Genomic DNA, 60,948 nt, shown 5'->3' with positions numbered 1-60,948 from the left:
TATTATCTCAAGTGAATAGGGTCTATTTCAAAGAGCAGATGCAGATGTATTTGTTGATAGTAAGGATTTAGAAAATGTCAGTAAAATTTACTTTAAATTAGTACATAATTTATATTTAGAAAATTATTTAATGTATATAAATCATAAATATAGGAACATGGCAATTTTAAAGGGCTAAAATATAGAATTCATATTATTTTAAAATTTAAATTCATCATTGAAATTATATTCGAATTCTCTTTAAAAAAAGAAATTGTGTAAATTTTAATATGATACATGGACATTGCTTTTGTTACCAAGTGTGTGGTATGTTCAACAAGGAGGAAAATATTTTTCGATTTTTTCATATTTAGTTAGTTAAAAAAATTGAAAGATATATTTTCTAGAAAATAATCTCCTACTCTGACTTTTGTATAGGGAAAATGATAAAATTATGAAAATCAATTTGTTATAAGCTAATGATAATTCATATTGATTGCGACTTTTCACCTCCAAGCCTTATTGTGCCTTTTTGTGATTGTATTTTGATTAATTTCACTAAATATTTGTGATTTAATATTTATTGTCTCCGCTAAATTTTAAACATGAATAGTATAATACTCGACTATTTCATTAATCACTGAGGCATGATTGTTTAATAAAAATAAGTAAACTTCTAGAGTTTGTTGCGCTTTGCAAGCTATTCACTCTTATTCGATGTGTTATAGCACAAATTAAAATTATATTTAGACATAAAATTTGTTTTTGAAAATTAAAAGTCATAAATTGCGAGTAAAAGTCACTATAATTTTACTTAAAATATTCCTAAAATTTTTTCTTAAAACTTTGATTTCTTTATTTAATAACAACAATTACATTATTATTACCATTACAAGATATTTTACGATTATGTAACCACCTTGTGTGCATTGCATCTTGACTTTTCCAATAATTAACAAAAGGATTAATTATGACTAAGCTAATGAAATCACAATTTAGGCTTAATTAGTGGGCTAATAAGTACTCATCCTATATACTACTAAATTACACGAGGACAGGGCAATTTTATATATCATAATATAAATCATTACATAAACTTAAGAATGTATGTATTATGACCTATTAAACTATTAAGAAATGGATAATTAAATCATAAATCTTTAGCATTTGGTGAAGTGCTTAATGATTATTAATATATCAAGCACTACTAATTAGCTATATCTTTGTTATCCCTTAATCAGTTCCATAAAAGGAGCAAAAAAGTGAGGATTTGTATGATTATAATAGTCACTTGTAATATTATGGTGGTTATAAAACACTTGAATGGTTTAGTTGGATTAAACAAGAAGCAATGTATCATTTAAATACATGTGCTAATATACCATTAGTCATTAATCCTTCTTTTAAGTTTTACTTAATCATTCAATTCTTTCTCCAACTAATGCCAAGTAATTATTAAGATTTATATAAGTGTTTGAATTTATTGTAAATTTAAAATTATGAATTCAGACCTAGTACTATTTAATTGTAATTTTATGAATTCAGACTAAGGGGTCAAGGGGCATGGCTAGAAAGCCGTCCATGACAATATAGACCTGATTCGGGGTGTGCATCGGTCGATTCGGTCCGGTTTTATGTATTATCGGTTCGATTTATCAGTTTTGGTTTTTAAATAAGCTAATCCGATAATAAACCAATAAGATATTATTTATCAGTTTTCGGAATATCGGTTTTTGATAGTTATCGGTTCGATTTTCGTTTACCCATTAAGAAAATATCCGTAAAATTTTATATGACTTCTTACTTAGCTAAATGTAGTACGAACGTTGTAATTACATGTCACCGTCAAAACATAGTACGGACCTTTAGAAACTTGCAAATTCTACAACCTACAATTATAAACTAAAACTAAAATCAACTAGTCCAACAAGAGTAAAACTAAAACTAAAACTAAAATCAAAAGCTACAATTGTGAAACCTTACATTAGTTTTTAGGTTTTTAGTAAACAATAAAAACTAGTTAAGCGGCCTAGTGTGAAGTAGATAGAGTATTAATAATTTGATATAGTTATAGTGTCTAGTTATATATTAAATTATTAGGGAGGGTAAAATAGTAAATTATTACTATCTTATTGGATTATCGATTCACCCAATAACGCAATAGTAAAACCCGATATCGAACCAATCAATAACTTTTTTTGTAAACCCATTAAAAACTCAATAACCCAATAACAACAACCTAATAATATTCTTTTGATTTGATTTATTGGTCGGTTAGGTTTTTGCACACCTTACATATACGAGTTACTACATACAATTACAAATATATGTTTTTATTTTATTTGAAAATTTTAAAATTGTGGCGTTATGTTTGGTTATAATTTTGACAAATAATATTTGGTTGTTTGAATGTATTACTTTCCTTTTGAAAAAAAAACATGATATATAATTCAAATGAGATCTTTGTTATGAAAATAAAAATTTTGTTTAAAATTTAAAGGATAAAAAGATATAGTAAAAATGAATAAAAAAAATTAAGAATATTAATGTTTAACTCATTAATTTAACGGAAAATGGTTAAAATTATCCTTGAACTGTTTGAGATAGCACATATATACTCTTTAATTATATTTGAGATCAAAACTATCCTTGTTGTCTATGTTTTGGACCACAAATACCATTAAAACGTTAACTTTGCCATAAGATTGCGCTGTCATGACAGTTCAACATGACAAAAATACCTTCATCTCAATAATGTTGTTCTTCCTTGTTCATCTCTATCACAGAAAAATCAATTATAATTCTTCTTTTGTCTTGTTTGAGTTGTTGTTCGGACTTTGAAACTCGAATTTCAAAGTGTGCTAAAGTTTGTTTGAGGTTGTGATTGTGTGTTGAAGGATCGAGTTCATTGCTCAGATTTTGGGGTCACATATTCACAAAATCGATCTTAAAATTTCAAGCTTTTAAGAATTCTTTCATATATTTTTTATATTATTTTAGAATTTCAACTCAAATCTTCAAACTAAGAAATAAGTAGTTAAATGTCAATTTCCAACTTCAATTGCAATATCCAAGCAATTTATAGCAACATTCAATTAAATCTCTTCAAAAATTTTGCACTTCAAAAATCCAAAAAAACCTAGAAATTTCTCATAACAAGCTTTCAAATGAGTAGCTATTTTCGAGTGCCAACACAAAAGAATGACTTAAAGAGTTTTTCAACATCTTTCAGTCTTGAGAATTAAATTTTAAGTCTCCGATTCGATGACATCAAAATCTAAACAATAAGCTTGATCATTCAAAAAACAACTACTATCTCAAACGAACTTTAGCACACTTTGAAACTGAAATTTCAAAGTCCAAACAATAACTCAAACAAGAACAATGAAAAAACTAACTTTTTGATCTCTTTTTTTTTTTACATAAGTTGTTATAGAGATGAACAAGGAAGAACAATATTGAGAGAAATAGGTTTTTGTCATGTTGGATCGCCTAGGTGGACTATCATGTCAGCACATATGACAAAGATAACGTTTTAAGGTTATTTGTGATCCAAAACATAAACGACGAAGATAATTTTAATATCAAACATAAATAAAAGATATACATTAGCTATTTCAAATAATTTAAGAATAATTTTAACTTTTTTTTATTAATTTAAATATAAGTTGTCACTTCCCATATAGTAATAGCAAAGAGAAGTCGTGAGAAAAATGTAAATTAGTAAAATTTTATATTCTTACTTAATGTATCTTATTTAACGATTAATGTATCTCGCGCATCAGATTAATGTATCAGCTTTTATATTATTGTATCAGTTTGAATGATTTTTGTAACTATAAACTTATAAGGGAGAAATGATAATTACCTTAAAAGTATGTAATTTTTGTCATTTGCCCTAAACTTAAACACACGATACATTGATATTCCTCCTCCTATTCTTCCTTTTTCCTTCTAGTTGTTTTACATTTTTTTTTGAATTTATATAAATGGAAATGTAATACTTTGAAGAAACTTTAAAATATAACAAAAACGAGGTTAAATCAACTAGGTCTTGAAAATAATGACAAATTATTGTTGTTTCAAAATGACTTTAGTAGATTTATTGTTCTCTTCACAAAATTAATAAACCGAAGTTCATTTTTTTATGATTTACGAAACGTATCTTCACAAAATTGATAAACCGAAGTTTATTTTTTTATGATTTACGAAACGTATGTTTCAACTTCAATTTATTTGGAATAGATATTGATATGGAATCGTGTGATAGATAATTAAAATTCAAAGACCAATTAATTGTATTTTTTATTAAAAAAATAAACAATTCAAACACACAAGATTGAAATGTTAGCTAATTTTACATGAATTATAATAGTTAACCACAAACTTCATAATACAAAGTTTGTGATTAGCTATAATCAAATAAATTTTAGTAAAAAATATCTATATTTGAGTTTTGTTAACGTCACAACTTCAATAAAAGATGTCTAGATTTTGTCTTTGACTTAACATATCCTCTTTTAGCCAAAATATTCAACGTATCATACTCACAAAGTCATATTCTTTATAAGAATATTGCAAGGCACATACATATATTCAACTTCGATCGCGTACATCTAATATAATTTTCAAAGCAAGTAAATTTATATGTTTTTTTTTAAAAATAAACACCAATTAAATGACGAAACGGAAAACAGGTCCATTATAATTAATGGGCTTTCACTAATCAAAAGGCCCAAGCTTGTGTAAGTATCCAAAAGGCCCATAAAAAATATTTAAGCAAGTAGAGGAAAAAGGCGAAGAATCAAACGGTCAATTTTGTTTAGGGTTTTAGAGAAACCCTTTGCAGCTTCGCTTTTCATCTTGCAATGGCGTTCTGGGGTTAGTATCATTCCTTTTTTCTGCATTTTTCATGTATGAATTCCATTTTCGAACACAAGAAACGAAGTATATTAATGATATATTTTCACATTTCTCTTTTCTTTTTGTGTGTGTGTGCTTCCAGGAGTTGAATTGAAGTCTGGTAAACCGTTCACTCACAATTTCGAAAAAGAGAGGGGAAGACTTCACATCTCACAGGTTTGCTTGAAAAGCTTTTTAACTTCGTTTTCCGCACATTTATTCTCTCTTTTCTTGGGTCATTTCGATGTTTTCGGGTGATTAATTTGTATTTTTATCGTAAAGACGTTGTAGTATTGAAGTAATTGGCCTTGATGATATTTTGGGTATAGTTCAAAATTTTATGTTCTTGTAATTGACATATATCTTCATCAATATGATTGAAGTGCTTAATGTGTTAGTTGTGTTGAGTTGCCATTGCAAAATAGTTGTATGGATGCTTGTTAGTTGTCACCTATCTTTTATCGAAAATGTCAAATGGATGAAACAATTTGTTGGTATTAGTTCTTAGCCAGCACGACATCTTTCGTTTTCCGTCAGAATACATAAGAATTCCATCAAATTGTTTAGGTTTTCCATTATGCAAATGGGTCAAATTGCAGTTTAGTATTGAAAGCATAATCCTCTGCTTAAGTGTTCTAACATATTTGTAACACTCAAATTTGGAAAAATGTTCCTCCAAGTTATATTGGTTTACAGACAAAATTGAATTGGCTTAGTTGTTGGTAATCTTCTGGATGAATTTTTGGTGTTCAATATCAATTTGTACTCTATATTTTTCTCATCATTATGCTAATTTTATTTGCTTCTCTGAGTGATTCAGGCAACATTAGGCTCAGGCTCGTCAAACAAAAAATGCATAGTTCAATGCAAAGTAGGTGATAAGGAGCCTATTTACTTGTGTTCGTTATTGCCAGAAAAACTGGAGACATGCCCGTTGAATCTCGAGTTTGAGGAGGATGATGATGTTACCTTCTTAGTTGTTGGTTCTCACAGTGTTCATCTCTCTGGTTTCTTTTACGGAGAGAGTGAGGATTGCTGTGGTGATGAATATGGATCGTATCCTTAAGTTTCTATGTGTTATTCAGCTTTAACTTTACCATTTCGATTTAGGGAAATACTTGAAGGAAACTGTTTTTTTGAAAGTTTAGAATCTATTTTTCTGTATTCCTTGACATTGGTGTAAAGTGACTACGAGGAAGGTGCTTCTGAGACTGATAGTGCATCTGATGATTCGTTCGAATTCAATTATGACACAGAAGATGAAGATGAAGATGGCTCAACTGACGATGATGATTTTAGCATGTACCCACCTTCCCCTATTCCCAACAGTGGAGGTAACTTTGCGTTTTACTTTTCTTTGGGTCTTGAAAGATACTGCCAATGGTGTACATTAAGCTTACAATTTTCTTTTCCCACTTTAAACACATATTGTGATTGGAGAGGAGGATCAATCCAAAATTTGAAATTTATCACTCGCTTTGTCCCTATTTGTGTGGCATTGTTTGATCGAGCATGTAGTTCAAGTAAGAAATGATGACTTTTGAACTTGTTTGCTGGGAGAAGAGGATGTATGCAAAATCTGAAAGCATTGGTGTTACTAGTTTGGCAAAAATGTTGCAATTCCAAATAGTTAATTGATGTGATTAAGAATGAGGATCCATTCTGATTACATGTGGTATCCTGTTATCAGAATTAAATATTTTTCTTTTACTCCAAGGACCATGCTCACCTTTCTATTAAAAAAAGTTTAGAACCTTTTGGTTTCCATATATAGAGTGGGATTTTGACGGGAGTAAATTGAAAATGGTTGTAGCAGAAGTCCATATCACTGATTTCTCAAGAGATCATCTAATACCCGATCTTGAATATATTTAGGAAACTACTTTTGTGTTAAAGACCTTATAGGGCATAACAATTGTATTGCAAGTTTCAGTTCATTAGCTGCTTTTGATTTCTTCTTCCTGTCTAATGCATATTTCCTTATATTTAAAATAAAATTTTGTTTGCATTTTGTTGAAGTGAGAATTGAAGAGATACTGGAGGATGAAAAGCCTACAGATGAAAATGGTACATCCAAAAAGCCAAAGAAGAAGAAAAATCAGTCAAATGGGATTGATGACTCAGAGCGCCAGATAGTTGTGAAGGGTAATACTGAAAGTCCTCTGATGGAGAGTGAAGATGAGGATGGCTTTCCGATATCTGCTCCCTCTGAAAACAAAACTAAATCAGTGAGATCTCAAAAATCAGATGGAACTAAAGATCAGGATACAGGTGAGGAAGCAGGTGAGAAGAAAGGCTTAAAAAAGAGACTTCGTGATGATACTGGCAAAGACAATGATCAGCAAGGGTGAGAACCATTTTACTTTGTAGAGTGTATTGTGAATTTTTAATTTAGGCTGCGGATATATTGCTTAATGTTGATATGATCAAAATTCAACTTTTATGATTTATTTTAGTGATGATAACTCTATTTTCTTCTTATCCTATAAGCAGAAAAGACATTGCTAAGCAAAATAAAAAGAATAAGAAGAAAAAGGTAGTGGATGGGGAGGAATTGGATCATGAGGATGTTTTAAAGAGCAGTGCCAATCCAGAGCATGTAGAGGGCAATGATGAGGCATTTTCAGTAGGTAAAACTGAAGATGGTCAGAAACCAACTAATGAGAAGTAAGTTCTGCTCTCTTGTAGTGTAGACTATAAACGAAAAGAATAAGGCTATAAACTGATATGTTTTGCAAATGAGTCTGGATTGCATAATTAACGGGCCCAATCTGGCTGAAAGTTTATTCTGATTGGCTTCCATATGAGCTTATTGTATATTTTATTGAACTCCATTGCTTTTACTAGTAATAAGCCTTGTGAGTTTATTCTTTCACTAAAAATTGTTCTCAGGGATACAGAGAAAAAGAAGAAAAAGAAAAAGAACAAGAAAAATCAACAGGATGGCAAAGCTGTTACAGAGGTTGAAAAAGATAAGAAGAATGAATCACAGGAGGAGAATGCAGGGACTAAGCCTTCTCATGCGAGGACCTTTGGAAATGGATTGGTCATAGAGGAGCTGGCTATGGGCAAGCCAGATGGGAAAAAAGCTTCCCCTGGAAAGAAGGTCTCGTTTTCTTCCTTGTCAAGTGTAATTAATTGTTTCTCTGAATCGACTGTTTCATTTTGTACTTTCCGGGGAAAGTAATGGGATCTTGTTGCTACTTCACAATTAAGTCAATTAGGATTTAGGCCTCTCCTCTTTAATGAACATGTATGGAGTACACTACCTTTATTGATAATGATTTTCTGCCACTGAGCAGGTTGGTGTACGTTATATTGGCAAGCTGAAGAAGAATGGCAAAATATTTGATTCCAATATTGGGAAAAGACCTTTTGAATTTCGCTTAGGTACTATATTTGATCTTATGTGAAGATGGATTTTATTATTTTGATGTGTTAAACTTAGGTTTTTGTGGTTGCAGGTATTGGTCAAGTTATAAAGGGTTGGGATGTTGGTGTAAATGGTAATTCACTTGGATGACTAACTGATTGTTTCTCTAATTTTATAGTTGTGTTTCCAGTGTTGAGGACTAACTTGTTTATATACATCCTACTGTCAGGCATGCGTGTTGGAGACAAAAGAAGGATCACAATCCCACCAGCCATGGGGTATGTATTTGAGTTTCTGTTCTGTTTGCAGTCGTTTGTACTTATTTGTTCATTAATGCAAGAGCATGAAAACCTGTCTTGGGTTGTGACAAATTCTTGTAAGATGCAAGAGCATGTCCTAAGTAGGGGCATTGACTAGAGTGTTTCCCTTGCTTGAGAGAGAGAGAAAGGAAAATCAGAAACGAAATTAATTTTTTCCCTAGCAAGTTACTAGTTTTTGCCTGTTTGCAGCATCCTTTGGATTTGAATGTCTTTCCAGTTTTCAGTTACCCATGCATGATTGAGTAATAGTCTTTCTTTTTTTGTTCAGTTATGGGGCTAAAGGCGCTGGTCGTGACATACCACCCAATTCATGGCTGGTATTTGATGTTGAGCTGGTAAACGTTAATTGACCGTGCTTTCAGATGGTGGATGTTCTGGCCCGTTCAACATAATTCTAAAATTGTTGTTATAGTATTCTTTTTATGCAAAAACAAGTTAGCTTCATTTGCGGGGAGAACTTGTACAAATTATACAAGTAGAGCAGGGGTTACCATTTTTGTAAGACGACTCAATTTCCGATTCCTGCTAAAATTTTGAAGTATTGTTGTATGACTTGTCGAGAGTACATTACATTTTCTGTTGGAAGACCAAAATCCTTGGATGATCTCATGTTTTGCTTTCGATATACTGTTACTATCTGTCCATTTAGTAAGGTTTGGGTACACTTACAATATGTTTGTTGGTTCATAATTTCATACAGAGAAGTGAGAAGTCGTTGGATGACTTAAATGGTTCATGTTTATGAATTTCAACATTTGCAGTTGCAGATGTTCATCTTTGAACTTAATTTATCGTTTGTCATGGCTTCTATTAGAGATATTAATATCATTCTCTCCAACAGATTTTAAGTTATAAAGTCTCTTGTTTAGTTTGATTTTGCTTTTAAATGTTCATCAGTAATCTTGGTTTTGATGAATAAGACACATAAATAGAGTGTCTTAAAAAGAGTTAAATTAGTCAAAATATTCTTTTTATTAAGAAAAATGGATAAATACTTCAAGATAAAACTTTGGACAGATAAAATGAATATTATGTCCTATTTTTGGTACTCGACTTTCAATTTCACATGAATAGAATACTGTACTTATACATTAACACAAACTTGTAAATACATATATCTTTGTTTTCTTAAAACAAAACAGAAACTATATACAAAATATAATTATTATGGTATGTTTATGTTACAAACTTTATTATATATTCAAAAAAGAAAAAAAAAATAACAATGAGGATTGTAACACCAAAAATGAGAAATAACATGATCGACCTTCGTGTAGCGTTACAACTCGAATTATCGTATCGTACCAAAGCGAATTATGACTGAAATTTAGAAATTTAAATGCGGGTTTAATTTATTTTGAAAGAACATTAATAGTTTCTCTACACAAATTTGGGACTAATCAAATTACTATACTAGAAATTTAAAAATCCAAACAAGGTTTTAATTTATTTTTAAGGAATAATGACAAATCATTTTCTTACAAATTTAAATAAGATTTTAACTTATTTTAGAGGCATATCAGTTATTTCTTATCAAAGTTGGAGACTCCATTTTTTTAAAACTACATTAAAATTATGTATTTCAATTATTTCTTACAAAAGTTGGAGGCTTACTACTAAAATTTAAAATTTTAAACAAGAATTTTAATTTATTTCAGACGGTAATTCAATAAAGTTCAAATCCGCAAAGACAACCCACAGCTTGAAGTGAACTATCTCTATCTAAACCACAACTTAAACCGAAGAAGTCACCAAAAGACTAAAATACCCTTGTCAAGAAGCAAACATGAGTCATGACGATTACCACTTGCTTGCCAATAGATACTTGTATATAGTTTAAGTACCACAAAATAATTCACTTCTCTATTTATTAGTTCATACTTGATAACACACATGCACTATAGTTACCAAACAAAACATATACATTTCACAAAAATCGAGAAAAATCTCTTCTTTCCTTTCGATTTATTTACTAATCTGAAACTTAAAGTTCAATTTCTTTTTGCCTCAAAAATGTTGAGACAAAAGACAAAAATTGTGATAATTGGAGCTGGAATTGTTGGTCTAACAGCAGCTAAAGTGTCACTATAACAGAAAATGGTTACCAAGTAAATTCCTCTCTTGTTGAGTCCATATCAATTTTTTACAGCAAATTTGTTAGAATTTTCTTCTTGTCAAGAAAATTTTCAAGATGGGGTTTGTAGACAAATTCTTGAAAGTTTGAATCTTGAAAATGGTAATATTAAAAACCTCAGTACTGGTTCTTATCTTAAGAAAGGTCTTTGGAAATGTACAAGTGTTTGATAATTGGAGTAGAAAGTCACTTGAAGAAGGCGTATATTCGCAATGTTTGAGAGTATACATAGGCATTACTCTTGATTTCAATGGAGAAAGTGAGTATTGTAATTTTCATGGAGATGAAATGACTATAGGTAAAGGGTATTTGAGTGTGATTGAAGCTTTAGCCTCTGTTTTACCTGATGGTTTGATTCAATTAGGCCGAAAAGTGACCAAAACTGAATGGGAATCTGTTGGAAAATGATGATGGTGGTACTGATACTAAGCCTGTGAAGGTACATTTTAGTGATGGATCAGTAATGTATGCTGATCATGTTATTGTTACAGTCTCATTAGGTGTTTTAAAGAAAGGAATTCGCGATAACTCTGCTATGTTTAGTCCTCAGCTTCCTAGTTTCAAGACTTGGATATGGTGTTGTTGACAAGTTATTCTTGAAACTGAGTAGTCCAAGTACTCATGATGATAATGGCATGATATTTATTCTACCCTAAAGTTCCTTTGAAAGAAGCTCTTGATAATGAGGAGATAATAGATGGTGTTTCGACAACAATGTCGTTGTTTCTTGCAAACTCAAAGCAATTCAAGAATAACGCAGATTCTGCAGAAGAAAATCGCAAATTAAAGACTTTGAACCACAAATCCATCTGTAGGCCTTCATTGCAGATCCATTTTTAACACAGCCTCCTAGTTGCCTATTTTCAGCCTTTACTCATCAAATGATAGAATGAGATTCTGCAATTTACTCCAAAGACTTAGTGGTACATCAGCATTAAGATTCAAGTCAATCAGAAAAAATGTGATAATTCATAACAGCTCCTACTGGTAGAAAATTCCTATCTTGTGGCACCTATAACAAGAGTGAAGCACTTCTAGGTTAAGCTAAACACAAATTATGCCCTACTAAATCCTATCAAAGTCAATTACTTAATATTCATCAGATAAAGGGATCATGAGGCTAACAATTAGCAATAAGGTTGCAACGATCAGTTCAATCAGGATGACAGGCTCTGCTCTTTAGATTCCATTCCAGGCAAAGATATGTTGTTTTGTGACGCTGAGATTCTTGAGCTGTATATAGAATTTGTAGTGATCAAGTTATCCCCAGGAAAGGAAATCGAAGCAGCAACTTTGGGACTTGGTCCAGAGGAAGCAACGTCAGTTCGTTCTTCAGAAATGGGAGGGGCAGGAATAGCAGCACGCTCGACTCTTTGCTTCTTTGGCTTCTGCTCCAGCTGTTGACCAGGTAGAAAGCTACCAACCACAATCTGATGCACTCAAGACGTTCAGATTAGTTTTGCAAAATCGTTGTCGGACACAAATGAGGAAATAGTAGAAGTTTTTAAGGAAGAAGATATTCAAAGTAGCAGTTATCTGTGGGTGCAATTGGCCATTCATAAGATTTCAAGAACTTTCCCGCTAACATGGAATGCATATTGCATACAAAGGAAAAGTACAGGAAAAGAAAGATCAATAATATTTTGTGTGGCACTTCCAGCCAATAATCCCAAAATGTGATTCTTTTCACTTGAACAGCTTGTTGCCTAACACCTTGTTGGAATAAGAATAAGTGGGGCAAAAACATTGGTAGTTCCAAACTAACCTGAATGGGACCAGCAGCTACCAACATGCCGGCAAGTCCTCCTCCCATAACCCGACCATCAGGTCCTGAAAGAGAGACACTCATCCCACCAGATCTGCTTTTTGTTACTCCATTATCACTAGGCATGAATGATCCTGTCAGAGAGAGAATTTCAAAATGACCCTGCAGCAAGCAAGAAACATAAATCATAATTTAGATTAGAAGAAATGCTCTGATGATGAACGACCCATCGCCGTTCTTGCATTCATTCCCAATGGGACAGAAGTATACATTTTATGCATGCATAATTTTTTTTCTTGCTTTTTTGTGCGTAGTAAAAGTAAACGGCTCACACCTCGTAGGTCAAGGTACCACCAGAAGAATTAGGCTGACGGAGTGTAACATTTGAAATTGCACCATTTGCAGCCAGCACACAAATAGCTCTAGATCCTTGTTGAGCAAATGAAATTATTTTCATGTTCACATCCTAATAGACCAAAGAAATAATAAATCAAAAAGAAATTGGATTTAATGTATTCTAAGACAAGTTCAAACATCCAAGGAAATTTCAGCAAAAATAAATGTTCAGAAGCAAGGTTCCTCAGCTACTATAATTGTTTGCCAACAGTGAGATGGAACTTTTTTTTGCATTTGATGCAAGTTCTAGTAAGTATGTTTCATCAAATACATATTTTAACCTGACGGACAAGCTGCATGGCATGAGAATTATTTACGTATCCCCCAATTGACTACGATACCAAGTCCCAAATCAAATTGGAAAGAGTTAAATCTCTAATATTTGGACTGACAATTACTACATATATCCCACTTTGTTTAACCTACTACTTTGTATTTCCCAGAAATATGACGTACTTCCTCAAATGGCAAGGCCCATCATTGCCAAATCACACATATTATAAGAATTTTAATCATTTTCACTGGAACTTGGGAGTCCATAAAAATCAATTAAAGCCCGATCATAAAGTAAAGAGGGTATCAATCTAAAGCACCAAGTGCACGTGCACGAGTAGGTTAAACCGTTGAAGTAAGCAAGTGCATCTTTTCTAGACAATTATCATTACAGAAATCATAAATGTGAAAGTATGGAACAAACATTCTCAAGGCTATAAATTTTTGGGTCTCCAGATCTAGTGTTTAGTTTATTCAGGTGTGATGCTCCGTGAGCGAAGAGCAAATTGAGAATTGAATTGAAATTTGTTTATTTCACCCATATTCAAGATTCCAGTATTGTATTTACTATTTCAGATGTTCAGTACTGTATTATTTAAAACCACAAAAAAATTTCATGCAAGTATGAACTCCTTTAAAAAAGTTGTCTTGATACAACCACTACATCCAGGAGTTGTCTAATTTCCAAAAGTTCAAGAGATGTTGGTTTCAAGACATACTAAATAGAAGTAATTAGCGCTACATTGTTAGCACTCAAAGTCTAGTTCTTTATTGTACAATCGAAATAACCAATAAGCACCAGTCACTTGTTACAGGCCTAAGGAAGATCTACATATGGATAATGAGATATCTACTAGTTGTACATCAAACCATTCACAATTACATATATCATAGGGTCTTTGTTAAATGTAAATATGTATAATTGAGAAATCAGGTGAATTGAAGCCATATAAATTAATTATCCAGATACAGTTCTACGATATTGTATCAATCAGACTGGGTAGGAAGTAATAATCACAATAAGAGTAACAACTAAAACTACCTCCGCCCAACTCATTGTCTACTTTGACTTCCCTTTCACAAAAATCTTTTTGACAATTTTTTTATCAGAAGAAATCTAGGGTTCATCAGCCTATTATGCCTTGAGAACCATGTTGATAATGTCTTCATTTCATACAGCAGTAGACAGCAGCATGCAACTAGCAAGAGGCTAAATGCAGATGAATTACAAGCAAAGCAAAAGTCAAAATATTTGTCTAAATGGGGTAGTTCTTGATACACATATTTATTTCACCTTTGAAGAGATACATAGGAACTCCATTTGTAGGTGTATGTGAAACTTTTATAAATCCCACTTAACTGGTTTAGTGGGAATTGATATTCATATTTCATACAATTTTGAATACAGAATACCGCAATAACATGCATGCGTCAATCTCTACTGCATAAGAGACAGCCTTACAATATATTCCTATTACCCAAGGGTCTACGCAGAAGACCTAATTTGATTCCTATCATTCAAATGAAGCACTCAGTTGGTGGGGTGAAAAAAAAGGAGATGGATAATAGAGAAGGCAGCCATTTAAGCTTATTCCGGGAATTAAAAATACATCATCCTTTAAAGGAAACAAAGGTTTAGAACATGTTTCTTCAGTCAGATTGAATTATCACAATGCAAAATACCATCTTCCAAGAAGCACACCTAATTTAGGTGCTTTAACCTGTTTCTCCTAAGATACATCACAAATTGTTTTTTTGAGAAGGAAAAATACATCAGAAATTATAATTATACCTCATGTCAACTTCAGGAAAAAATTCTTACTTTTCACCAATATACCTTCTCTATTGTCTTCACCAAGGGGTGGCATGGGTTTTCACTATTCATAGTTTCGCAGAACAGTGTGAAATATAAGTCTGACGTCTTTGGCTGACTGAAATATATAACCAAAATCCAAAATATATCTGTATGGAAGTTCTTTTTTGCTTACAAAGTCACCTCTTATAGTTAACTCTTTTTTGACTAGTCAAATACACGAGAAATTCAAACTTGACATATGGAAAATAGAATCATATATTTGATCGACATGTCTGACCCACTATCACTCTTCGTGCTTTATCAGTGCCTAGAAACACATTTGCACATATTGCCAGCTAGAAGCAAAATTTAACCCAATTTTGCAAGAGTGTACCTAGAAGCAACTATGATGTTTGAAAAATTGAGCACTGATGAACTTCATTAGTTAGGTTAACCGTTCCTTCTATTTCAGTTACACCACTACTTGGCTGGATAAGAAGGTCAAAAGAAAAATTTGTGTAGTAGTCCATAACATCAGATTAACTTCTCTAGTATCCCTACTCTAAAATTTTTATAATTAGTCATAACTTATCGAAGGAACATATAAGATAATTCTCTCCTTAACTCTAACTTCAACAAACACCATCCTTCCTTTCTTCAGGTCATAAAGCAGGCACAATGGAGTATGAGCATTTGAAGTTCATTAATACATAAGGCTTACCTCCCCAGCATTAACAGTGATCACATGCGGTGTAAAATTTGCACTTGCACCGACAGAGTATGCCATCCCCTCCCCTAAGGAAATACAGAGTTAAGTATTAGCTCAAACAAAGTTAAACCTTCAAGACACAGGGAACTGAATTTTTAAATATAATATCAGTTTCCAACAAGCAAAATTCATAAGCATGATATTTAGATAGTATTATATTGAAACAAAACACAAAGAGAGCAAGTTTAACCAGCTTCAACGGAAAATTGGAGAAAACTATACGCTACTAAGTTTCAAAATGGTACACTGGTCAAGTCTATCAATGGATTCAATTTTTTTATTTTTTTGATAACTTATTAATAGATTCACCGAGGCACTTCATTTTTGCATGATTATATATGAATTATGACAACAGTATTACATCTGTTGATATACTGTCAATAACAAATTTATATCGACAGACAAAATATCCATGTATGCACTCTAGTTTATGAAATTTGATAAAATAGCACAATAAACAGAATTTCGTTACTCGCATGCATTCACGAGGACATATCTTCAAATGTTTCATAATGATGATAACCCTTTTATTATTTCTGAGGGAATAAACTATTGCTGCTAAATACAACATTTAATCTTGTAGAAATCGAGAAGATAACCGATCAATGAGGTAGTAAAAGAATATTACTTTGATAGGGCCATGCAAACATATGTGATTACTGTTCTAATTGAATGTCTAGTATTCACTATCACAGCAGTAGAATGTTTTGCACAATAGTGAATGACATGAATATTCAAATAGCAAATGTTATTGTGCCAGAACCCATCTACATTATAATTACTTGTACAACGATAACTGAATTAACTGATTCTGAGCTCAATATTTTTTTGTCATGTAAAAAGATGAATAGTAGAAGAATGTGAGTCAGATGGGTCAGATCAATATAGATTCCATCACTTTCTTGTCTTTGCAAAAGTTAATCGGCATCTTCGTTATATGCACTTGGTTATTTTTTCTTATTCCATCTCACAATTCTTGGGTAAAGACAGACCTGTCCAGTCATATCAGCTTAAAAGAATACACAGCCAAGTGGTCCAACTCTATTTGGCTTAATGCATCAAGAAAATTGCAGCTTTAGATTCAGTAAGAATCTCCGCTTTTAGTATCTTCTTTAACATCATAAATGCCAGGAAATCAAGACCCTTCTTGATCCCCAGTTTAAGTTAAATACTTACAATAACTCACTTCAATGAACAATGCAGAAACAAACAGAAACAGAGCAAACAAATCCACTCCGGTAGACCCAGCCTCATGCTGAAACATTATTACTCACAAATAACTATTCAGCAGCATGAATACAGAAAATTTTAAAATTCCATTCAAATTCTAATATATAAAAACACCCGGTAATGCAAATAGGGGGAAAAGGATCAATAGGAGGGTTAAGATGTTACCTGGAGTTCCAACCTCAAACTTATTCTTCTTCTTAAAGGAATCAACGGGGCGACTTCCGCTGTTTTTCCAAGCTGAAAAATCTCCAGCAAGAGGAATTGAAGCTGATATTGGCATTGGTGATAATGCAACTGCTGGTTTACCATCTGGTCCATATTTCCTAGGTCTACCCCTCTTCTTCTTCGTCTCTTCTGTCACATTTACAGGTGTTGTTGCTACAATTGATCCACTAAACTCAATATTATTACTTTCACTCCTGGGAGCCACTCTGTAGCTCTCTGGAGCTTCATCACCTTTAACTGTAACCCCTGAACCATTAACTCCTTCTTTCTCCTCCATGCATATACACAATAATAAAACAACCAAAACCCCTTAATCCCCAAATAACTCAAGCCCCAAAAATAGTAAAAAGATTTTTGTTTTCAAGAACTCAAAACCCCTTAAACCCTGAAGAAAACACCAAATAACTTAATCCCCCAAAACAGCAAAAAATGGTTGTTTTTTTTCAAGAACTCAAAACCCCTTAAACCCTGAAGACAACTCCGAATAACATAAGCTCCCAAAACAGCAAAAATATATTTGTTTTTCAAGAACTCAAAACCCCATAATAACAAATATAATAAAAATACAATCTTTTTTCAAATGCTAATATATATATACATATATATATAACAAGCAAAAAATACCAAGAAAAGTACAAACTCAGAAATCTGCAAATGCTAGACTTATTTGTATCTACAGAAAGATCATCTGACCATGTGCACTGGAAACCTAATGACTAACTGATACTCTGTTACTGCAAAAGAAAGAACAGAGCTTAAAAATACAAAATAATTTTATGAAAATGGAAAGAAAATATGTATTGCTAATTTTTATTGTGCTTTCAAAATTTCTTGAGAGAGTTGGTGAAATTAGGGTTTTTTGCAAGAAAAAAAAGGTGATGATGGACGAAAAATAAAGTTGAAAATTCGGGAAAAATAATTTTGTAATTCAATTAAAAAATATGAAAAATAATTAAGTATTAGGTAATATTTAAATGGAAAATTCAAAGTAGCATTAATTATGTTTAAATAAATGATTTGACGTCCATTTAGGATTGTTAATAAATGATGCTTTTAAAAATGACTAAGTTAAATGAATTGAATATAAAATTAAAAAAAAAAAAGAAATTTGGGAAGAACAAAACTCTCTTCACTTTTAAATTGTGGTTTAATTTATTTCAAGCTGTAAAGTTAACATTGGAGCCATACAAAATTTTCCAATCTCTGACCTTGTCTTTGTCTTTTTAGGTAAATTAAAACTTGACCATTCAAACAATATTAAAAAAAAAAAGAAAAATACTCTTGGTTTTTTATTTAATAAATTATTTTATCGTAAAGTTTACTATCAAACTATGATTATAGTATAAAAGTAGCAGAGTCAGAAAAATCGATAGAGGCAATTGTAAGATATATAATATTCCAAAAATCCTGGAGTTATGATTTATGAAGTCATTACAATTAGTCAACTTTGGCAGTACTCAGGGAAAATATTCCTATGTTATCCAGGTCTTTGTGGGACTTTAGAATAATTTGCAGTATATTTTCTTTATGAATATGTTGGTGAATGAGGAGGCAAAATAGCTACATTGATTGATTTTGAGAAACCAAGTGGAAAAGTGTATATTATAGGACCAGAGGCACTTAAGATTGTCTCAATAACTATCATTCAATAAAATAAAATCTAGTGAAGTTCCATAAACGGTAATTATTCTTTTGGGGTTATGTTGTACTATAGTACAATGATATCTTTCTTATCGAGACATGCAAACTCCCATGGAAGTCAAATTGATTTCATATAATTGGCCAATAGTATTGAAGTCAAATGTGACGTACTATGGTACTTTCTGTTTTGTCAAGCCCCGGAAACTGAAAGGATAAACAAATCCAGGACAAACCCTTTTGTCTATCTTACTAGTAGCTCTATCATACTAAATATAAATGTGTTGGCACCTGCAAGTGGTGCATAGACAGCTCTAACCTCCGCGGCACTCGGAATGAGTACTAGTGGCACGGGTTCAGCTGATGTGCAACTTTGAGACCTTTATTTGCTTCAATGTATGATGCTGCTAAATGGAAGTATCAACATAGCATTCACAGATCAAGCACAGGATGAATAAATCCAATATCTGAACTACAGATTTGCTTAAATCAAGTGACCTTTATAAGAACCATCAAGTAAAATCTCGACATAGCTCCCTGTTACATTATTCTCACAAATGCCTGACAATAATCAACTCAAAGTAGTTTGAGTGACATCTACCTTGTGGGCTACGTGTACAGTAAACGTACGTTTTGACTGATTTGAAAGTTGGAATAGACATTCATCTCCAGGTTTCAGGCCATAAACTGCAGCAAATAATGCCCAGTTTCCTGCCAAGATCTTAGAACCGAAATTCTCATGATAGATGATAGGCCAGCATCTATTATCTGGTCCTTTGAGATAAATAATAATCTTTCCCATCTTCCTTCTGCCCACTATAACTTGTGGCCAGCTTTGAGGTAATTCCTACACAGTAATTTAAGGAAGTGTAAATTCAAAGATATCGAGGAGACGAAAACCATATACACCCAGGAATCAAGAACAATTTCAGCCAAATACACATAGTTAAGCACAATGTGGAGTGAACTATGTTCTCTAATGAGAAAGGTTTAGGCCTTAAATCATGGCAAAAAGAAAAAGATATAAAGAATGAACAGTGTAATCAGGTGATTAAAAGTTATTTGAACAGCAATGGAATGCAGGCCCTGCTTCACAGAAAATGAGATATCTTTTTCTCCTAAATATAATAGAGCATTTAGGCCTAAAGTATGCTTACAAGCTCCTATATAATATCTTCTTTGATTATTCAATGCCAAGGATATGTGAAAGTAGTACTAAAGTGCATGTCACTCCAATGAACACTCAAGATTATACACATTCAAGTACCGTATATGCTGCAAGAAATCAAACAAATGAAATTCCTCAAAATCCAGCTAAAAGCAGAAAGAATAATATCAGCAAGATCTTCACCAGAAAATTTCGACCATCCACCCGCAGTGAACATGAGAAGTTACCAGCATCAGGAAATGATGTGTCTCCTGAATCTGCAGGCTCGCTTTTTATAGCTATGTTATTACCAATGACAGCCTCAGGATAAACTTGACCATCTTTCTCTGTTATTTTTGGCTCTTTCCCTGCATTTGCTCATATGCAGTATATCAAATAAGAAAGCAGCGGGAAAGATGGTCAAAGAGACTCAACAGTGAATACATGCATGGGATGACGAGCAGTTATGAGAAAGGGATATCAAATGAATTATAAACTAAATATGAAAATGTTATACCATTAAAATTTTTAGAAGGGCAACGAGTGTTTGCTTCCATCTCCTTCAGTTCTAGCTTATCTACTCTTGTTTCCTTCACTGTAGGACGCAAAGCCCCTCAATTAACAGGCAGAAATCCAAAAAAGATAAAGCAAAAATCGAGACTCATAAATAACTTGACAGAACAGAAAAACTACATTTAATAAAGCAGAACAAAAAATATGTTTTAATATGAGAGAGTGAAAGCTTAGCAAATTGAGATGCTTCATTGGATTTCTCTGTGGTAACTTGATTTTTGCTGGTACAGTGAGTTTCTTTATTATATAAATACATCAAATGACTGCCTAATAAATCATCCATTGTGTGGTTAAGAATATATATTGGAGCAAATCAAAGTAAATCACGTATATGCAAGGAAATGGGAAAGAGGAAAGAAATTAGGGAAAAGTACAAAATTTTCTTTTTTCTTCTTTTATTTAACTAGAGAAGTCGGGAGAGACAGAGAGATCATTTTTCTCTTTGCCCCACTTAAAGTTCTCTCCCACTTCCTTCCTATTTTCCCTCTTTGTATTTTTCCCTTTCCTTCCGGTCTTTCCGGACACAGTAAAGATATAAAGAAAATATGACATATATGAAAGGGGGAAAATTACCATTGGTACCATTTTCAGCTGATTTCAGAGATGTGTTAGAGATAAGACCCACATGATGGTCATTTTCATCTGTTTGGCCCAAAAGTGAAATATCGTTCACTGGTCCAGAAATTTTTTCAGTCTGAGTGATTTTTACGTCAAGGAAAGGTGCTTTCAAGGTTAAGAGCTCCATCTCCAAAGGGACCACATCTACTGAACTTGATTCCCTTTGTGATATTATATCGGTGTGATTATGAGGTCTGTTTTCACCTTGTAGAACATCACTGGTTCCTTCTTCTTGGGGAACTATTTGTTGCTCTCCAGTTTCGGCATCAATGTTTGATGCAAAAGTTGTGGTCACTGGCTGGTGTCCAGCCCTTTCAGACTCTGGTATAGCAGTAACTGAGGGTGTTGAATTCCATTTTTTCCTTAAATTTATGTCAGTTTCAGGAGACAGCTCATCATGGGAAGTTTCTGTAGAATTAGTTCTCGGTCTTTTCTTCCCCAAATGAGTGCCATTATAAGAGTTGATCTTCTGACAACCACTTGTTCCATATATTTGAACAACGAAGTGCTGACCCTGAATATAGTGGAAAACCAAAAAGTCTCCCACTTTTAGACCATGCTCTGATGAAAAGGTACGCCATCCTTGTCGAATTGCAAGAGAACCATTATGATTACATATTCCCACCCTCCATTGCTGTCCACTTGAGTCCTCCAGGTAAGTTTCTTGACCAGTCAAGTGAGACACCAATCGAGCAAATCTGGGGGGAAAGTACTGAAAAGTTTGCACTTAGAATATGAATGGCTATAATAAAGTATAAACTGATATGTAACTCACCCACCTAGGCTAATGAAATAAGTTATCCACCACACCATTGGAAGAGTTTGAATAGTACATTGAACATTCGCTTATCATAAGAATTTCAAAAAAAAGTTACACCAATTTTGTCCTTTCATGTGGTCAATTTAAATTGCAAAAATTAACATTTAGGAAAGTTAAAGCAACAAATGCACGCCAACTATTTCTAAAGAAAAGAAATGATAGAATGTGGACTCTGCTAAAAGCATAATGGAGAGAAACCAAACTGACACTACAACAAAGCTTCTTAGAAATTGCAGCTACCACCTACCATATAAAGGACTGTAAGAATATTTTTCGCTCAGAAACTTCATAGCTTTTTCTTAGAGTAAATTATTTTTCCATTTCTTAGAAGGGTTGGGAAGGGAAAGAGGATAGTGCAATCAAACTCACACTTGTATGAGAGTTCCCCTCGATCTTTCTACAACTAACCTCTTGGGCTGCTCCCTTTTCATACCCTCTTTCATCTCCTTCTCCCTGTAACACCCTTCTTACTTCTGCCATTTCTTATCTCTACTTCATTTGTAATCTCTCTCATTTTCACCTCTACCCTCCCAAACACCTCTTTATTCCACAACATTATATTTTTTAAGCAATTTCAACTTTTGGCAAGCATATAAAAAAACCTCCCATCCACCTTAACTCCACCACCAACCAGTCACTCCAACCCCGAAATATATCACACTTAGCCACATGTTCTCAAATCTAAAAGAAGATCTCGTCTATCTTCTTCTACTTCCATACAACATGATTGGTGAATGGTTTGATAACCGTTGCAGAAGAGGAATCTGGATCATGTTGGGAGCCAACTCCTCCAAAGAAGTAGACACTAAAAATCTCTCCACTCTTAATCTAGATATTGGGTCCTCCGACCTAAACCAAGTGAAAGAGGCACGTGTTAAAAGGAAAATAATAGGAAAAAGGTTATCAATAACACCAAAACCCCTTCTGTGGGAATCTTATGGTATTAAAAATCCACCTAAACCCCAAAGCATATACCACCTCCCCATCTCAACTCTTAACTCCTCCCAAAAAAAACATCTTTGACCCCTCCTTATAGGTCCATAGATACCCCCAAATCCCCACTAAATTCCATTGCTAATGAATCTAAACTGCATCCCTAACACAAACCCCCTATTGTTGACCTCCACATACTCCACCTTCTATCATCCCAAGGAATGAGTATTCCTCCCAAATTTCCCCGGCTGAAATACAGTCATACTTCAGTCAACCTCCCCCCTCCCTTTCCTAATAATGCTATTTGTAAAGGTCTTCAAAAAAAATTCTTGAAAACATATCACATCTGCCACTCATCCTCTCAAACCTACTTTAATGATGGCCCTTTTGTTGGGGTCATTCATTCCCTCACATTCCAACTCATAATTTTACAATCCATCAACACATTATTTCCCCTCCCCTTTCTTCATGTTCACCACCAACCACCTTGTTTTATCTTCGGTACACCACAATCATAACTCCACCATTATGTGCCTCAATAGGTAACCTATTTTCTCCACCAATCCAATTTCACTCAAACGTCATCCCCTCTAGCCTCATAATCTATACAACTCAACATATCAAGTACTTTCTGGTAACACAACAACCCCTTCGGCACTAGAAGCAAAAGAACCAGACCTGTAACAGGACTGTCTGACGTCCCTTGGTCAAAGGACATCAATTATGTAGCATTACAGTACCAAATAACTGATGTATCTGATTTCAAGGTTCTATTAGTTTTTTCTATTATTTTCTCTAAGTACGAAATATTTCATTTTGGAATTTTAACGTCACTGAAGACTGACTTGCATCTTTTGTTGATCAGTTTTAGGAGTATATTTAATGAGCTTAAAAGAACTCTTCTATATCTCGATCAGTTCTTGAAAAGTTATTCCCCTGATTCACACTTGAGAAAACTAATCCAGTAATCCACAGTTAAACAAGAAGGTTCAGAATTCTTCGATTGTTGGCAATTTGGACAGGCTGTTTGGTCTTTTTTTTCAAATTTTCAACAATGCAGATCGGGATCGTTTGAAAGTGTAAGAAATATAATTTTTCATACGAGCTCAAGTGGCTGTAAAGACATTTGAAATGTTATATATGCAGCAGACTCAAGCCGATGATTGAAGGATGATGAGACAGATTTATCCCATTCCAGAATTGAAAGGGCCTTCCCCCTTATGACTAGCTTGAAAGCTTCGTCTTATTTCGTTATCGATAAATCTACATAAGGTTGTAATGCTTTAGAAGATTTAAATGTGACATTAGCAGGTAGGCAAGGTACTCAAATATTGGAAGAATTTACATGGATCACAAGTTGAAGTTGGTCTTATCCAGTCATAGTTTGAACGTCTTTCTTTTTAAGCATCACTAGGTGAAGGGGGGAACAGACTGAATTTATTGATAGAGATTCTAGCCAAGAAGGGTCATCTCTCTAAAGTTCTTATTTCTTTCGTTTTTATCCTATTGTATAAGCAGTGTAATCTTTACAAAGTTTGAAACACAAAAAATGTTAAGATTGACAGAACTCATTCGACAATTCAAATGAGATTATAAAGTTCTCTTTATCCGAAACCAACGCTTAACTTAGGCTTTGTCCATGGATTGTGGTCCAAAATGCAGGCAATCCAAATATCTAGGCGGAGTTTTTAAGAGAATGATATGATAGACGAAGATGTAATACACATACTAAAACAGAGTGTTGTATAACTGCAGATGCTAAAATGGGTGTGGTGTTACGCAAGATTGGATAAGGTTAGAGATAACCACATCTGACAAACTATACAAGCCGCGCACTGGCGCACATAAAAAAAATTTAACAAGAGAAGGTCGTCTGAGATGTTTTGGCCATGTCCGACATGGTATTCTAAGTAGATAGCTCCATAGGTGTGATAGTGTACTAAGTATATGTGCTAAAAAGAATTGATGCAAGCCTAGAACTATAAAAAAGAAAGAAAGTTTCTCCAAAGTAACCTCAAAAAGACAAGCTAATGGATGTAAAAAAACTAAATTTGAAAAAATACAATAACAAATTAAGCAAACATTGTTATAAAAACCAATGCTTTCTTTAGGAAGCTTTAAACTCGAAACTTAAAAACCAAGTGTAAGATCGTATTATACCAGAATTTTGGAAAAGCGTTTGTCGATCATGACTTTGAAGAAAGAGCTAACAATTGGTGAAGGATCCCTTTGTCCATGTATCAACATGCACGTGCGGGTACACATTTCACATGCTTCATTGTGGTGAACCATCTCTCTTCTCCTGACAAAGTGCGTTCCCTTTCCACAACTTTCTTCCCCACTACATAGAGCCATTACAACACTCATATAAATATTGCTTAGAGATAGCACATTGGGGTGCCACAAATTTGTTCAGAGGCCACTAAATTGAAAAAAAAAAATGGCATGCTAACATTGCAAATGTAATTTAATATTTTTGTACAGTAAGGAGGAGTAGGGACATGGTTTTCGACATGGACATGTGCTTCACCATTTACAGAAACATGAAAATTTCTATGATACAAAACGTAAAATTCAATACCTAGTCAAAGATTTCATCTTTTTCAATAATTCGGAACACTATTTACTAGCCCTAGCTTCTTATAGCAACTCAAAGTAATCATCGCTACGGTAGAATAGGCAATTCAGTAAAGTAAACAGAAATGAAACTAAAGAGGGAAAAAAATACCAATACCTGCGTTAATGGCGACCACCGTGAAGCTGCGCTTAAGTCAGCAGAAGCTGCCGTGAATAAGCCTCCGTTTGTATTTTGAAGTTTTTGAAAAGGTAAAAATTTTACCCTTGAGAATAAATTTCATTAGGTGGATTCAATTTTTTTTTCTATTTCATTTTATTTTTATAGATTTTGTTATGCTTTTTTTTTTTTTGTTACTGTTATTAATTTATACTTATGATATTAATTATTATTTTAAGTATATATTTTTAACTATATTGTTTATATTTCTACAAAGTTATTGTCTCCGATGAATATATACACATATAGTAAATATATTATACAAAAAATAATTATTGTACTCAGTTTCAACAATTCATGTTTTGATATTATATATAAAATTCTTGAATTTTGAAGTACTATATAAATAAGTTAACATATTATCTATTTTTACATAGATAAGTAGTTTCTCACTTATCAATTGAAAAAATTAATTATGCAAGTTCAAAAGATATTTTCATGTTTAGTCGTGATTTCTTTTTTGAATCCGTAACAAAATTTTGAACTTTTTCTAAGACATATATCACAATTGTATAATCTATGCAACTTAAAAGTGTTTTTTTCCTTACGAGATGTCTTTGTATATATATATATTCTTATTTCTTCTTTGTTTTCCTTTTAATGTTGATTAAATAACCAATGATTTATTATTTCCTGAACAATTCATTCATTATAGGTTCTTGAGTTATGTGATACTGACAAATAATCAAATTCATGCTGGGATATTGCTAAAAAGAAAAATTTAAGAACCTACTTTTTTCCATTATTTTTATTGTATGAACATTAACAAAAGAATATTTGCAAGTTTAATGTAATTATTATTTATGACAGAAGCGTGGGCAATTACCTAATTTAAATATATTTTTAGAGCACTAAAAAATAGTTTTTAAAAAAGTTAAACTTAAGTAATTTTTAAGTAATAAAAAGTAGAGTAGTATCTATTTTCAACTTTGTTTTATTAAGTCATATTAAAGTTATTTTTAACTTGGTCAAACATTCCAAAAATAAAAAATATAACTTAAAAATAGATTTGACTAACAAGTAGGATTGACCTACTTTAAAGTCCATCCAAGCAGCTGTTTGGATGGGTTGAAAAGTAACTATGAAAAGTAACTATTAAAATAGAATCAGATATTTTAAATTGCAGATGAGTTATTTGACTATGAGTTTGACGTGTGTCGTCGATAATGAGAGAGGTATATTTGAAAGGATAACATAAAGGAGATATTTTGACCGAAAGAATAATGAAGGGTGTATCTAAGGTCAAACTACTTAATTACACAAATATTCGTGCTATATTTTACTAATTCTCCCTAAAGTTTGAAATAATTACATTTTACTCACTAGTTAATGATGTCATATCAGATTTCAAGTCCAATACACCTAGATACATGTACATTTGCTTTTAGATACATTGTCATAGAGAAAGAGGCAAGCAAGATAGTCTATATATCTCAGATACATGAAAATCATATTATATACACTGATACCGCTTTGTGGAAACCTAGAACAGAAGAAAGTCTCTTTAGGATGGCTCTGTCCTAGCTAGACCGAGTCAAAATGAAGACAAAATAAGATCATTGGTGTACGAAATTTGAAACGCCAACAGAATTTGCAAAGAATTATTTTAAGTTACATTATAGATGTAATAATGTATTGGACAAATTTTCAGAAAGTGAAGAGAAATAAATTTCACTGGTGTACTATGGATATTTGCAAAATGATCATACATGTAGGAATAATTCACCTATTTATTATAAAAATTCAGTCCACGTTCAATATTCATGTACACGTTAAAAGAAGCCAATATACAGATTGACTTTTTAACCATAAAGCAAGAACAGGATTAGCTAACAAATCATAAGCACTCCAAGCAGTAATTAACAATGAATTTTCTGTCTTTTGTTGGTGCTAGACTTGTGTTCTGGGAAGAACAAAACCTAGCCTTCTCTCCTCAAAAGAATACTCAATCTCTACAGGAATCTCCTCGACTGGCTTCGAATAATTGCAAGGAACAAGAGCATTATGAACAGGTGTTACAGCTGTCTGCATGGGGGCAGACACAGTTAAAGGAGTAGAAGGGACAGGAATTATTGGCACTGTGAGAGGAGTTCTGTTCTCTTCTTCTGTAGTATAAAGAGTCTTCACTGGGGTAGAGAATATTTGGCTACTTGGAAGCATCTTATTCGCCATCTCATTATGATTATGCTTTCTATTCTGATCTTCCAAAATGTTAGTTGCATTGAACTTGGATGAATCAGTGGAAGAAATGGGGGAGAAAGGCTTCCGTGTCATAGTTTTCTCCAACTCGCAACCGTTTACTGTATTGGACTGCTTTTTCAAAGGAAGTCCAGCAAGATCCAGACCTTTCCGCCCTACACGGAGAAGTGTAGAAGATAATTAGCAGCTGATATTTCCACCAAGTTGATCAAGGGTTATAATAAGGAGATTAATATTGTGAGAAAATTACCTGATGATAGAGCTGGCAATCCATCATCGTTGGAATAATTGAATTGAAAGAGATCAGATTTCTTTGTGTTATGTGTGTTTGGTGTAGCTTTGGTTGAATTGAATTCAGTTTTTGGAGTTTGGGGCATTGTTCCCCCAATAGAAAGCTTCGGAGTTTGGAGCATTGTTCCTCCAACAGAAAGCCTTCTATTGGTTGCACCACTGCATGACATTCTACGACCCTTTTTGGCACTTTGGTTCTTCATAGGACTAGGCTTTGAGCCATACATAGCTTCATGTTCTGCCATTAATTGTCCCTGAAGTTTCTTCTGGTCCTGCATTGAGAAAAATATGAAGGTTTTAGAAGACTGACTCATCAATGATGAGCAAACATTTTTATAGCTTCAACAAAAGTCAATTGAGGGTTCAGTTCATACTCGTTGTCTTTTGCGTTCTTCCTCCTTTTCTTGCCGTAAGATGTTATACTCTTCAAGCATAGCGAGAAGACGGATCTAGCAGAAAGTAGATCAAAACTTGAGGGGAAAGCTCACGTGCTGCCGGTAACTTATACCAGAAAATTGACATATTTAAAAAAGCAAAAGTGAAGAGAACATACTCCATCATAAGTGAAATCAATTCCTCTCTCATTTTCCCATGCTTTTGTTTTTGATGCCAATGCCTCTACCATTACTGTTCAATAACATTAATACGATCAGACACATCAGTATCAGGCAATATTGTAGTTCAACAACTGTAATTGTGTCAAATTTCTTTGTTTCCCAAACATCAGGATACATAACAAGTTGTCAAGAAGTAATAGTTCAAAGATAAAAATAATAACATTATTATTTTTCTCAACACTGAAGTCACCAGATCTATAAGACAATGATTTCATATTAAAAATGAGACTCCAGACAAATGGGACAAAACAATCAGGATGTAACTTATACCTGGAAGCTTATTAACCAAAGTACGAGCTTTCTCAGCACGCTTTAGAGTAAGGTGTGCACCTCGTCCAGCATTGTAACGATTTTCATCCTGGGCAGGAGTCAAAGGAGATAATTGAGTGATAATGAGTATACTTATAAAGCACATTACAATGCAAGTCAAAAGCAAACCAACCCTGTTGTATTCTTCAAGCCAGCACTCCTCCTCGCATGCAGCTATCCATTTCTCCACCTTGTCTAATATTTCTTTCCTGCTGAAGGCTTCTTCTTTAACTTGTGCTACTTGGAGTTCAATTTGCTCGAGGATAGAAGCAGCATCAACAGCTCCTTTAAGAGAGCAAAAAGGCAAAAAAATCTTGACATTAATCACATAAACAGGCTGTAGGCTTAAGACTAGAACTGCCTGTTGGCTACAAGATAAATACCAGATTCAATAGCTTCAATAGCAACATCCATCGCATTATCTGAATCAGCAACCATGTGTGTTTTTCTGCATATCTCTTCTAGTTCTGATCTTTTCTTCAAAACAAGCTCTTTCATTTTGCTTGCTTTCAACTCTTCCAAGCGGGACAATTCTCCCTCAACCTTGATAGTAAAATATTTTTAGTGTCATTTCCCATAGTACACTCTCAAATGACAAAAGGAATAGTCGTGTAGTGGAAGACGCCAAAATAATTTATCTAATTATACATTTACTTACATAATTAATGAAATCCACTGACAGGATATTTGGCTCTGTTATCTCATGTTCTGAGGCAGCTATCTTACAAGTAACATTCTGAAAAGTCTGTTGCTCTTCAATGGGGGTGTCCATCAAATTCCATAGTTCCAACATGGAAGATGCAAGCTCTTGCAGCTGCGACAATAAGAAGGTCAACAATGTGTATTGAGTTAAAAAGGAAAAAAAAGAATCAGTGACTTCAGAACAATTTAATAATTTGCATACCCGTTTCATCCTGAGTAACTTAACCTCTCTTAGTCTTCCTATTGCAGCAGCTAAATGTTGGATGGTGTCATTACTTATATTCTTGGTTCCTTCAGATTCCCCTAGACTCGGATGAACCTCATTGACAGTATTTTTGAAATCCATACCAAGAACCAAGCATAGTGAGTTCAAAGTACTTAGGTGGTCCAGAACTTGTTTTAAGCGTTCACTCTGCCACCAAAGGATAGTAAAAATCAGTCAAAATAGTTGTTCTTTCATTTGCTCGGGAGTATGGGGAGATTTGGAACAACTGAATAGAGTGCAGCAGAAAACTGACCTTCTCCTTTTGAAGTGCCTGCAGTTCAGCATGTAATTCTTCTAGCTTTCTTAACGATAAATCACTTTCATCAATTACCACAGCAGTAGAAGTACAACCAGTGGGTTTAAAAATTTCATCCCTTATCTTCTGTAACTGCTTTGTAACTTCAATGAATTGATTCTTTCTATCAGATTTCCTATTGCGCATCTCTTCCAATTCTGGAAGAATGGTTCTAAGTTCTGCCTTCAGACCTCCAAGGCTCTGATCAGACTGAACACAACATTCATAGTAAAATTGATTACTATTTCATGAAACTAAAATTAACACGTAAATCTCATTTAAAAACATACAATTACAAGCTATTATTTCGAATTATCATCTCGGAGATTGGATAAAGAACAAAATGTATGTCATTTCTTTCTACAAATCCCTGAAAAGATAACTTGTAAGGCTATTTGGTTATGTTTTCCTGACCTGCCTAATATGAACTGGTCGCTCCCCCATCGCAGAACAGATAGCTGCCAGCTCTGCTTCAGCATCAGCAATTGCCTGCCTTAATTGAGCTCTACTCTTGTTAGCCTGATCCACCTTTCTTCTATATACTTCTAAACATTCTCGTTCAAGCTCATACAGCATTTTATCCCTTTCAGTATCAGATTCCCCAACTTCATCCCATATAATCTTTAAAAAAAGGAGGAAAAAAAGAAGGAAACATGTTTGAACTGCAAGATTAGTATCAAGAACTGATGAATTTCGAACAAGTCACTAGTAGCTAATTCATGAAAATTACCTGCAATTCATATAGCAATGTTCCACATGTAGTTTCCATTTGCTGAACTGAATCACCTTGAGCAGCTGTCATCTTAAAAGACCTCAGATCTGTTAACAAAAAACAATCTTTATAAGATCAGTGTAGCATAAAACAAACACCATGAGAACACAAACACTAATCTCATTAATTGAAGTGAAACTTAAACCCTAACTCATCATTCCCACTACTTCTACTGAACAAATCCAGAAAACACATCCAATAAACCCTAAATCATATCTACAACAATCAGGGATTGGTAAAATAGAGATAGAATGGATTTACTTTCATCCGTTTCCATCATTTAGGAAGAAAAAGAACAAAAATCCATGATTTACGCATCGATTTTACATTATTTTCCTATAAATTTACACATCATAGAAGCATAAAATTTGTTGGGAAGTACCTGAATCAACAGTTATGTTACAATTTGGAAATCGAAAGCTGAGATGTTTTTGTTCCGGATGCTAATTGATGAGAGGATGTTCAAAATTATTGATTCGAATGAAGCTAACGATAGAGAGAGAGAAATGGGAAGAAAAGTAGCCGTTAAAATATGAAAAATTCGACCGTTGAAGATGAGCGGATCTATAGTTTAATAGTCATTCTGCAAAAAGTTTAGTAACGTTCGACCGTTTCGTCCCTTGATTTTCTAATGTTTCAAATTAGTCCATAATCTTACGAAAAATGGAAATATAGTCCTCGAGTTTGAGTTTTATACCTTGGGCCAACTTTACCTTACTGTTTTTTTCTCTTTCATTAAAACTTGGTGAATCTCTCTACGTGATTATTGGTGTCATATTTCACATTCTAATTAAGAATATTTTTTTGATGATGTATAGTAAAAATTGAGCTCAACATTCAAATAGCAAAAACTTAAATGTTGAATTGGTTCCGTATATATCTTAAATTTATCTCTTCATATCTATTTGCTATAAATGATAAAAATCTAGAAATAGGATGACTTAATTATTGCCATACATACATATACTTTTTCTTTTTTGAAATTTTCTTATTATTTAATATAAGGGAGAAAATATAGATTTCTCCTGAACTTGTCTCGAAAAGTTAGTTACACATTTTAACTATTTTAACGATCTTTACATACATGAACTTGTTTATAGTGGAAATAATGCCCCCTTTGAAGATGACATGGCAAAGAAAGTGTTTCACTTTCCTTAAGGTGCGTGAATAGAATTAAAAAAATGTTAAAATGACAAATTTAAACATGTGGCACTATGTTTTTTCATTTTTTTATTTTCCCCCTCCTCCCCCCAATTTTATTTTAAAAAAATGTTTTCACAATTTTCTTTTATTTTAACATCTTCTTCTTCAATCATTCTTTACTTTGTCACCATTAATTATTGTTCCTTCACCTTATACCCATGGACACATATTCAAATCCTTACCGAAGAATTCTAAAAAAAAAAAGGAGTGGAAAAGAAGATGATTTTCATCGGAAGGTTAATAAATTTTCAAATTGAACTTCATAATTTTCCTGCTCAAACTCGTCGAAGAATCCACCAAAGAAGATTATTGGAGAGAGAAATCATTAGAAAGATAATGACTTCTATTGAAAATCCTACGATTATTTATGCATAAAATTCATGATTGTATTGTCTAAAATTTTCAAAATCCATTGAAGGAAGTGATTAGTCTATGTTTGGCTTGTTGGAGCACCATCAATAGCATATTTGATTATTTACTATGCACAAATAATACAAATGAAATGCTTAATTTGCATCCATAATTATCAAGAAAATTTATAGATCATAAAGTAATTTTGATCGTCTTTTCAGAAGGGAATTAATATCATTGTGAATAATATTAAGTGTATAATAGATATCATGATACTTTAAACGTGTAACTGACTTTTCGAGATAAATTTAAAAAGAAAATATTTTTCTCTTTCTTTATTTAATTTTGTTAAAATTCAAATGAATTAGAGGAGGGAAAGAAAATGAAATTATCCATCATGAAAATCTAAATCACAGGCGAAAGGTTTGTTGTCAGTCCATAAGAGAAAACGATTTTTTCTACTTTAATGAAACAGCGAAAACAAAAGTAAATTTTTTGTAAAAGAAACAGTAGAATTTTGTACATAGCCAAAAAAAAAAGGTAAAAGAAACAGCAAATGACTATCATCTATTTAATTTCTTTTTGATTAAATTGCGAAAATTTAATATTTCGGATAATTTTATAAAAATGATAAAGTAAAAAGTAACATGATGATATGTTAAATTTATCGATAATTTATCAAATTCATACAAGAAAGTCCAATTTTACCGGTAAAATGCTCCCTACAAAAAGTGATTGTTTAGAAGGCTCAAACCCGAAACGTTTATGGGCGAGGGGAAAATAAGACGGTAGGAGAGGTGGGATTTTATTGCAAAAGGAAACGATATGTATATATAAGTAGTTATAATCATCCTGCACATACTTGAGACCTGAGAAAATCAAATTCATGTACTTTTATCTTACTGTGGAATGTGAATATCTAAACATAGATTACAACACCAGCTACAATAAGAGATCTAAAGTAACTACAAGCTGAACTCCTTTCCAGAGAGATAAATGTTTCTTCCGGTAGCTGTGCTGTAGAAACACGAAAAATGGTTATCGCAACGATGATCTTTCTCATGAAGCATTGCTCTGTCTTCTCTCGAATTCTCTCCTTACAAGATCAAATACCAGCTCATTCCATGTATCAACAGGACCTGGCATGCACCAATGCAAGCAGTCTTGTGGAGGGGGTTTACCATCAGGACCTCGTTTTGTGATTTTGTTTGGGTCGGGGCTTCTGTAAGGACCAGGATGACCATCATGGCGATATGCAAAGACTCCTGTGATATCCATAAATAGTAACGCGGACTTGTTGTTTCTCTTCTTAATTGCACGAGTGTAACCCGAGAATTGCTTTTCGTGCATTATGTTTGTGAAGCCATTTTCAGCCAGCTCACCATCCTCTGCAGGCTTCACTTTTCCAGTACATGATCCTCCCGTGTTCCATGCTCCGCCCTCGTAATGATCAGGTGAAAAGGAACGGACAATGGTGACACCACTGAAATTCGGATGTGTTGCCATGGCAGTCAGGATGGTTTCAACAGAGATTCCAAAAGCTTCAACATTATTGACCTTCATCTTTCTAGACTTGTCTGGCCACCACAGTTGTCCTCCAACAATCTCATTATTCAGAACATAAACAGATTGCTTTGCAAACCAGTGGCCGGAGGAGAGCACAACGACATCAAACTGGGGGATGTATTGCATGAACCCATCATCAGGAACATCAAGGTGGAGCTTAACTACACCTGCTGGAGCGAAATCAAGAGGCCCAGATGTTTGGTTGACAAGCCATGAAGACCAAATGCGAACAATCATAGTAGATGTGGATCTGAAATAGTACCGCTGCATTCTTCTGTTCCCACGATTTTTCGGAACCTCATACTGCCAAAAGGGAATAACAAGACACAAAAATTAGATGATGAGGCACAATGAACCAACCACCTGGCTTTTGATAAATGTACACTGGAAGAGGGACAAAACATGTATGAAGTTCTATAATTCAATTTGAAATACCAAAGGCTTCAGTGATAGTAAATATTTAGAAGGGAATCATGGATAATAAACATTAAAAGGGCTTCATAGATAATAAACATCTACGAGGGCTTCACGGCACAGATTCCAAATGTGAAATAACGATCAGCCGAGTTAGGATAAAGGAGATGCGGTCATCAGCTTCTTAAAGAAGAAAAGGAGAAACAAGATACAGGGAAAAGGCAGATATGAGACAATTCTGGAACACTTCACAGTTCACAGGGCACTATAACTCATTACTGATCAGGTCTGAGGCTCTCTTAATCATATACTACAAAAACTCAGTACATTAGTTGTACTGCTCATCCTATAGGGGGGAAACTTTTGGAGTAAAAATAGGGAAATGAGACTAGAACCTGACCTTGTTTCAGGAGCTGAGAACTTTGACACATATATTATATAAGAATATCGATGTTGTTCTACATTTTTCAACTAATGTAATTTTCGCTTTCAAAGTGTGTGCCCTTGTGTCCCTATTCAGGTGACATTCACATTTCAAGATACTGAAAATTAAAAGACAAGACAAAGACAAAGTCAAAGCAAATGCTGCAGAAAGTAGCAAAGAGATCAGGATTCAAGGTTGCTAGATAGCTAATCCAAGTCACACTCCAGAATTGCCAAACTACTGTACATTTTTTTATGACAGCACCCACTACCCTTTGGATGCACACAGAGGTAAAACCTCAGCTTCTACGCAATAGCTCACAACCCACACAGGGGAGGTTACCCACACTAGGCAAACCCAATGTGACGAGCTCGACCTAAAAGGCAAAACCTTTGTTTTCGCTGCCAAACTACTGTACATTTTGAGGAGCGTAAAGGTACCTGCCAAAGGATACACAGCATAGACTCCATCTGGTTGCGAGCAACTGAGTCACCAATGAATGCTAAAGTCTTTCCTCTCATTAGTTCCAAAAACTTCTTTGGATCAAATCGTGGCAGTTCACACTGAGCTGGTTTCCATCGCCAATTCTCATAATCCTTATCAGGCCTTCCATTTCCTTGACAGTTCTGCATCTGTGTCAGGACAGGGCAGGAGTCATTTCTGTACAATGGTCCGGACGGATCAGAAATCCATTTTCCATGATATAGATCACATTCTGCAACATTATCAAGGATGTTGAGAGTTTCAGAACAGCATCACAAAGAATTTGGTTTAGCAACTAAGTTAACTTGCAGTGAGCAAAGAAGTTGAAGCCAAATACAACTATGGAACAACTTCATTAGCTAGATAAAACAAATCTCGAGTATTTTAACAACTCATATTGTCTCAAAAAAATACAGGAGGGCCATATCTTTTCGGCATATAACTGGAACATCTCTAACAAAGTATGAACACAAGTAATGTAAATTAGGTCTTAGTTCTAACTCATACCCCAAAAGATTGAGAAGGATTGTCCAAGCCTTATAAGGAATCCACCCATCTCATCAACCACCGATGTGGGACTTTTATCATTCTTTAACACCCCACCTCGCGCCCAGTGCTTAGCATCTAGTGCGTGGGCAATTTTGATTTTGGGGGCTCCAACATCAGGTGAGACGGGCCCTGCTCTGATACCATGTGAAATTAGGTCTTAGGCCAAACTCACACCTCAAAAGCTAGCTCAGAGGGAGAAGGATTCTCCAAGCCTTATAAGAAGTTCACCCATCTCATTAACCACCGATGTGAGACTTTTGTCATTCTTTAACAAGTAGCTTGCACAAAACTTGTCATTTGTACTATCTATGGTGAAATTCAGCTAATAGATTTGCTTAACAGGTAGTTAGAATGAGATTTCAGCAAGATGGAAACTAAAAACAACCATTTTGATGTAGTGTGCAGAAAGTTATCCATCTCACTTAAGATACTGCAAATTACATCCCGGGAATATGATCACCATTAAACATCAACATCCATTAACTTAGTTTGTCTTCAAGCTATCCTGCATTTGTTCGTTTGCATACTCACGATTTTTTATATTCAATTCGTCAGTATTGATTTCATGAACGATTAATACGAATAACAAGAAGAACTAAAAAGCAATTCAAAATTTAAAAAAAAAAAACTACTTGCTTTGATAAACAAGAAAAAAAAGAGCTCATCATCTAGTAAAACAATGAAGATATGAGTGCAGAGTCTAGCAAGATACAAATAAAACAAACAAGGGATGAAAGTTGAACCTGGATCTAGCTTAGCCTGATTTACGCTATTTGGTCCAGTAGATGAAGATTTTACGTCCTCTGAATGGGTATCAGAAGATGGAAGTGTCCCTTCATTCTTGCTTTCCTTCTGCGAACTAACATTGTTACTCTTCTCGTCTTCTTGCTTTGATACAGGATGTGGTTGAACCACAGAATGATTGGATTCTGACAAAACAGGTATTTGGGTAGAATTTTCAACTAGTTCCCCCTTAGAATCTAGCTCTTTCTTTTCGTCTTGAGACTTGGAAGTCTGGTCCTTTTCATCCTTAAGTCCTTTTTCATTGTTTTCCTTCGCCGTCAAATTAAAGTTAGGTGTACCATTAATAACAACATTATCACGACGAGGATCAGCAAATTTTACCCTATCCCCATCTAATAAATTAGGCCTTGTCAACTGATGAACACCATAAAAATACTCATGGACTGCAGCCCCAATAGGCTGAGAAACCAGAAATGAGGAAGCAAGAATTAAAAACACAGCAAGACCTCCTACTGTAGTTACAATAGACAATAGTGACTTTGGATAGGACAGCGCGGAAGGATCTTTAGGTGAAAAAGAAGACATAGCTTCTCAAATGTCTAGCAATCTCTAGAAAAACATGGGGTGTTCTAGAACAACTGATGTCACTAGGATGTGGCTTCAAAACCACAATCCCCAAACCAAAAGAAACTACAAAAAAGAAAAAGAATCTTTACCCAATTTTGAGAATGTTGAAGCTCTCAATACCAGAATAACCACCTTTAGAGAACTACGGCCAACTAAAGCTAAGAAAAACAAATCACTTCCTGAACACCAACTACACAGATAACCTGCAAAAACTGAAAATTCTAAGCATAAGCAAAAAAATCAAAAAATTGAATAACCCTATATAACAAGCAACAACACTTAAATATGGATAAGCAATATCAAACTAGAAAAACAAAAATCCTAAAAACACTCCCTAATTTTATCCGATTTATCAAAAATGAACCCATTCAGAACCAAAGAACTAACCTTCAGGAAAACCAAAATCAACCCATTTCATAAAATTCAAAGCTGATGAAAGCAAACCCACAAATGAATCTTCAAAATACACCGGAAACTCACAAACAAATCGCCGGCGAGCTCTGCTTACAGTCAAAGTTTTATTTTTTTTTGGAGTAAAATGAAAGCAACGTCAGAAGAATAATATCGGATCTGGCGATGCAAAAATTAGTACCAGTAGTATAACAATTGATTATGGGGATTATAAAAAAAATATCAAAACTTTACAAGATCTGGATGAATAAAATTGATTAATGCGGCTCTCATACACGAACCACATATTAATTTGAAATTTGTAATTAATTAAAGAAACCTAATTAACAATCGTCAAGGTTGGATACAGGTGGGGTACTGTTGAGCATGTGATTATTTCTGTGTCACGTTCACCGTCAAAATTAACTTAAATACGCATCATTATAAATTGTTTTTTTTTGGGATAATACACAAGTACTTTTCAATCTATGTCCGAAATTTGAGAAACACATTTATACTATAGACATTTCTTTTCAAGTTAGTGTCACGTAGATCGAAAATGGATAGAAAATTACTTATAAAATAAATTCAGAGGTCTAATAAAACTTATGTATAGTATACGTATATCTAAAATTTTGGACTTTGAAAAAGTGCTTGTGCATTTTTCTTTTTTTTTATAATTAAGTTTACACGTAATCAAGAAATAATTATTTTAGTATTAAAATAAATTATTGTGTTTTATGTTCTCTTTTTTTCTTTCTATAAATGTTGGTATCACGAAGAAAGGAATATTATTCTTGTTCGTTGAATTTGTTCTTTTTTTCATACAAAAGGAAAATATGCATGTATGCTATGAATTTGGTACCTATAAATGAATGTCTTTTAAGAAGAATGAAAAAAATAATATATTATCTATTTATGTTTTAAATTTCTTGAAAATAATAATTTTTTATTTATTTTTTAAACGGATAAAGAAAAGATCTTTTTGGGTAAAGAAGCGAATAGTTATACAGAAATTAATTAATTTTATTATTTGTATTTTTATATAACAATATACTCATTGTCATTTTATTTTATTTTTTGTTCAAAATTGGCTTTCAACTAGACAAACAACTTAGAGTTTAAATATGTTTCGAAAAATAAATCAATTTGTCGTTAAAATATTAAAGGAGTGTTGTTTTCAAGTATATTTATAATAGTCTCGATCCTTAATTGTTTGTCCATTTTTCTTTTTTAGTTATTTATAATTATTTGTCCATTTTGATAAATTTTTTAAAAAAATATTTATTCATTATATTCTCAATTAATTATTTTTTTTAAAATGAAACTTTTTGAAAATACTAAAGTTTTAACTCAAACATTTCATAATTAATAGAAATATAATGGTAAATTTATTATATTAATAATTATTTTTTATTTTAATACATTCTCAAACATGCATTAGGTACTGACTTTCTCCTTTCTTATTAACTCTCACTTTAATTTTAAGAAATTATCTCAAAATATTATCACATTAGAAATTTAAGGCTAAGAGCCTGTTTAGATTTATTTTTAAAAAAAAAATAATTAAGTCAATAAGATGCATTTTCTCTGGCCGTTGCAGGGCACTTCTTTGACTAAAGCAACAAGGGCTTTAGGAGTTACACCGGTTTGCCTTCTGGCTTGACTTAATGGATTGAGAACGAGGAACAGCTATCGTGATACTGGCTTTTAACCGAATTGCAACTTTCTAGCTCTTAGCTTGACTGCCTCTACCGAGAAGCTCTCTCTCGCTTCAGCCCAACCAATTCACAGACGATGAAAAGAAGTCCTCAAATCCTAAGTACACTAAGTGGGTAAAGACGAAACAGTTGCTCGTTTGAACACAAAATATTGTCTCATTATAATATATGTTTTTTGGTAGTAAGTATATTTATAAATATATTGAGTTCAATGAAAAATATAGTAAATTACTGAATTATTAGGAATCGTTTGGTTATTATATAAGGCTCGACCTTGTATATAAATAACTTGGTTAATGTTGTATATCGTTTGGTTTGTAAGTAGAATAATAAATATTTATGTATTATTAATTTTATTTTTAGATAAACATCTTACAAAATATTTATTTGTTTTTGTATATATATACAAAAATCAATTGTATTAAGTTATAGTAATATGCCTAATTTATAATGTATATTATAATTTGTATATTTTAGTTTTTATATACAGAATACTGGAGTTAAGTATATATTAAGTTTGTATATTAATATAGTATATATAATGTCGTTTAGACAGTTGTATATTGACATGTTCAAGTACCATATTCATATACACATACTAATACACAAAAAAATATAGTTTGTATATATATACAAAAGAATTACAATTACAAATATAATTTATTTATACATTTTTTTTGTTATTATACAAAAATGCAATTATATCATATAATTAATCTTCAATATCTTATTATTCATATCAACATCAATCTGTGTGGCAATCGTTGTATAAAACTCAAGAAACATTACTTATTCCTTAAACACTATACCCTCTATAATATAATCAATGTAACTATTTGTATCGTCCTATTTTTCAGAATGCATAACCAAAATAGCCAATGAAGACATTATTTGAAGAATTTTTAATCAAAACTTTATTTCAAATCATGCACAAATAACATATATACAGTTGATACAACATTTTTATACAATCAATAATCAATAATAACAAAATTACATTTACACTGATCTTCGTACTCATATACTAATACTGCATCTAAAAATGTATACAATTGTCTCCTACGGCTTTTTATGTAATACACTTATATACATTTCAACACATACATTACTACAGTATTTGTATATGAATATTAGAAATCACAAAACGTACCTACACAACTATATTACGGGTAACTAAATTAAAGACAAAACTAAAATTTTATAGATATATACAATTTTATCATACGACTTTCGTATACAAAATATTAAGATACATTTGCACATTGACATTACTGCAATAATTTGTTTATAAATATCAGAATACAGAAACTACCGTTTACGATAGATATTCAAATCAGTTTTTCTGAAACACGCCAGAATATCGTATATACAATTACGCTGTGGACATATACAAGTCTCAACACACAAAGGACCGCACATACATCCAACTTTGTAAATACAAGAGAAAACTGTATAATTACCGCAATTAATAACATGAAGTTTCCTCTAGTGAAACATTATTTGTCTTTGAATATATCAAGAAAAAAATTATTAAACTGATGCTTCGTTCGTGCGCAAAAACAAGTTATTTTTGTCTTTCAATTACTGTATAATTTCTTTTTTAAAAAAACATTGATTTTGAACGTTTACCTTATATTATGACATTATCTAAATTTATTATTACCTTATTTAACGCTTCAGTTACGATCTATTTTTTTTAAAAAAAATTGTATAAATAAATAAAAAAAAACATCATTTACAAAATTAAAGATACCTAAATATTTAAACTATATCCATAAAATGTAATTATGTAAAATATACCAATCTAATGTTATTTCATCAATTAAGTCTGCGATATATGAAATTTTTCCATATATAAACTATGAACACATATGGGCTACGTTAGGCCCATTTATGGCTGCGTATCAGTGTGAGTTCGGCCCAACTACCATTGCTCCATGTCTTCTTCAAGAGAGTTATCTTTCACAGCTATATCCACCTCAGTTGAAGCTTCTACGCTTCGTCCATTGTTAATCAGCACATTTATAACAGCTACGGAAGTAGAAAATTCTGTGCGGAAGAGGACAAGAATCAAATTAATTTCTCTACATTTTTAGGGTTTTCTTCTACTCCAATGGCGACTCACAGTTTTTCATTACTTCCAATCCAGTCTTTAACTTCCAATTCTAGCAACAAACAAAGTGAGAATACTAATACTTTTTTAACCCATAAGTATTGTAAAGCTCTGGCTACTAGTTTTACCGGCGGGAAGCTCTTGATTCGGCCGCAGAATTTGAACAGTGTTACTCTCAAACGTCGTCGTTCTACAGTAGCAACGGTTGCATTCAGCCTCCCTATTACGTAAGCTTTCATGTCGCTGTGTTTGGATTTCATTTGATTGTAAATTATTGGTTCCGTTTCAATTTGTTTGTCCTAGTGTTGCATTTGAAGTGCATTTTGCAAAATGAGTAACAAATTGTTGTTTTTTTGCTTTGCAGGAAACCAGAGGGTTATGAGAAACAGCCCAAGTATGTTTGCTTAGTTAGTTTAATTGGTGACTGTTTAGTTTTGTGTTTTTTTAAAATAAATGTAATCAACTATGCCTAAATCGCAGATCACTTGGAGTTGGTTTATGAATCATCTTTATCCATTTGATTTGTAATGTGAAAAAAAGCTTGTTGAATAATGTTGTAGATGGTCGTCAAGAGCAATACAGGCATTTGTAATGGCTGAATTAGAAGCAAGGAAGATCAAGTACCCAAATACTGGCACTGAAGCTCTTTTAATGGGCATCTTAGTTGAAGGTTAGCATCAAACTCAGTGGATGCTGCTGTAGAAACTACATTTTGATTCCTACTATGGCATGCGTGTGTGTGCGTGTATGGATGGTAATTGTCTATTAGGTTTGGAAGATAGTTTTTTGAGTTTGAATGAAGTGAGATTTGCTTTGCTAGGGACCAGTTTGGCTGCCAAGTTTTTGAGAGCAAACGGTATAACCTTTTTCAAGGTGACTGAAGAAACACTGAAGTTGCTTGGAAAATCCGACATGTATTATTCCAATCCAGAGTCTCCTCCCCTTACTAAACCAGCTCGGAAGGCTCTTGACTGGGCAGTCAACGAGAAATTGAAATCAGGTAATGCCCTTGCTTTCTATTAGAAGATGTATGTATCATTTATGGATTTGTCCAGAACAACCCCTGATATGAGTACGATATATAATAGACTTACTTGAGTGGTTTTAACAGTGACATCAGCTCTAGATAGTATACCATTTTACACTGTACAGAGGTGAGCATGCATAAGGTTTAATCAACAAGAATTAGAGCATGGACAATACATTATCTTATATAAGATATAATAGGGCTGATATATATTTAATCCTTATAAAAAAGGTATAATACATGAAAATCCCCTCTCAACTATAACCGTATTCCCGATTACACACTCAAACTTTTTGAATGACCTATTACCCCCTAAACATCTTCAAAGTGGAATTACAAAGGACCTATTACCCCCCTAAACTGGAATCTTGACCACCTTAAGAGGCCAAAATCAGATTTAATTGGCAGTGTAATGCTGCCACGTGTTTTCCGTGTACTCCTTTGTCCTAAATTATGTGATGCATTTTCTTCATTTAGTTTGTCCCAAATGAATGTTACCTTTCCATATTTGAAAATAATTTAACTTTTAGCTTTTCATTTTGACCTTAGTGAGTTGATTTATAGCCACACAAGTATCTATATCTTTTTTAGATCACAAGTTCCAAAATGAAAATTCTTTCTTAGTCTTCGGGCCTAATCAAAATGCATCACATAAAATGAGACAACAACAATGAACCCTCTATAATCCCACTAGGAAGAAGGTAGGATGTACACGGACCTTACCCCTACATTTGTGAGATAGAGAGCTGTGTTGTCAAAGGCGCGTTTAAAGGTGGTTAAAGTTCCAATTTTAAAATGTTAGTTGGTGGGGGTGATAGGTTCCTTGTGAAGTTTGAGTATGTAACTGGAAATCTAGTCATAGTTCAAGGTTTTCTTATGTATTACCCCAAGTGGTATGTCCTAAACATACAAGTGTACTAAAATGTATGTCAGGGCGCTTTTAGTATCTCACATTGTCCTTTCTGAGACAGCTCAAACTCAGCCAACAGAATTAGGCGGAAGATTCAAAGCTTCAAGTTTCTAACTCATCAAATAAAGAAATCTGACACCTATAAACTTGTAAAAGATATGTTTAGGTCCTTGTTTTTTTTCTGTAGAAAAATTTAAATCCTATCATAACCCGGTACCAAAGAATTATTACACTGTATGGCTAGAATAAAGTTGATTGATTGCTGCAACGAAGACTAACTTTTGCCTGCAATCCTCATTGAGCAAGCAATGAGGCTTGAGTGTGACATTTGTTAGATAGCCCATCAGTACTATCCATGATATGGCTATACCGCTATAGGCCTAACCAAATTTGACTGCTTGCTGTTGGAAAACTCTTACTTCTGCTTGCAATCCACATCGAGCAAGCAATGAGGCTTGAGTCTAACATGTATAGGATAACCCGCTTTAGGATATAGTAACATTAGTGGCATTAAATGTACAAATGACAATTGCTTTCTGGAAAGGTGGATATCCAATCTGTAAATCCGCATCTTACTATCACCAAATAGGTAAATACTTTAGAATCTGAGTTGTGTGACATCTAGGCCTGCTCCTCTAGTCACTGTGATGGAAAAAATAGCATCTTTAAATATATTCAGACTTCACAGGGTATTGTAGTTATCATCTTTTAGGTTTAGGTTTTGTAGGTGACACCTGTATGTTGGTTGGATATTGGTGCAATAGGATCCTTTTCTGGACCTAATTGAGGCATGCAAGTGCGATTGAAGTAGGCATGGAACCAAGAGGGTACGACATGAAAATATTGAGTTGGGTACAATTTCTGAACATGCTGTGAGGATGCAAAGTTGGCTATCTCATGCAAAGTTGGTTATCTAAACAAAGTCCGGGTAATAGATTTATAGTGGTTAAAATTCCAAATACAGATTAGGGTTAAAAACAGGTCTATTGAAAACCCAAACTAAAACGAACTAAGCATCTGGGTTTAAGTTTGGAGCAGACAGTTGAGATACCATCAAAGCATCATGGTTCCTTTCCGTCCATAAGAACCACAAAATAGTAGCAGGAACCATAGATCAGATTCTTTTAATGAATTTCTCAACTCTTCAGTTGCTCCAGCTAACAAAACCTCTCTGGGGCTGCTTGACAAAACCCACTGTGGACCAAAAAGAGAATATTGACTAGATATCAGCAACAATAGGACAGATGGATAACAGAATCCAGGCTGCTCACGCACAGATAGCATCTGTTAGCTAAGTGGAATTTTCTTCTGCTAAGGTTGGCTTGAGTTAGGCATGCATTATTGAGGGCCAACCAACAAAACATACGGACTTTGGGGGGCACCTTGATCTCATATTCTAGCTTCCATGGCCATTGATCAATTAGAGCTTTGTTGGAGCTCAAAAGCTGATAATTTGCTCTTAACTGAGTATAGGCTACTGCTGTTGCTACCTCATTAGATCATGTCATTCCTCTGAGGGCTGATAGTGATTGGCTGGAGGTTGCATAGGAGAGATGTCAATTCTTCAAACTCCATGTCATTGAAATTTCTTCTCAGTCCTGGGCACCAGATGTTCTCTTAGTTCTGCAATACGGTGGACTCTGGATTGGATGCAATTGAGAATAACACAGTGTGGGCCTCCTTAACAGTAATCTAGCCTAACCAGAGATCTTTCCAAAAGAGAATATCATTGCCATTACCCACACACAGAGAAGTATTTAGGGAATAGTCAGTCCACAATTTCCTGATTTTTTTCCATAGACCAAATAACTTCCTTCCAGAGACTCATACTTTCTTGATTATGTAATGAATAACCTACGTGGCGCCCTCACAAACCAAGATTCCCTTTTAAATTTATTTATTTCCAAAACTAGCCTTCCCTTTAAAGTTGTGACTTTTATGAAGAGTTGCAACTTCAATGAAGAGTTGCGACTTTTATAAAAAGTTATGACTTTTATGAAAAGTTGTGACTTTTATGAAGAGTTGTGACTTTTATGAAGAGTTGTGATTTTTATGAAAAGTAGCGACTTTGATGAAGAGTTGCAACTTTTATGAAAAATTATGACTTTTACGAAGGGTTGCAACTTTTTAAAATAGTTGTAACCTTTCCGATAAGACACAATAAACATTTGTGAAGGCTACCCTTTGTTGTCTATAAAAATCTCATTTTAAAATAACGAAAATTATAAACCTTTCTTCTTCTTCTTCACAACTAAATATTTGTGTACTTTGTTCCTGTTGAGTGGCTCACTGACACCATTGCTTATTTATAGATCTTGGTATGTATTTTTACAGTCATTAATTTATATTTATGTTATTAAGGATAAATGATAAGATAAGTTACCCTTATCTCAAAAAAATGATAAGATGTAATAAGTTTCATTTTCCTTTACATTATTAATGTTTGTTATCGCGTAATCTTGTATATGAGATAATAGTGTTTCAGTTTTAATGACTGATAGTTTTAAAATATTATTTTATAAATTGTGACATTAAATTCCCGCGTTAAGCGCAGGTAAGTTTACTAGTATGTGAAATAAAAGTATATCGGTAGGGTCGGAATGATGATACAACTCTACTGAGAAAGAATTATATGGGTAAGGTTGATATGATGGCACAACCCTATTAAAAATAAAAATTAAAGGTGTAGAGTCGAAAATCATATGGTTAGAGTCGGATTTACGACATGACCCTACTGATAAAAATTTTATGGGTAGGATCATAATGATGGCACGACCCTATACAAAAAAGAAGTAGTCACCTAATAAATGATGCTACGCAAATCAGATATAAAAAAGTAGTCATTGGAAAGATGGCATGGTGCTACACAAATTGGATATGAGAAAGTAGTCAATGGAATGATGGCAATGTGCTACACAAATTAGATATGAGAAAGTAGTCACCGGAATGATGGCATGGTGCTACACAAATTAAATATGAAAAAGTTGTCACCGGAAAAATGGCATAGTGCTATACAAATTAAATATGAAAAAGTAGTCACCCGAAAGATGGCACGATGCTACAAAATTATATATAAGAAAGTAATCATCGGGATGATGACACAGTGCTACACGAATTAGATATGAGAAAATAGTATGGTGACCCAACTTTTGCTAATATAATTGTTGGCCAGACGGATGGTATATATGGGTAATAGTTACCCGCCGACAGCAAAAGCTCTTTGATTCTCCAAGATCATAGAGGCTCTGATATCATGTGAGAAATATTGAGAGAAGAATATTTCGGAATTGTGCATCTACATTATACCCATTTATAGACACTAAAAAACAATCCTTGACAAAGTAGAAAACTATATATTATTCTTATTCTTATTTCTATTTCTATTTTATGTAGGATTGTATATACCTATTCATAATTTCATATTCTAACCATAACAATTCATATTTAAATATTTAACTAATAAAATGTGGATAGTTTAGAGGGGGTTGAGGTATTAACTCTATTTTTAATATCACCAAAATGGAAGAAATGCAAAAATAAGGATATCCGGAGAATTCATTTTTGTTTTCCCCATCTTGAAATAATAGAACCACATCATCTAACGGCCTTGCCATATTTAAATTTTCTGAAGGTAACAGCACCACTGGTCCTTGAGAATTTCTCGGTTATACAAAAAGAGATTTGCTGACTCTTAACTGTGTCATTTAAAAAAAAAAAAGATTCACTCTTCATATGACCTAAAGCCCATTATACAAATTTGTTCACCTGTTTCTTACAGCATCTAACACATGCACTGAACTGATATCTTTATCCTCTAACGTGACACGTTATTATGGAATTGATAAATTTTGTTTTTGTGTAGAGGGTGAAACACCGTAATTTCAGAATGACTTCATAGCATTGGAAATGCATGATGAAAAAACACATACAAAAGCTAAAACTAGATGCCAACATTGAGCTAAAAATGTCAACCCAGGTTCATTTATCCTGGAGATATGTATCATTAGACTCTTGTTTACATGTATTTGTGATGAATTTACAGGTGAAGATGGGGAAATAACTGTCACACATATTGTTCTTGGTATTTGGTCAGTAAAGGAATCAGCTGGGCATATAATAATGTCTACACTTGGTTTTGATGACGAGAAGGCTAAAGAGCTGGCCAAATTTGTAAGTTCCAAGATAGATCTATTACTCTTAGTTCCTCAATGGGATTCTTTACATCCTTTTCTTGTTTGCAGATGGACAAGGACAGTGAGCTGACCTATAAATAACTAGTATTGGATGCACAAGCATTTGACGCATCCTTCTATCACAATCTTCAGCTAGTTTCTCCTGCAGAAGAGTTTAGTAACAAATGTTCGTGGCCTTGTAAGCAATTTTCCCCCATACACAATTACCATTTATTTTAACCCTTTTTCAGTAGAAGACATTTTGTTATCTAAACGGCTGGGAAATTAACACCATCAATTTCAATTAGTATTCCCCAAAAATACGGTACTCTCTTTGATCCTCCTTTTTCTTTGGTTTGGGGAACTGTTTTCTTTGAAGGTACAGAATGGTGATTCAGGAACAAAACTATAACTTGATATTTTCGATTTTCATGATGAGATAAAATCAAGTGAAATTTGATCTAGTAATACAAGTTCCTAAATGAAGTCTAATATTTTAGTTTGAACACCTTATTTCAGCCTGGAGTAGTAAATCCTGAGCAGATGTTACAGGCTTACATTTTTCTCGTAATTCTCACCCACTCTAGCTATATGAATAGTTGTAGTCTACAACTTTTAGACAATGATCACAAAGCCTCCATTAGAGTCAGCATTGGCAATTTGATTATGTAATAACAGTCTTGATATTTTATCTTTTTAAGAGAAGTCTAACAGACATGGCCTTCCTAAGCCCTGGTGTTGATTTTTATTTTTTTTTGTCCAGCTCCGCTTAGGAAAATTGATGATTTCCCATAAGGTAGACGATAAGGGCATTTTAAGATCGTTAACTTGCTCAATTAGCCAAAAGTTGGAGCTTTGGTATGTTATTTACTAGACACTCAAGATGTTTCAAGACATTAAACCTATTCAATTGACCCACAAGTTCTAGTTCTAGCTTATAGGCAAACAGTAGAACCTATGCTTGATAGGTAAATATAAATTCGTTTCAACAAATCTTTTCAAAGTTAAAGGACATTTTAGAAAATATTTTACCAAGGAAAAATAACATAATTGTTCACAAGGGGCAAATTAATTACACTCTCTTTAACATAAATCATATTTTAGAGTCAATTCCCTAAATGGTCACCCAAGTTAAGAGAATTGCCTTGAAATATTATTGATGTTTCATTTAGAATCAAAATATCACTCAATTATTACTATTTTCCTTCAAATATATTTGACGCTTTAAAATTATCACTCTCTCCTAGTTGGCATGACATGTCATTAAAGTTTTTTTTAATAATAGACTAATTTAATTCATTGAACCAATTTAACTAAAATAATGATCATATTATTTTACTTTATTTTTTATCTATTAAGAATAAATTTTCATACTTAAAATCTTTTATCAAAATTAAACTTTTTGTTTTTTATGTTATGAAGAATACATTTTAAAAATGTTCTATAATTTTATTAATTTTGAATACTTATAAACACATACATTCAAAAAAAATATTTATATACATATCACTCATTAAGGCTAATTTACATCAATTAATCATAAGTTGTATAATAAATCAATAATATCAAAAGTCAATTAACTAATACAATAATATTAATTGTATATTTCAATTCATGCTTTCGATATTTTATTTTTTATCAAAAAAGTGAATAATATTATATTTTTTATCCATTAGAAATACTAAATACCTCAAAAGTCTCCTTAAATTCTAGTTGATAAGCCCTATCATTAAATAATTATTTTTAAAAAAATAATACTTATTTAATTCATCAAACTTATGTCTCTACAAAATAAATATATAAACTAAATGAGAATTTATGAAGATTATAAGAAAAGTAATTTAAAAAGTCTAGTAACTTTATATATTGTCACTAAACAAAATTCAGTGAAAAAATCATTGTGTGCAATTATTACCTAATAATTTTAAAATTCCTAACTAAATTATTTGAAAATTTTAAACAATTTTTTAATAAAAGTATTTAGATAAATTTGTAAGGTTGACAAAAAAATTGGTAAGAAAAAGAAAATTATTATTTAACTTTTTTTTAATTTTATTTTTATTTTTCTTCTTTTATTCTATATTATATTATATTATAACTTTTCATACAATTAAACATCAATAAATAAACTAATAATTAATTGAATTTACTAATTTAATTCGATAGTATACATATTGTAACAACCCTAAAAATGGATATACTAAGTGATACTTAATGTGTCAAGAATGCCTGTGATTAGACCAGGGTTCACACGGATTGATGCGCGTAGAACCAGACTTCGGAACCCTTGCTACATCAAAGCCAATTAACTTGGGGAGTTAGTTGAGCTAGGAAAGGTTGGGTCCAACCATGTAGGGCTCTCGAATACGAAGATTTACTCGAAGGAATCTTTACCGGACTTAAAAAGAGGAAATCTTAGGTTTGGAGGGTTTCGGGGTAAAATGGTCTTTTTCCAGGCTAAGGGTAATATCGTAATTACCCTAAATATATAATAAGTTATTTAATTAATAAGGTGGAGGGGCATTTTGGGGAGAGAGGACCGAAAATTGGCTCTTGAAGTGAAGTCTTGCTCCACCCGGGTTCGAACCTAGGTGGAAGCAATGAATTAAATTATTTTTAATTTAAATTGGTAAATTAATGTAATTAATTTATACTTATTATTTATTATCTGGTTTAAAATAAAAGGAAATCAGATTTTTAATAATTAATATAAAATCTTATTTGACTAAATCCTAAACTAGACTCCTAATCCTAAGAAAACTCTTCTCTCCCACGCTCATCTCTCTCTCTCACGTCTCTATCACTCTCACTCAAGATTCTCTCTGCCAAATAACTTCAAAAAAACACTAGGTAAACCAAAGTTCTTCACACTTGAAGAACTCACAACGAAAATATGAGAAAACAAACGAAATCAATCACGTAGGTAAAGAGAAGTTTGTCCGTCGAGTTGGTGTTGACTTTGAGGGGATTTGGACGTGATTTTTGGAGAAGATTTTGGGTAGCAAGTCGAGGTTTGAACGTCATAAAAGGTATGAGTTTTCTTACTCTTGGTCCATTTCCCAAGAGACCCTTAAGGCTCAGATGAATCTACTCGAAAACTAGGGTTGTTCCCGTTCTTGTCAAACTCCTTGTCCCTAGTATCCCTTTGATCTCAATGTGAAATAGGTTAGAGATCATGTTGTTGGTATGTTTGCTTGTAGTTTAAGTATGAAGTTTGATTTTCGTGATAATGTGTTCATGATCATGTGTTTGGAATTGTAAGGATGTTAAGTTATGTCAATCGAAAGTATGTGAAAATGTTTTTATGGTTGAATTTTATGTGTGAATGTTTGTGTAAATCATGAGGTGTAAAAGTGTTGTAATGTTGCTGGATGAAATGGTAATTCTTGGCTGAATATAATCATAAAAAGATTACACTTAAAGATGCACCACATGATCCACGAAATGCCTTAAAAATTAACGTATGAATGATGATAAAAAGAAGCTGAAAATAGTGAACAAATTTCCAGCATTTGGTAGGTTGGGTTCGGCCAAACAAAATGGTACAAAATGCAAAGAAAAATGAATGTAAAATAAGTGAAATCACTAAGGATTGAACCCAAGACATCATTACATGAAAGCTACAAAAAAAAAATCAACAAAAGATTAAGACAAAAATGGATTGGAAGAGACTAAATTTCCAGCCTGCTGGAAATTGTAGTCTCGGTCAACTTTTAAAAAAATGAGCTTCGTTTAATTTTTTTTAAAAAATGTGAGGTCATTGGGGATTGAACCCATTACCTCACTAAATGAAAATTTCATAAAAATTTCGTGAGAAAAATGCAAGAAAAAATAGATGTGGTGAATGGAGATCGAACCCACAACCTCTTGAATGGATGAGAGAGTTAGGAGAAAAATAAATTTGGAGAGTGGGGATTAAACCCACAACCTCTTGGATAGGTGAGAAAGTTAAGAGATAAATTAAAAGAAAAATAATGAGTTGGTGGGGGATTGAACCCACAACCTCCTTGACTTAAACGAAAAAGGAGAATAGAAAAAGAAAGGAAATATTATGGGGTTGATGGGGATCGAACTAGGGTTCCCCAAATCTGAAAAATGCGATTATCAAGTTTAAAGTAAGATTAAGTATTGTCCAAGGGATTCGAAATCGGGTTCCCTTGCCCAATTCCGTATTGACACATAAGTCATACGTAAGTAAATATTTAATGAATGTTGTCTCTAAAGATCGAAATCAATATCTTGGCATATCTACAAGATGCATAAGTCTTGAACCACATAATCTTGGGTAAATATGAATCACTTAGACAAACTATGAATGAAGCCACATGACTTGTATGTATAGACTAATAAGTCTAGCATACGTTTAAAAGTAAGTGAACCTAAGATGTATGTAATGAAATGATGAAACCCTAGAAGGGTTAAGTACGAGTGTAAAATACACTAAATGGCCAAGTGCATTGGCATATGATGAAATGAACTATGAAATGATGAAATGAACAATGAAATGATGAAACCCTAGAAGGGTTAAGTAAGAGTGTGAAACACACCAAATGGCCAAGTGCATTGACGTATGATGAAATGAACATTCATGTAAAAAGGGGTGAGTAACTATGAAGAGCAAATGTGCTAATGATAATGAATATGGTGACAACATGATATGAGGTTAATGTAAAAGATGAGAGCAATCTCAAATGAGCCTAAGTAAATGTTACCAAAACGTACTCACCCATGAGAGTGTAAAGTTAATGAAGAGACTAGTCTATATGAACACTCTAATGAAAGTATTGAGATTAACACACTTAATGCTAATGATGAGATGAGAAATCATCTATTGAGCTATGATGTCCTCATACTAGAAGCCAGCTTCCATGATGTATGAGTTAAATGTAATGGAACTTTATACTGAGCACCGATAGACTAGCTATGAGCGGTGATGCCTTCTTTCGGGAAGGGCGGAGGTTCACGTAACTCTCATGAGATGAGACTGTCCGGCATGCCGGGTATGTGTCTCCTTATATCTCCTAGTCTTCGAATCTATACTGTCAATATAGGGATCTGGCGGGGTTCAATTCCCATGTACGCTAGCATGTTTTGGGTCACTTTGGCCGGTGATTCCACCTCTTTTCGATGTGGGGTTTCATGAAACTGGATTTCATGATGTTCACATGATCTATGTTGGTTAAAGTTAAAGTTCCTAATGAATGAATGAGGCCAGCCTCAAATGATGCACATAATGAAACGAATGATACCAAAGGTGTTAGGATAGGATAATTAAGAGGTGAGTTAGATTCAAGTAATGACATTAGGTCATTCTTGGTCATTGCACAACGAACCCGATGAAAGTCTTAAACTACATCCTAGGTATAACTGGTGTTTACACTGGCCCATGAATGAAATGAAATGAAGTACGTATCAATGAACGAAGCAGACTCTGTGTTTGCTAAAGCAGACTCCCTAGTTGAGGTCCCATATGTTGAGCCCTCATTTTTGGGAAGTCTTAATGTCAAGTCCATGATTCCAAGGTCTCATGGCATACGAATGAATATGAACAACGTTATGTGTTATAGGAATTATGATATGTGTTATGTGTACGCTGTTGTGTGCTGTGTGTAAAATGTTAAGTATGATGATGCATGTTACTCTCATGACATAACTTTCCTAATCCAAATTTGGAAAGCTCATAAACTTTCCTAATTCAAATTTGGAAAGCTCACATACTTTCCTAATCTCAATTAAGCAAGTCCACTGACTTGACCTTCTATAATCATGTTGTTAGGAAAGAGCTAATCTTACTCATGCATGTCCTTGGTGTGTGCTTGCATATACACATACTTAGTACAAGTGTGTACTAACCCTATACAACTCTAAACTTTTAGGCGCAGGCACAGGTGGACGCTAGAGCTACAGGATCAACGCTGCAACTATCCGGACGTCGATCATTCATCCGGACGTGGTAGACCCTCATGCTTTTGAGGATGCTTGCCCATTTACATTTTAGCTTAGTTGTAGGATTGAGCTAGTGGAGTATGTTCCATTAGCGTTTCTTTCCCGTTTTTGTTCAGACATTGTATTGGTGCCATTTTGGCAAGTACATTTTTATCGTTATAATAAACTGTTTCTTTCATTTGATGATCTTAATGTTATATGGTTGATGGTGAACAATTACGTATGTAGTAGAATGTTTAGTAAGCATGTTAGAAGCAAAAAAGTTTCAAATTTTCATTTAAAATTAACCTCAAAGAAGTAAGAATGACGTATGTAGGCTTGTCTGCGACCTCTGAGAGGTCAACGACGCCGGTCTCGTCTGGGGTCTAGATTTCGGTGGTGACATGTTTACACTCCAGAAATTATAGATATGTTAGCTAATAGCTAGTATATGTTTGATAATCCACGTAATTTCATTTACATAAATTCCTGACCTGACCATTTACAATCAACTAAAAATTATTTATTTAAAAAAATACTCACCAACTAAATAATTGTAGTTAAGCAAATAATTCAAAATTTACCATTTAAAATTTAGGGGAAGAGTCTATATAGTTCTCGTACTCAAAATGACCTAACGGGTCGTTACAAGAAAAAACTTCAAATTGTTAAGAATCAACTATCCGATAATTAAAAAAATTAGATCGCTAATTTTTTTTCGATTTGGATTTGATTTTGTATAACCCTACTTTGAGACAACCATAATAAAAATATATGAAACTAAATGAGAAGTCAGAGACTATGTATATCCAATGATTCAAATATAATTTATTAATTTATCATCATGTCATCTGTTAACTCGTGAAGAAAAAAACCTTTAAACCGGTCAATTACTAAATAGTCAAAACCGCTTAACTGATACTATCTTTTTAATTCATATTATTTGTTTTAATTCGATTTTGAACAAACCTAGCTACCTTGAGACAATAAAAATAAAAATGTATAACTACACTCCAAGTCAAAGACTTTATATATCTAATGATACAAAATATAGTTTACTAATTTATTATCAGGTTATCTGTTAAGAAAAAACCTCAAATACGTTAATAAAAAAAATCAAAATCGTAATCAAAATTATTGAACTAGTAGTTTTTTCCGATTCAAGTTATTTATTTCGATTTCGATTTTGAATATCTCTACTTTGATATAACCAAAAGTAAGGAAAAAAGATCCAAAATATATTCGAACTTTGACGAAAATTGTTGTAACGATACTAAACTTTGAAAATGACCTTTTACCCCTACACTGTTTAGTAGTGTATTTTAAAGGTATATATGTGCCATGTGAACATCATAAATATTGCATAATTATAAATAGTAACGTGTCCATGTAGATACATATATACCTTAAAAATACTATTGAATAGAGCAGGGGTAAAAGATCCTCCATAAAGTTTTGTAATGTAACAACAATTTCGACTAAAATTAGACCTTTTTTCCAAAAATAAATTATGAAACTAAACCTTAATTCAAAGACTTTATTTGTCCAATTATATAAATATAATTTATTAATTTATTGCCGAGATTGTAGTTTAATCCGTTGAACAAATAAAGTTCATGAATTTTATGGGGGGTTACATCAATTTTGATAAATTAATTGAAACCGATAAATTAATACTCTTTTTTTATTTGAGTTGTTGATTTAGATTGAGTTTTGAACAATCCTACTTTGTACGACCTCCTTTATTAATTCGTATATTTTTGTCACTATTTTCTTCTCCTCAATATGTGAAATTGTTTTAGTTGAATCGAAAATCTCTGAAAAAATAATATTTTACTAGAAAATAGTAATATCTACATATATTCTCGCTTTTCACAGTTCACTTTGTAAAATTTTACTGAATATATTGTTATTTATAATCTAAAAACTAAAATTTTCAGTACATTTTCCGCTCTTCACAACTCACTTGTGAAATTTCACGCGGTATGAAGTTTGTTTAATATTTCAAAACTTAGAATTAACGCTCTTTGATTGAAAATTAGTCAATTAGATTGAAAAAACTAGGTGACTGATAGTTTAAGTACGTATTTTCACCGGACACTGAACCTTCAGTTTACTCATTCTCCTGCCAAACCCAAAACAAAGGGTTTAAGCTTTCCCCCCCCAAAAAGCCCTAGTCTTCACTCTTCACTCTTCAATTCGCCAAGAAAAGGTTGCAGTAGAAGCTGAAAAAGATGAGTTTCGCGGCGTGTAAGACAATGCATTGCCCCACCGGCATCGAGAATTGCGCCTCCGGCTTTATCACTCACTCAGCCGCCGATATCACCCCTCAAATTCAGACAGCCGACGTCGACTCCGATTGGCCAGCCACCAAGCCAATCGGCCCCGTGCCGAACCTTGTTGTTTCAGCTGGAAATGTGCTTGATGTTTACTTGATTAGGGTTGAACAAGCATCATCCAGGGATGCCGCCGAAGTAGTGAAACGTGGTGGCCTTATGGCCGGAATTTCTGCTGCTTCACTTGAGCTAGTTTGCACTTATAGGTATTTCAGTTTGAAATATCAAATCATACGAATTTCTTTTATTTGGATATTTTTACTGTTTCAAAAACTTGTCTTTTTCTTGTGTAACATGTGTAGGTTACATGGAAATATATATTCAATGGGTGTGATAACAGCAGGAGGAGCTGATGGTGGGAAAAGGAGGGATTCAATTATCTTATCTTTTGAAGATGCTAAAATGTCTGTTCTTGAGTTTGATGATGCTACTCATGGGCTTCGGACCAGGTAACCTGCAGCTAATGCATTTAAATGAGAGATTGAGCCAAAATAACAGAAAAGATGTGTAGTGGAGTAGTGGAGGTGCCAAAGCTGGCAGGCACCACAATTATTTAATGAAAAACACAAACGAGAAAAAAAGATGAAGTTATTGTTGACGTCTTGTCAAGGTGGTGAACTTTGTTAGCTTTAAGAACCTCCCATGTTATTCTGTTTTAGAAAACTCTGAGAGCTCCCCAATGTTCATGTCTATATGCATATCTGAATGGGCTCTTTAATAAAGATTCCAAGAGTCTGCAATTATTTATATGGCTACCTATAACATGAGTTCAATGTCATACTTGCTCTTATGTTTTTTTTTTGTGCTTTATAGTTGGAGAAATCATAACTTTATGAGATTCATCAAAATAGTAACTTTAAACGTCTACCCTATGAATTCTCAAACCATTCACTGAACATTAAGTATATTTGCCTTTTACTTCATGTTTCTTTACTATTTAAGCATGAAAATCTGAGAAACTACATTAGAATCTCCTTTTTCTTCCTTTGTTCCAGCTCAATGCACTTTTTCGAAGGTCCAGACTGGTTTCATTTAAAAAGAGGTCGAGAGTCATTTGACAAAGGTCCTATTATCAAGGTTGATCCGCAGGGGAGATGTGCTGGTGTCTTTGCTTTCGAACAGCAGATGATAGTCCTCAAGGCTGCTGAGGTTTTCTTTTGCTGTTTTTCCTCTCTTTTCCTTAGTTAACCTGAAGTTTAAATTGTGTAACGTTTTGAAGATGTATCTATCCCAATTAATCCTTTTGAAACCCTAACTGTTCTGGACTAATCATGCTCACACCATTTATTGGTGGATATTGCTGGCCAGCTTTCTTCCAATTATCTTATTCAAAAGTTACCATTATAGGCTTGCATGCACAACCATCTACTGAAATTTGAATCAAACTTACGTCATAATGTACTTTGACTGATTATTTTTTTGGGTTTCATAAAGGGATAGTATGAACAATATTATTTATGAGGTAGCTGATTAATCTTCACACACAATACTAACAAAGAACTGTTTTAATCAAGTCAAACAGAAACATATTTGGTGTAAGTTGCTCTGCTTTGTCAATGGTCTGTATATTCTTGATATATGCGGGGGATTTAATGGATGGTATTGTGTTTAGCATAGTCACCAAGGGGATGATGTAGTGGTTGAGGCGTATGAGTGACCATTTGGAGATCCCAAATTTGAATACATGTGCAATACTGGAATTTAGCCTATCTGCTCTAGTTTGGTGAGCAAGATTGCTTGGGACAAAAGCCAGGTATTTAATTGCAGGAGGGTAGAGGGGATGGCCCATTATCCAACGAGTTTCGGACCGTGCTCCATTGCCTACGGGGATTTCTAGGTTTAAAGATAAGATCACTTGGGAAACGTGTGGTAGTTTGTTTGACATGTTCCCAGTGGAATAATTTAGGGGCACAAAAGTTGGTACAAATTCACCAATACCAAATTATGAATATCATCTTTATCAAAAAAACATAATTATGAATATTATGTGAAAATGTTGCAAGGTTGTAGGAAATGTGTGGGTTCTTTTTGGGTGATTAAAAAGATCAAATCAATATGTATGAATTATTTCTCTTTCCATCGGTTGAACAATTTGCTTATATTTTCGAGTGATGTATTCTGATTTTAGGTCAACTCTAGCTTAGCTGGTGAGGACAGTGCTTTTAGTGCTGGAGGTGCCTCAGCTCGCATTGAATCATCATATATCATCACCTTACGAGATCTTGATGTTAGGCATGTCAAGGATTTCACATTTCTTCATGGTAGGTATACCCTAGCTGTTTCTTGTGTATTGTTTTTTATAATTAAATTTTTGCTTCCTCATTGATTCTTATTACTGTTCAGAGATTACTATGACAAAGTCGTGATTTTACTTGTATTACAAGAATAAAACTAAGGTTGAAAATTAGACAATGCTGGAGTTCTGTTTTCCACAATGTTTACACCTGATAAACTTTGTTATAACCTGTATAACTCTTATCAGACACCACGACTGGTCCAACATTTTTGTTCTCTTCTGTAGTAGAATGATATCTCTTGGCTGTGAAAATATACTTCGTTAGTGCCTCCAGAGCGTTGTCTAGTTGTAAGGGTGTAGCTTGTGATGTGCATGCCACAAGAGTCTCAACCCTACTGTGAACCATAAACATGGTATTTAAGTGGAAGAGGGTAGAGGGGTGGACCCAATATCCTCCAAATTTTGGATTGTGTGCCAGCTGGTCATCAGGGATTTCTTGGTTACAATATTTTTTTTGATTGTTGTTGTCACAATGGAAATTGATATTGTTGAACTCTATTTGACGAGAAAAAGATTAATTGACTTCTATTTTTTTTTCTTGACAAAAGGTAACAGGATTGACCTTCAGTTTCTTTCATAATCTTAATCTTTTCCTATCTAATTATTTTACTGGCCTAATGCATAGGCAGCCCCTAAACTTGGCAGGATATTTCAGTTAGAGACCTCAACTAAAGACTCGACCTATTAAATACCGGAATAATACTCAAATTGTTCCAATTGAACACATATTTTCTTATTCTAGACAACATAAAATGCATGAATGCAGCTCGCTGTGGCAAAAGCAACCAATAATACAAAAGCAGGTTAGCAAAGGGAAAAAAAGTCAAAATCTGAAAAGAAAAAAAAGAAAGAAAATGAGTTGAGTGAATGAAGCTCCGGTGCTCTCCCTTTCTGACAAAGTCACAAATCTGTTGAGTTAAAAGGAATGTTTAAAGATTTTTTTGACAGCTTAGACAGCAGCTACCAATGGTCGGATAAAACTCTGTTTAAATTCAGCCATTTTGAACCATGAGATGGTCTTCAAAACTCAAAAATCTTCTCTGTTGAAAAGTTGCTCGTTGGAAAAATTGGTACTTTCGGCTATTTTGGAAACCTGGAAGTGATGGAATCTACTACGTCAAATCTGCATACAACTACCAGAATAGGGAAAATGCCCAGTTGACCTGTGGCCACGGAAGTTCATCTGGAAGACCAAGGCCCCTCACAAAGTCTGCTGTTTTTCTTGGCTTGTAGCAAGAAAAGCATGTCTCACTCAGGAAAACTTCAATAAGGGGATTTAATCTATCTATGCTCTGGATGTCGCATGTGTGGTGAAGCCAGAGAAAATAGTAGTTGTACATTTCTACCTCGACCTAACTCCTCTAGATGGACAATCGTGGAAACTTTTTTTGAACTTGGTAGGACAAAAAGATGGTCTATGCTAGCAACAAGCTGTGATTTATTGAAGTGCTGGAACTATAATGGTAGTGCAGTGTGACAAAAGAAGTGGTGGAAACTTGTCCCAACTCTTATACGGTGGACAATTTGGAAGGAGAGGTGATATAGAATTTTTAAAGACAAAAGCAGTTCTGTGCAGAGAGTCAAGATGAATGGTATTTTTTTGTTTCATTTTTGGTGGAAAGAAACTATGTAGAGAGGTTCAAAATTCAGCGGAGACAAAAAAAAGTAGGTGATTCTTCCGATATGTTCTAGCCTTGGTGGACATAGTTACCTTGTACCTGGTGGGAGATGACAAATATCCTGTTGAATTAGTTGAGGTGCGGACACCATAGTCATAAAAAAAACTATGTAGAGGAGACTGAATCAGTAGTTGTCATCATAAGTTCCTTCTGAAAGGGTAGTCTTAAGCAAGCTTGGGTTTCTGTAATTGTAAGAAGCACTTTTATGGTGCATATCTAGTATGTATTTATATACACAGTGTCACACACACGTTACCAGTTTCAAAAAAATGCAACTCAAGCTCTTCCATTTGGTAACCCACCCACAAAACTTAATGTGTTTTTACCATGGAACTTTTTGAATCTTGAAAATCCTTTTTCTCAGCAAGCTTCGATCGGATGATATGTCCATTCCTGTCCTGCCGAGAAATCACCTATTAGCCATCTTCTTTCGTACTCTCTTAACAACCCTCACCCATACAGGAAAATCATGTCTGTCCCAGCATGTATCTGGTGGACAATCTGGAGAGAGAGAAACAATAGATGTTTTGAGAGCAAAAGTTGTGATCTTCAGAAGATCAAATTGAACCGTATCAAGCTTTTTTGTTTCTGGTGCAAACAGATGTACCTAGAGGACACTGAGTCAATTATTGAGATTCTTGGCTCTATTTAGATTTTAGATTCAGATATCCTGTTTTGTTGATGAGTTGTAATTATGGTTTTTAGTACAACCTACTTAGAATAGGAATAGGTATAGAAATAGTATATAGAATCCTACTTGGAAAAGGATTATAATGTAGTGTCCTAGTTAGAAAATGAGTCTAATGTAGATAGGGTCTCAATGTAATAATGTTGACGCACAATTCAATAATATTCTTCTCCTATATGTCTCACATCCACCATCT

At 33.5% G+C, this 60,948-nt stretch overlaps 7 protein-coding genes across 9 annotated transcripts in view; 3 read left to right on the top strand and 4 right to left on the bottom strand.

The window, feature by feature from the left end:
• The first annotated feature begins 4,753 nt into the window (after window positions 1–4,753).
• LOC107015466 (peptidyl-prolyl cis-trans isomerase FKBP53) lies at window positions 4,754–9,199 on the top strand. The gene is made up of 11 exons (XM_015215741.2): window positions 4,754–4,860; window positions 4,985–5,058; window positions 5,702–5,937; window positions 6,067–6,215; window positions 6,901–7,228; window positions 7,375–7,548; window positions 7,774–7,987; window positions 8,184–8,271; window positions 8,346–8,387; window positions 8,484–8,532; window positions 8,843–9,199. Exons 1-11 carry the CDS (start codon window positions 4,848–4,850, stop codon window positions 8,922–8,924), a joined length of 1,449 nt encoding a protein of 482 aa, XP_015071227.1. The 5' UTR covers window positions 4,754–4,847; the 3' UTR covers window positions 8,925–9,199.
• A 2,391-nt stretch (window positions 9,200–11,590) lies between these two features.
• On the bottom strand, window positions 11,591–18,061 carry LOC107012684 (AT-hook motif nuclear-localized protein 1). Its single transcript, XM_015212593.2, has 5 exons — window positions 17,102–18,061; window positions 15,659–15,732; window positions 12,808–12,939; window positions 12,474–12,635; window positions 11,591–12,138 (listed from the first exon to the last, which is right to left on the bottom strand). The coding sequence occupies exons 1-5, from the start codon at window positions 17,436–17,438 to the stop codon at window positions 11,866–11,868; spliced, it is 978 nt and encodes a 325-aa protein (XP_015068079.1). The 5' UTR covers window positions 17,439–18,061; the 3' UTR covers window positions 11,591–11,865.
• Window positions 18,062–19,184: 1,123 nt separating this feature from the next.
• On the bottom strand, window positions 19,185–25,748 carry LOC107012722. 2 transcript variants are annotated; one of them, XM_015212635.2, is made up of 6 exons: window positions 25,625–25,748; window positions 25,051–25,231; window positions 21,093–21,849; window positions 20,464–20,541; window positions 20,151–20,314; window positions 19,185–19,646 (listed from the first exon to the last, which is right to left on the bottom strand). In XM_015212635.2, exons 2-6 carry the CDS (start codon window positions 25,180–25,182, stop codon window positions 19,371–19,373), a joined length of 1,407 nt encoding a protein of 468 aa, XP_015068121.1. In that variant the 5' UTR covers window positions 25,183–25,231; window positions 25,625–25,748; the 3' UTR covers window positions 19,185–19,370. The 2 variants fall into 2 exon arrangements, with proteins under 2 accessions (XP_015068121.1, XP_027770963.1); XM_027915162.1 differs by lacking the exon at window positions 25,625–25,748 and adding an exon at window positions 25,472–25,588.
• A 1,627-nt stretch (window positions 25,749–27,375) lies between these two features.
• On the bottom strand, window positions 27,376–31,666 carry LOC107012396 (65-kDa microtubule-associated protein 3). The gene is made up of 13 exons (XM_015212237.2): window positions 31,517–31,666; window positions 31,093–31,181; window positions 30,777–30,983; window positions 30,321–30,572; window positions 30,005–30,214; window positions 29,759–29,914; window positions 29,484–29,643; window positions 29,234–29,385; window positions 29,062–29,149; window positions 28,728–28,801; window positions 28,549–28,623; window positions 28,134–28,446; window positions 27,376–28,038 (listed from the first exon to the last, which is right to left on the bottom strand). The coding sequence occupies exons 2-13, from the start codon at window positions 31,162–31,164 to the stop codon at window positions 27,575–27,577; spliced, it is 2,223 nt and encodes a 740-aa protein (XP_015067723.1). The 5' UTR covers window positions 31,165–31,181; window positions 31,517–31,666; the 3' UTR covers window positions 27,376–27,574.
• A 1,825-nt stretch (window positions 31,667–33,491) lies between these two features.
• LOC107014751 (protein trichome birefringence-like 18) lies at window positions 33,492–38,253 on the bottom strand. 2 transcript variants are annotated; one of them, XM_015214806.2, is made up of 4 exons: window positions 37,883–38,253; window positions 36,868–37,707; window positions 35,533–35,807; window positions 33,492–34,557 (listed from the first exon to the last, which is right to left on the bottom strand). In XM_015214806.2, the coding sequence occupies exons 2-4, from the start codon at window positions 37,451–37,453 to the stop codon at window positions 33,748–33,750; spliced, it is 1,671 nt and encodes a 556-aa protein (XP_015070292.1). In that variant the 5' UTR covers window positions 37,454–37,707; window positions 37,883–38,253; the 3' UTR covers window positions 33,492–33,747. The 2 variants fall into 2 exon arrangements, with proteins under 2 accessions (XP_015070292.1, XP_015070293.1); XM_015214807.2 differs by having other exon boundaries at window positions 36,868–37,698.
• Window positions 38,254–41,567: 3,314 nt separating this feature from the next.
• LOC107015293 (ATP-dependent Clp protease ATP-binding subunit CLPT1, chloroplastic-like) lies at window positions 41,568–48,336 on the top strand. Its single transcript, XM_015215515.2, has 6 exons — window positions 41,568–41,946; window positions 42,084–42,113; window positions 42,280–42,389; window positions 42,540–42,719; window positions 47,699–47,826; window positions 47,898–48,336. Exons 1-6 carry the CDS (start codon window positions 41,720–41,722, stop codon window positions 47,928–47,930), a joined length of 708 nt encoding a protein of 235 aa, XP_015071001.1. The 5' UTR covers window positions 41,568–41,719; the 3' UTR covers window positions 47,931–48,336.
• A 7,518-nt stretch (window positions 48,337–55,854) lies between these two features.
• LOC107014611 (cleavage and polyadenylation specificity factor subunit 1) overlaps window positions 55,855–60,948 on the top strand; it is a 43,078-nt gene continuing 37,984 nt past the window's right edge. The window contains exons 1-4 of the mRNA XM_015214589.2: window positions 55,855–56,295; window positions 56,392–56,538; window positions 57,085–57,238; window positions 58,218–58,350. Of these exons, the coding sequence (XP_015070075.1) occupies window positions 55,988–56,295; window positions 56,392–56,538; window positions 57,085–57,238; window positions 58,218–58,350 (742 nt within the window). The 5' untranslated portion in view covers window positions 55,855–55,987. The remainder of the gene's footprint in view (window positions 56,296–56,391; window positions 56,539–57,084; window positions 57,239–58,217; window positions 58,351–60,948) is intronic.

Source organism: Solanum pennellii, chromosome 3 (assembly GCF_001406875.1).
Source record: "Solanum pennellii chromosome 3, SPENNV200".
Taxonomy (NCBI): Eukaryota; Viridiplantae; Streptophyta; class Magnoliopsida; order Solanales; family Solanaceae; genus Solanum; species Solanum pennellii.
The sequence above is the reverse complement of the archived record's forward strand: the minus strand, read 5'-3'. Positions and strand labels throughout refer to the sequence as shown.

Excerpts from the sequence above, each read along its gene's own strand:
- LOC107015466 (XM_015215741.2), top strand. Across the intron at positions 7,229-7,374 it reads AAAGACAATGATCAGCAAGG|AAAAGACATTGCTAAGCAAA; the intron begins GTGAGAACCATT and ends TCCTATAAGCAG. Across the intron at positions 8,533-8,842 it reads ACAATCCCACCAGCCATGGG|TTATGGGGCTAAAGGCGCTG; the intron begins GTATGTATTTGA and ends TTTTTTGTTCAG.
- LOC107012684 (XM_015212593.2), bottom strand. The coding sequence starts at position 17,438 with ATGGAGGAGAAAGAAGGAGTTAATGGTTCAGGGGTTACAGTTAAAGGT. Across the intron at positions 12,940-15,658 it reads TCACTGTTAATGCTGGGGAG|GATGTGAACATGAAAATAAT; the intron begins GTAAGCCTTATG and ends TTGGTCTATTAG. Across the intron at positions 12,636-12,807 it reads GTGGTACCTTGACCTACGAG|GGTCATTTTGAAATTCTCTC; the intron begins GTGTGAGCCGTT and ends TGCTTGCTGCAG.
- LOC107012722 (XM_027915162.1), bottom strand. Across the intron at positions 20,542-21,092 it reads AGCTGAAAATGGTACCAATG|TGAAGGAAACAAGAGTAGAT; the intron begins GTAATTTTCCCC and ends TGCGTCCTACAG. Across the intron at positions 19,647-20,150 it reads TGGATGGTCGAAATTTTCTG|GAATTACCTCAAAGCTGGCC; the intron begins GTGAAGATCTTG and ends ATTACTGTGTAG.
- LOC107012396 (XM_015212237.2), bottom strand. The coding sequence starts at position 31,164 with ATGACAGCTGCTCAAGGTGATTCAGTTCAGCAAATGGAAACTACATGT. Across the intron at positions 30,984-31,092 it reads CATTGCTATATGAATTGCAG|ATTATATGGGATGAAGTTGG; the intron begins GTAATTTTCATG and ends CTTTTTTTAAAG. Across the intron at positions 29,386-29,483 it reads TATTGAAGCTATTGAATCTG|GAGCTGTTGATGCTGCTTCT; the intron begins GTATTTATCTTG and ends GCTCTCTTAAAG.
- LOC107014751 (XM_015214806.2), bottom strand. The coding sequence starts at position 37,453 with ATGTCTTCTTTTTCACCTAAAGATCCTTCCGCGCTGTCCTATCCAAAG. Across the intron at positions 35,808-36,867 it reads TCAGGCTAAGCTAGATCCAG|AATGTGATCTATATCATGGA; the intron begins GTTCAACTTTCA and ends ATAATGTTGCAG. Across the intron at positions 34,558-35,532 it reads TGCTGTGTATCCTTTGGCAG|TATGAGGTTCCGAAAAATCG; the intron begins GTACCTTTACGC and ends CCCTTTTGGCAG.
- LOC107015293 (XM_015215515.2), top strand. The coding sequence starts at position 41,720 with ATGGCGACTCACAGTTTTTCATTACTTCCAATCCAGTCTTTAACTTCC. Across the intron at positions 42,114-42,279 it reads GGTTATGAGAAACAGCCCAA|ATGGTCGTCAAGAGCAATAC; the intron begins GTATGTTTGCTT and ends ATAATGTTGTAG. Across the intron at positions 42,720-47,698 it reads CAACGAGAAATTGAAATCAG|GTGAAGATGGGGAAATAACT; the intron begins GTAATGCCCTTG and ends ATGAATTTACAG.